At 34.4% G+C, this 72,089-nt stretch overlaps 1 protein-coding gene and 1 long non-coding RNA gene across 3 annotated transcripts; both read right to left on the minus strand.

Moving 5' to 3' along the window:
* Window positions 1-22,181: 22,181 nt before the first annotated feature.
* LOC132045792 (uncharacterized CRM domain-containing protein At3g25440, chloroplastic) lies at window positions 22,182-31,050 on the minus strand. 2 transcript variants are annotated; one of them, XM_059436373.1, is made up of 7 exons: window positions 31,017-31,050; window positions 29,920-30,043; window positions 28,066-28,115; window positions 27,860-27,985; window positions 27,416-27,761; window positions 24,137-24,538; window positions 22,182-23,076 (listed from the first exon to the last, which is right to left on the minus strand). In XM_059436373.1, the coding sequence occupies exons 4-7, from the start codon at window positions 27,943-27,945 to the stop codon at window positions 22,801-22,803; spliced, it is 1,110 nt and encodes a 369-aa protein (XP_059292356.1). In that variant the 5' UTR covers window positions 27,946-27,985; window positions 28,066-28,115; window positions 29,920-30,043; window positions 31,017-31,050; the 3' UTR covers window positions 22,182-22,800. The 2 variants fall into 2 exon arrangements, with proteins under 2 accessions (XP_059292356.1, XP_059292358.1); XM_059436375.1 differs by lacking the exon at window positions 28,066-28,115.
* A 16,907-nt stretch (window positions 31,051-47,957) lies between these two features.
* LOC132045799 (uncharacterized) lies at window positions 47,958-50,328 on the minus strand. The gene is made up of 3 exons (XR_009412528.1): window positions 49,960-50,328; window positions 49,593-49,928; window positions 47,958-48,659 (listed from the first exon to the last, which is right to left on the minus strand). It is a non-coding gene; the product is annotated as an uncharacterized LOC132045799 (long non-coding RNA).
* Between the last annotated feature and the right edge of the window lie 21,761 nt (window positions 50,329-72,089).

Raw genomic sequence — 72,089 nt, forward strand, 5'->3', positions numbered from 1 at the left:
CCGGTTGACTGATGAGCAAAGAGAGAGGTTGATGGTGATCTTGAGAAGATACAAAAAAGCTATTGGGTGGTGTATTGCAGATATCCAAGGGATTCCGCCCGGTATTTGTACTCATAAAATTCAACTTGATGAAAAATGTGAGCCAAGCGTCGAACATCAAAGGAGGTTAAATCCTCCTATGCAAGAGGTTGTGAAGAATGAGATCATCAAGTGGTTAGAAGCCGGTATAGTGTACCCTATATCGAATAGCTCTTGGGTGAGTCCGGTTCAATGTATGCCCAAAAAGGGTGGAATCACCGTAGTTGCAAATGCTAAAAATGAGTTGATCCCCACTCACAAGGTCACCGGATGGCGGGTCTGCATGGATTATCGGAAGTTGAATAAGTGGACCAAAAAGGACCGCTTCCCAATGCCCTTCATGGATTAAATGCTTGATAGGCTTGCGGGAAGGGATTATTATTATTTCCTTGATGGGTATTTCGGGTACAACTAAATCACCATTGCCTCCTAGGATCAAGAGAAAACCACTTTCACTTGTCCTTATGGGACCTTTGATTTCAAGAGAATGCCCTTTGGGCTATGTAATGCACCCACAACAATTCAACATTACATGATGTCTATTTTCTCCGACATGGTTAAGGAGTCCATTGAAATCTTCATGGATGACTTTTCCGGGGTTGGGGATTCCTTTGATGAATGCTTGGAGAATCTTGCCCAAGTATTGAAACGATGTGAAGAGACAAATTTGGTTCTAAATTGGGAGAAGTGTCTCTTCATGGTTAGAGAAGGCATTGTCTTGGGACACAAGATTTCGAAAAAGGGGCTTGAGGTTGATCAAGCTAAAATTGAGGTTATTGTCAAGCTTCCTCCCCCAATCTCCGTCAAAGGTTTTCGTAGCTTCCTTGGGCATGCCGGGTGTTATAGAAGATTCATAAAGGATTTCTCAAAAATAGACAACTCTCTATGCAAATTGTTGGAGAAGGAATCAAAGTTTGTATTTGATGATGCTTGTTTGAAGGCATTTGAGGGCTTGAAAGAGAGAGTTACCTCGGCTCCTATCATCATTGCCCCGGATTAGTCCCAACCCTTTGAATTGATGTGTGATACAAGTGGATTTGCCATGGGGGCTGTTCTTGGCCAAAAGTGTGATAAGATCTTTCACCCAATTTACTATGCAAGCAAGACTCTGAATGGTGCCCAAATGAATTACACTGTCACCGAGCAAGAGTTGCTTGCTATTGTGTTTGCTTTTGAGAAGTTCCGAGCTTACTTGTTGGGAACCCATGTGTTCGTCCACACTGATCACACGGCTTTATGTTACCTCATGACAAAGAAAGATGCAAAACCGAGGTTGATACGTTGGGTCCTTCTCTTGCAAGAGTTTGACTTTGAAGTCAAGGATAAAAAGGGTTGTGAAAATCAAGTGGAGGACCATTTGTCTCGTCTTGAAGGAGGTGGGCGTCCATTGGATGGTTTAGAAATCAATGAGTCATTCCCAGATGAGCAAGTAATGGCGGGGTCACATGACATGATTCCTTGGTATGCCGATTTTGCTAACTTTCACGCAAGTGACATCATGCCGGAGGATTTGAATTTCCACCAAAAGAAAAAGTTTTTAAGTGATGCCTGAAAATTCTATTGGGATGAGCCATATCTATTCCGGGTTTGCGCCGACAACATCATAAGGAGGTGCATACCCGAAGTAGAAATGATGCCCATCATCGAAGCTTGTCACTCATCACCGGTTGGTGGGCACCATAGTAGTTCAAGAACGGCGGCTAAGGTTCTTCAAAGTGGCTTTTATTGGCCAACAATCTATCAAGATGCACATGACTTTGTGAAAGCTTGTGATCAATGTCAAAGGCATGGAGGCATCTCGAAGAAGCATGAGTTACCGATGACCCCGATTCTTGAGGTTGAATTGTTTGATGTGTGGGGTATTGACTTTATGGGTCCATTTGTGAGTTCCTACAACAACAAGTACATTCTTGTGGCGGTGGACTACGTGTCTAAATAGGTGGAAGCCATTGCGCTCCCTAATAATGAAGGAAGAAGTGTCGTCGCATTCTTGAAGAGGCATATTTTCTCAAGATTTGGAACCCCAAGGGCAATCATTAGTGATGGGGGCTCTCATTTTTGCAACCGGGTATTCAAGACTCTTCTTGAGAAGTATGGAGTGAAGCATAAAGTTGCCACCCCATATCATCCCCAAACAAGTGGACAAGTTGAAGTCTCAAACAGGGAGATCAAGAGCATACTCTCTAAAATAGTGAATGCTAATCGGACCGATTGGTCAAAGAGATTGGATGATGCTTTATGGGCCTACCGAACGGCTTATAAGACACCAATTGGTATGTCTCCTTATCAACTGGTGTTTGGCAAAGCTTGTCAACTTCGTGGAACTTGAACATAAGGCATTGTGGGCCTTGAAAAAGTTGAACCTGGATTGGAGTGATGCCTCAAACTTGAGGACGGAACAACTTAATGAACTTGATGAATTTCGGCTTAAAGCTTATACTAGCTCTTCACTCTACAAGGCCTGCATGAAGCACTTCCTTGATAAGTAGATTTTGCAAAGAGAATTTAGCCCCGGGGATCTCAGATTATTGTTCAACTCATAGCTCCGGTTGTTTCTCGGAAAGTTGAAATCCAAATGGTCCGGCCCGTTTGAAATCACACAAGTGTTCCCACATGGAGCAATCGAACTTGTTTGCCCAAGTGGCAATAAAATCAAAGTGAACGGGCAAAGGGTGAAGCATTACTTGGGATCCCAGAATGAAGCAAAGATTATCGAGGTCTTCCTCCTCAATAAGCCATGAATAGGTACCAACGTCGTCTTTGCGACATAAAATCAAGCGCTTCTTGGGAGGCAACCCAAGTTTCCATTTTCATTTGTTTGTGGTTTTTACTTTCGTGATGTTTTTGATGTGTGTCTAAGTGTGTAGGAATAAATTGTGTGCACAAAGAAGAAGAGTTGGGAAAATGCCAACAGGCATAACCTGCTGCAGCACATGCCACTCGCATGTCGTGCCTGCTGCAGCACCTGCGTCTCGCAGGTGGTGCAAAATTTCAGGCCAAGAAAGCCAAATTGTCTGTCAACAGATGCGAAGATCAGGCACTACATGCGACTCGCATGTACCACATGCGACTCCACATGCAGTCGCATGTTGTGCAGGTAAGTGCGATTCACCGGTCAGTCCGACCAGACTCGATTTTTAATTTTCAAATAAAAGAAACGTAACTGATGGTTTCATCAGTTACGCCCTTCATTTTCCTTTTCTCCCTCCTCCTTTTTCCCTCCTATATCATCCCATAATCCCACTTCACTCCTATCATTCTTAATCACACCACAAATCTTAAATAGTGTTTCCTTCTCTTTTACCTTGACAAAGATTTCAAGGGTTCCAACTATCATCAACTCTCAAGGTATGTCAACTCTTCTTTTCTTTACATTAAGTGGTATCTAAGAAATGCTAAATCCCATGTCATTACCATGCCCTACCACTTGGTGTAATTAGTTAATTGGGTAGATTTATCTTGTGCATTGTGTGGGTTATTGGAAATTGATGAACAATGGGGTATTCTTGAGTACCCATGCTTGTGTAGTCCTACTAGGATGAGTAATATAGATGTTTGCTGATGCATAATTAGATAGCGACTGGGGAATTCTTGAGTACCCACTGTCGTAAGAGCGATTGTTGATAAATGTCAGCAACTTGTTTGACAAAATGCCCAAATGAACCTGTGGGTGTTTAGATGTTGTGAGTGTGATCATTTGCCAGTCTTGGGGAATTCTTGAGTACCCAAAAGCACATTTCCTGTAGCATAATACCCACGATGCACTCAGAATTTTAGAATTGGCATTGTCTTTGGAAGGGATGACCTTCGACCAGTGGCCTGATTGGTTAAATAGCTTTCCCCAATGATGGACGGGGTGACAGCCCTCTTAAGGGAAGTAGTTACATGTGTATGGTCTTGTGTATGTGCAAATGTGATTATCTATGCATATGTGTTGTGTATTTATATTCCCAAAAAAAAACCTCATGATCTAAAAGAATTCCATGATCATCATTAGATTATTCTTCCTCTTGTGGTGTTGAATTGGGAGACTTCTTGGAGGTGAAGGAATTTCAAACTTAGAGTGATCCTTGTAATCGAAGGTAAAATTATCACTCTATCTTCATGTTTATAGTATTATTTGGAATTTACATAACTTATGGGAAGAAGAAGTTGTGAAAGTAAGGTTTAAGTTGTGCTAGAACTTGTTCTTAGTTGTGCTTGAGTTATGAATTGTTCTAGACTTGGTATGGTTGTGATGTTATTGGGCTGGTTTGTGCAAATAAAGTTGTAATATGAAGTTGTTGGATTATTAAGTGAGTTGTGAAGATGAAAAGGGAACTAGTGAAGGATTGATGGTACAGAAATATGTATAGGATTGAGAAAAACAAGCTACATAAATCTAATGCACATAAGGTGTTCGACAAAATGTCTAAATGAGTCCTTTTATAAGTTATGAACCCATCGTTGATACGGATACTTCATTTACTGTAGATAATCATTCGTAGAGTGTACGAGGACTCGTGGGACCCGTATAACTAAAGAGTTGAGGCTAACTCTTCCTTTCTAAAAGCAAGATTTCCTTGTTGTGAATCCATCTAGGGTATCCATAATGTCCTATTTCCTAGAAAATGCTAGAAGCTCATGACTTTCAAGATTCTTAGGGTATTATTGATAAAAGTTCTTCATGATGATGATGATGATGGTGTTTCCATAATAGAAATCGGTGGTTTACGGACTTTATGTCACCTCGGTAGAGTTGTAATGGTTCCTTTGGATACTCATGTATGTCATATATGTATATAGCTATTTTCTAATACCGAGCTTATATGGCCGGGTACGGACAATACCGTGCCTTGTTATGGCCGGGTATGAGCAACACTGTGCCTATATGGCCGGATATGGTATCGTATATGTATATGTATGAAATGTTCACTTAGAGAAAGGTTAAGTATGCAGGACAATTGTCTTAAGAGGTATTACGAGGTATAAGTTGTTCCTTTTATCTTACGTTATCTTCATGCTCTCATCATGTTGCTATTTATGCCTTACATACTCAGTCCATTGTTCGTACTGACGTTCTTTTGCTTGTGGACGTTGTATGCATGCCTGCAGGTAGGCAGGGAGACGGATCAGACCTATAGGTGCTTCATCAGCGGTTTCTCAGGAGCGCTCCACTTGCTTCGGAGCTGCAACCTAGTGATACTATTCTTTTGTGTACATATTTGGGCACGGCGGGGTCCTGTCCCGTCTTTATGATGTTATGTACTCCTTGTAGAGGCTCGTAGACAGAAGTACATACTTAGATGTCCCATAATAGTTAGATGTCCCATAACCTTATCAGTTCATATTTTTGGTACTTCATTTTTGGCAGGCTTTGTCGGCTTTTGTGTGTGTGTGTGTGTGTGTGTGTGTGTGTGTGTGTATATATATATATGGGCATAGTTGATGATGATCATATAGTTGAGCTATTATTTTTTGTGGATTCAGGCCCTTATAGATTATAATATTTATAAGTTATCTTTCATGGTCCACCTAGAATGATAATGAGAAGCATGTTAAGAGGTGCTTGGTAGGTTAGCTCCGGGTGCCCGTCATGGCGCTACGGTTGGGTCGTGACATCCCTTTACAATAACTCTATTGCAAGCACACTCTTGACTAACTCTAGTCAAGCACCAAACTGATTCAACTAACTCTAGCTGAACCTTAACACCACTATGACTAACTCTAGCCAAGTGTTTACAACAAAAGCTTGACAAAACAAAACACCTACAAAACCCTTCTTGAAGAAGTGTAGGCTTACAATGTAGAGCTCACAAAGACAAAGACTAGACAACTGTAGGACTCAAAACATTTTCCATTGTAGAGATCTGGTCCTTGAACTTGTCTTAGCTTTGTTCTTGAAAGCACCAACAGAACTATGGCGGTTGCACTTGTATAGATCTGGATTTCTAGGTTTTCAAGTGATAAGTTAAACAATGCCAACATGTTGTTTAAATAGGAACTCAAATGAGAGCATGTGAGGATCATGTGAGAGGCATGTGACTTGGATAGAAACGTTACACTGGTCTTTTGCTTTTAGCATGCATGCATCTGTGCTGCTGTGGTACTGCCTGTCGGAACAGTGTCACAGCTTTACAGCTGTCGTGTAACGTACAGTACTCAGGGGACCTGATCAAGGACCTGGTCCTTGGGATATCCGTCAAATCATCAAAATTATGAAATGTCATAGCTCATCAAGGGAGAAGGGTCAAATTGCCCATGAACTAAGAGAAGGGTCAAATTGCCCATGAACTATGTGAAAAGGTCAAATTTTCCCTGAAATATGCGAAAGGTTCAAATTTATCCTCCATTCAAAAAAATAATACTTAATTTCCTGACACATCACCGGTGCTAAGCTTCCACCATTTAAAGATAAGGGAAAATTTGTCGGACAAATTGACCCCAACTAGTAGCATCGAGGTCATAAATGACCCCAACTATTAACGGAAGGCAATGTGTTCCATTTCGCATAGTTCAAGGGAAAATTTGACCATTTATCCTTTAAAAAACTATAACTAAACAAACAAAGAAATAAAAACTTAGTAAAACTTAGCAATGGGTCATAGTCTAACCCAGCGTGAATGGTCGAATTTGTTACGAAGTATGTGAAAGGTTCAACTTTACCCTCCCTTTTAAAAAATAATCCTTAATTGTGTGACATATGACATCACTGGGTGCTAAGCTTACACTATTTAAACATAAGGACAATTTTTTTCAATATCACATACTTCATAGGCAAATTTGACCTCAACTAGTAACGGTGAGGGGGAATATTTGACACCAACTATTAACGGAGGGCAAATCTGTTCGCACAGTTCAGGGAAGATTTAACCCTTTTCCCTAAAAATAATGCAACATAACTAATCTCAGTTTAACAAATCCCAGCATTACTAGCCGAACATTACTAATACACTCTATTTATTACTATTCTTATACACCCTACCAAACGACCCCTTCACTTTATATATCTAGGTCCAATTTGGGACCTAACCTTTAGTTAGAGGCTTAGAGTTCGAGTGTCGGGAATGAATAATTTCTTATATATATGAAGTATTTAATTCCACCCTCTTAGTATGCTTACTTGATGTGATTCTAAATTAAGCAGATCAATAAATTTCAAAGATACGATGACAAAGAAAAAAGGATACTCCAAATTGAAGACAACCACTAAATTTTTTGTCCTCTTTTCTTTCTCGACAGCAACTTAAGGAACACATAGAAGAGCCGTAATAAAGATGTGGTACGGCTTTTGTACTTTCCAGCGAAATTTCCTTGAAATTTCAAGAATCTAGCGTGATAGCTACACTTTGTCTAACAGCGTATTTAGCTTATAAGTCAAAAAAAAAAAAATAAGTTAGGGTAGCCCAACTTTTTTTATTTTTTGGCTCCCAAATTTTTTTTTTTTTTTTTATTTTTATGCCCAAAAATTTTTTTTTTTGGCTTATAAAAATTTGGTCTTTAACTTAATTTTTTTTTTTTGGCTTATTCCGAACCCACGCAGAGTCAAAATTTTTCAAGTTATAAATTTCGCTATGCCCCCTGACATACACTTGTAGGAATAAGTTAAGCATACTTAAACGGTCCGCATAACTTTGATAAATTAGTTTTTTTTGGGCTTATTTAAAGACAAAATGACTATGAGTATGCCGGTCCGCATAAAATATCCGTATACACGCGACTCCAAACCTTGTCTTGCGATTTTTTTTTTTAATTTATCTTCGAGCGCGTAATCAAAAGCTCAAAAAAAAAAAACCGAAAATTTAAAGAATTCCGCGCAAAAAAATAAAAAAAAGCAGCACTTATAAGATATTTTCAGCAACTTATAAGCCAATTCAAACGGGCTCTAACTATATACTTCCTCCTCTCATATTTTTGGTCCTTTTTTTTTTTTTTTTGTTTTACATGCCCTTTAAGAAATATTAATTAGGAGGAGTATTTCACTAACTTTACCCTTATTTATATCTAAGTTATAATTTATCTCCATTAAATGTTTACTCTATATATGTGTCATCTCTATTAATGATAAAAATCTACGAAGGGTAAGATGGAAAAAAATTAATTAATTATGCCTTAAACTTCTAGAACGATAAATAATTTGAGATAATTATTTTTAATAATCATGATAAATAATTTGAGAAGGAGGTAGTATTATGCATCTCCAAAAATAGACACATAGCTCAAAGAAAAAACTAGAACCTATTGTTGATCAATTGCGTAACCGCGTCGACTAAAAGTTTAATCATTAGATAAATATATAGTACTTCTATTTTCATGTGCTGATCTGATTTTTTTTATAATTATTTTCTTATATCCAGCACGGAAATTAACTTGTTTAACTGTTATGTTCCAAAACATTTCTGCTAATTGCTTCATTGAAACCGCATTGAATTGTGTGTATCACATCATTTAACTTATTAATTAACCACTTCGACTAATAAAGCCAATCATTGAACATATGGAGCACCTTTATTTGTTTATAATTGTTAAAGAGTCTTACATCATTCGTTTGAGGGATGCGTTGTCTCTTTAGTATGGTTTATGCACTCACCTTTTGAACTACTTTTTGGAGTTGAAATAGGTCAAAATTTTATAATATGATGTATCAGAGAGCAGTACTCATTTTCGATGTTGGCCCCCATATTAAATAACCCAGTCATCAAAATATTCAAAATATTCCTGGACATGAGGGGGCGATGGATGTTTATGTGTACCTCGTCGACTCTTAAGAGATGAGTGATTTTTTTAATATGGCTTGGATAAGTCTCACTCTTGAACTAGCCCAAGATCCATAACAATTAGTTATCATGTCTTCTAGTAATTAATTTTTAAATGCTCATCACTTTTTCTTTTCTTTTTTTTTAAATTGTGACTCAAAACTCATCTTACTTTACTAAGAACTCTATTGAATTGTTTGTATCACACATGTAAGAGTTTAACCTTGTATTACATTTATGTTCTACAAAAGATAGAGATCTTCGAACGTTAAAAATAAGATATTGAACAATCTGATATATACCGATTCCGACTTTATGAAATAACATTAGCGGCTGAAAAAGTTGTTATTTTGGGTGGTGGAAGTGTATTTAAGAAGATCTTCCAAACATTGGCACGTATCATTAACGCCAGAGGGGAATCCACATTTCAAGAGGATGGATTTACATTTGCTTTTAAGATAAGATATAAAAAAAACGTAAAAGGCTGCTTAGGATTTTTTTTTTTTTTTTAAAACACAAAAGTGCATTTAGTAGAGTGCTACCCCGCAACCTTAAGGGATTAAACCTGGCACTTAACTAGTGATCCACTTGTTGAGATCGAAATAATCAGGGCGTCATGCGGAAGCTAATAATTGCAAACCTTTAAGGCGATAAATCAGACTACAAAGAACATATACTAAAAAGCATAATATTATAATATGATTTGGTCAAGTAACCTACATAGTGAAAAACTAATATATAAAGCATAAAAACCTATTGAGAGAATCATCTCCCCCTAAGCAAGACTCTTTAATGACTACATTGTGGATGTTATGGTGTTTTCTAGTTGTTAGAAGGAATTCTTTAATTTATAGAGGTCCAAAACCTTTTCCTCCGAGAAAAGGACTAGCCAAATATGAAAGAGAATTATATTTTCCTTTCAGAAAAAGTAAAACGATTGTGGTTATACTTTGACTTTCCTTCCAGAGAAAAGTAAAACTCAATTATGGTAAGAAAATCAGGGCAAAACCTAACACCACTCGATCCAGTTTGACTATGTGTTACTTCAATTAGTATTAGATATATTTTAAGAATTATATATACATAATATACTGAGTTTAGTCGAGTGACCATGGGTTCACGTGACCCATTTTTTATACATAAATTCACCCCTGATTAATGTCATATATAGTAGGAGTTGATGAAGAAAATTTTAAGATTCCAAAATTGTGATAGAGAAATAAATCTTGTATATATGTATGACTCTCTAGAGTTTAGCTAATATGTCCACCACCAAAGGATGTGGTGTAGCGGATGGGGTTGTTCTTTCCTTAATCAGAGGTCTCACGTTCGAGCCCTTGGTAAGGAAAAATCCTGGTTAGAGAGCGCTTTGCCCCGTATAGGCCCTACGCTACATGAATCTTGATTAGTCAAGCTCTAATGCGCGTACCGGACATCGAATGAGAAACCAAAAAAAATATCCACCAACACGAAAGTAATTTACATTATCGGCTTATCTAGCAGATGTTGGAATTTATTTAGAAGTGATTCAAAATTTAAAAAACAACTTTTGAAAAGATACAATATATTGCGAAAAGGTGTAACCCATTTTTTAAAGGATACAACTATTCATCATGAAAAGGTGTCATCCAATCTTAAAGGGTACACCCATTCATTAAAAGGTGTGATCACTTTCTATAAATAGTAATCTTATTGCAAGAAAATCATATATCATGAGATCTAAATCTTTAACTTCTTTATCTTTTCATTCTCCTCTAGCGTCCATATTTCCTTCTTATTTTGAATTCCTACAAAAGCAATTGAGAGATCAAAAGAGGTCTTCGGAATTTCTATTTGAGTGCACATTAGAAGATTCCTGAGTGGTTCATTGTATCTTGGGAGTAGAACGTCACTTTGCTATTTGCACCAGGGTAGTGACGGAAATCTACTCTGAAGACAGCGAGATCCATAGCGTGCCTTGAACCTGGTTTTTCAGTTTCAACTCTATCTTATCTTTATTGTTATTACTATATTTTATTTGTCTGCTATTTGTTCTTCTTAATGTGATCACCTCTAATATTTTTCTGACAATTTCATAGTAGATTCCTTCATTTAGTTGAAATCAAAGGAAGATAGATGTGAGAGATATCATTAAGGCAAAAAAATTCCTTCAAAGTGCAAATATTTCAACATATATTTCTTGATATAGATTAGAATTTTGTATATATGATAGCTCTCTATGTGATAGTATGACTTGTAGAATGGTTTGAGATTTAACCGATATCACCATTGTTAAAAAGCATATTTTCATTGTTTGCTTTTCTTTGTGATTATTGAATTGCTATTGCAAAATTCAAAACGGAAGAGACATTCAAGCTTGAGGCAGAAAGCAATTATGAGTGACTTAAAATCAGAGTAATCGTATTCGAGTGCACTTCGCCAGGACATGGATAACTAATGCAAAGAACCCGCATAAAGCAAGTCGTAATTCTCAAAAGGAATGGGACTAAAGCCCTTAATTTGTAACTACTGACGGTGGCAACCCAACCTTACTGATTGGAGATTCCACGATGAAGGTTCAATGTGGTATCAACAAGTGGTCCAGTAATTAGAGAAGTACCATAACTTATCTTTGTAGTTTAGTCCCATCGTGAATGATTAATTTTTATCATACTTGATGTAATGGGTAGGAAGAGCGCATACTCTGAATGAATTCATAGCGAATGATGCTGGATATGCTTCTGTTACACATATCCTTGAAGAATTCACCTATTTGAGTGTGGTTGTGAGGCCGCAACCTATGAGATTGGGCTTTTCTCTAGAGCACTTGCGAATCAAGAGACGAGCGCAAGGTCGTTAATGCGCAACCCCGTTTATGAACTCAATAAAAATCTCTTATAATGTGTATGTTGAATTGAAGATTGGGCTACAAGGTCCTAGTTCAAGAGTTTAGTTCACGATGGCCCTTTTGGTTGGATTTCATCATACTAAGTGAGGTTCAAGTCCACAAGACATCTTCACTGACATCATTAAAAAAGACTGTTTCTGTTTCTTTTAAATTCTTGAATCATGTGGGGGATTTTTGGAATTTATTTAGAAGTGATTCAGAATTTAAAAAACACCTTTTGAAGATACAATATATTGTGAAAAGGTGTTACCCATTTTTTATAGGATACAACTATTCATCATGAAAATGTGTCATCCAATCTTAAGAGGTACACCCATTCATTAAAAGGTGTGATCACTTTGTATAAATAGTAATCCTATTGCAGCAAATCATATATCCTGAGATTTAAATCTTTAACTTCTTTATCTTTCTATTCTCCTCTAGAGTCCATATTTCCTTCTCATTCTGAATTCCTACAAAAGCAGTTGAGAGATCAAAAGAAGTCTCCGGAACTTCTATTTGAGTGCGCATTAGAAGATTCCTGAGTAGGTTTCCGGAACTTCAATTTGAGTGCACATTAGAAGATTCCTGAGTGGTTCATTGTATCTTGGGAGTAGAACGTCACTTTGCTATTTGCATCGGGGTAGCGATCGGGGTAGCGATAGAAATCTACCTGAAGACAGCACCATCCATAGCGTGCCTTGAATCGGGTTTTCCAGTTTCAACTCTGTCTTATCTTTATTGTTATTACTATATTTTATTTGTTTGCTATTTGTTCTTCTTAATGTGATCACCTCTAATATTTTTCTGACAGCAGATAAATTGTCTTATTTCCAATAATATAATATACTACAAAAAAAATCTGAAATTAGATACGAATAACGAACTCTATTGCTAATCTATCGGTGAATTGCTCGTAACTAACATAGTTTTTTTGATAATTTATCGGTAATTCGTCACTAAGTAATAGGATTAATAGCGATGAATTTTAATATTTAGCTATAGAATTTGTCCATTGCTAATTCCAACACCTTACTTTTTACGGAGAGCTACTTGCAATTTTTTTTTGGGTGATCGATATATAGAGTAAAAGTCTCTTTACACATGATCAATGTATATGAAATTCCAAACAAGTCAAAATAAAGTAGTTGGTAAGAAATTTCCACCCCATAAAGCTCTGACCTACACTTATAAATTTGTCAAAATTCTCAACCATTTTTAGTTCCACGTACGTACCTTAATCCTATTATGTTTTCATGCATATATATATATATATATATATGCACAAACACAACACACAGGTTGGCAGCTTTTGCTTACATTACGTATCAGAATCAGATCAAACTCGGAGCACCAGATGTTTCAATATTTTATTTCCCAGGAACCAATTGGTAGGTCTCTACTTCTCAACTTCCAAATTCATCTATTTTCTATGTTATTCGGATTCTTTAAAAATATTATAAGCAATTGTGTCAGATCCTTAAATAAAAATCCACTATTCATAGGATATCCAATACGCACTCATCAATATTTTTGCAGAATGTGACTAACATAGTCTGTATCCGCCTCATCGTCCCTCATTGCATGTACACTTCCAACTCATTAAAGCTTCAATTCTTTTGTGTATACTTTTTACCTTCATTTTTTTCAAATTTTGAAGTAAATTAGATAACCATCGAAAATTATATATACATAAAGTCTTTTGCAGTACTATGATCTTATAAAATTGACATTGCTTTTATATCAAAGCTTCAATAGGTGCTAAATCGATCATACGTCTGAATGCTGTCACCTTTCATGTGGATCATGCATCTTGCGGACAGCAGATTGTAGGTGTCATTTTCTCTTTTATTTTTTGTACTTTCGGATTTTCAATATATATATTAGATTTTCTTACACTATCAGTGAATAAGTAAGTTAGTGTTTCCTATATTATCAATTAATATTAATCAAATTATTTTCATGTTTACCTAATAAGTGATCTAATAATTTAAATAATTTTTACATCATCAGTACATAGAATTCAACTTCTTGTTTTCTTCGTTTTAGTTGGCGTTAGTAAGTGTTGTAAAGTTGCACATTAGTTCCTTCTCCTACCCATTGCTGGTTTTGAATTTTATAGAATTTATTTAGTTTTATAACTAAGAGTGATTGCATTCAATCTTCACATTTAAATCACTAGAACCTATTGAATGTACGTATAATAGCCTCAAGTTGTTTGTGCATATATGAATTGGTCCAAATCGGACCAACTGACCAAGTTTTCATATTACACTGATCTCCTTGTAAAAAAAGCATTAATTAACTGTTCATTTTATTAAATTATTTTTTATTAATGTTAATTTAGAAATCTAGATTTAACTTTGTGCATGTATGTATTGATCCAAATTGGACCAACTGACCAAGTTTTCATATTACACTGATCTCCTTGTATAAAAAAGCATTAATTAAGTGTTCATTTTATTAAATTATTTTTTTATTAATGTTAATTTAGAAATCTAGATTTAACTATTAGTATTTCAATTAGTTTGAGAAATTATTGTTACCTACTGATACAAGTAAAAGTGAAAAATAAATATATTTTTTTTCTGGATTTGCTAAATTGCACAAATAAAAAGCGAAAATTCTATTTTTAGTACACTGAATAAGTGAACGGAAACACAAAGTTGCCCAAGCTTTTGAGAAGTAAAAGTAATTTTTTTTTAATTTAAAAATAATCTATTTAAGAGAATATAAGATATTTGGCCTTGCAGTTACTGTTACTTTTCTCCATAATGCTTATCTATAGTATTTTGCCATGGCCGCTTTGCTATTGTCAATTCTTGTCTGACCTTTTTTATCATGTTTTGTCGTGACCGAGGGTCTTTCGAAAACAGCCTCTCAAGGTAGGAGTAAAGTCTGTGTACACTCTACCCTCCTCAGACCCCACTTGTGGGATATACTGGGTATGTTGTTGTAAGATATTTGGCCTTGCGTTTAAGAAAATTATAGGTATTTTTAGGTAGAAACATAAGTTATTCAAACTGTTACTTCCCGAAAGCTTGTACAATTAATAACAACAACAGCAACAACATACCTAGTGTAGTCCCAAAAAGTGAAGTCTAGGAGGGTAGATTGTACGCAGACCTTATCCCTCCCTCTCTTTGGGAGATAAAGAGGTTGTTTTCGATAGACCCTCGGCTCAGAATAAAGCAATAATAAAATAGGTCAAATAAGAAAAATGGGCAATAATTGCAAAAACAAACAATATGCTAAGCAAAGAACAAGGGACAGTAAATAATAGCAGAAATCGAAGGACAAGGAACTACAGGATAAATACTATGACTACTAGTAAGGAAGAATAAGTGAGACAATTCTCTACTACCTACTAACCATCTACCCTAATTCGTGTCCTCCACAACCTCCCATCTAAGGTCATGTCCTCGGTAAGCTGCAACTGCACCATGTCCTATCTAATCACTTCTCCTATTTACTTCTTCGGCCTACTTCTACCTCTCCCTGAAGCTATCCATAACCAACCTCCGCACCGGGACATCCACACATCTCCTCTTCACATGTCTGAATCATCTCAAGCTCACTTCCCGCATCTTGTCCTCCATCGAGAACTCCCATCTTGCCCCGGATATCTACATTTCTAATCCTACCTCTCCTAGTATACCCACAAACTCACCGCAGCATCCTCATTTCCGCAACTTTCATCTTCTGAACGTCAGAGTTCTTGACTAGCTAACACTCTGCCCATACAACATAGTTGGTCTAACCACCACTCTATAGAACTTGCCTTTAAGTTTTGGTGGCACCTTCTTATCACACAAGACTCCAGATGCTAACCTCCATTGCATCCACCCCGCACCAATGCGATGTGTGACTTCATCGTCAATCTCTCCATTACCTTGGATAATAGACCCAAGAAACTTGAAACTTCCTTTCTTTTGGATGACATGTGAGTCAAGCCTTACTTCCATGTCAGTCTCACGCGTCACACCACTGAACTTACACTCCAAGAATTCTATCTTGGTCCTGCTTAACTGAACCCTTTAGACTCCAGGGTCTGTCTCCAAACCTCCAACTTATCGTTAACTCAGTCGCTAGTCTCATCAATCAGCACTATGTCATCCGCAAATAACATGCACCGTGGTACCTCTCTTTGAATATGCCGCGTCAAAACATTCATCACTAAGGCAAATAAAAACAGGCTGAGCTAATCCCTGGTGCATTCCCATCACAACTGGGAAGTGCTCTGAATCTCCTCCCACCGTCCTTACCCGCGTCTTGGCTCCCTCGTACATGTCCTTGATTGTCGTAGTGTACGCCACAGGTACCGTAGTGTACGCCACAGGCACACCACTAGCCTCCAAACACCTCCATAGAACTTCCCGTAAGCCTTTTCAAAGTCGATGAACACCATGTGAATGTCCTTCTCCCTCTGCCTATCTTTGCTCCACCAGCCTCCTCACAAGATGAATGGCTTCTGTTGTTGAGCGTCCCGACACGAATCCAATAACTAGTTCTCTGAAATAGTCACGCCCCTCCTCACCTTCATCTCCACCAACCTCTCCCAAACTTTCATAGTGTGGCTTAGCAGCTTAATACTCCTATAGTTATTGTGACTCTGAATGTCACCCTTGTGTTTGAACAACGGAATCATCGAACTTCACCTCTATTCTTTGGGCATTTTTGTCGTTTTAAAAACGACATTAAACAGCTTAGTCAGCCACTCCAAACCTGGCATGCCTGTACAATTAATAATTGCTACTTTAATATTGGTAAAATTAATTTTTAAACTAATAAGCTGGACATAAACTGTTACTTTCAAAATATAATTTACTAAAAAGTACTTCTAACAAAAAATTCTTTCAAACAAGCAAGAAAATGTTAAAACCTCAAAAATACTTTTATCAATAGTATTCTTTTCCATTTACGTACATTAGTGTATAAAATCTATACTCTAATTAAAAATATGATACAGTAGTAAAATGATATGTAGTAGCTAACATGCTATCATAGTTATTAATTAAATAACTTAAACTATACCGATACTGTAAACGCTGCGATATTAGTTTTTTTTTTTTTTAATATATTCGCTCATATAATTTAAATCCATATTATGAATCTGCATGCCTTCCCTGCGGTCCCTACCCAAGCTTGGTTCTAGGAAGTTTCCTTTATTGGCCTCCTCCGGTGAAGACAGTTACTCTACAATCATTCATTTCATGACCAATATTATGTTTATATATATACATTTATTATTGTGTGTATATATTAAACAAAAGAAGATGATCCCTAACATATTTTATATTTGGAGGCAGACGATACTTGGAGGATAACTTTTTAATGATTGACAATAAAAGACAAAAGATGATTTATGTCTGATTTCTTTTCTCCAACCCGAAGACAAATTAATAAAGATGACTCATATGTAATATTTGTTTGAGAAAAATAAAAATAAAAAATAAAATAAAAAGTAATATTTGTTTGAGTACTTCAACAACCTCTTAAAGTTGTCACTAAATTTCACTTAGATATAATTATAATTTGCTCTGATTAAACACTTGAACACATGATAAATTATTTTTATTGAACCTTTCGGCTCAAATTCTGAAAATATTTTAATTTCGCCGGTGTTCTCAAGCGCTCATTACGTTAATAAGTAAATCACTTATAATATGTCATTTCCTTTAATTATACGCATTAGCTTCAATAAGTCGTAATACCTCAGGTTTGTTTCAGTTAAGGCTGATGCATATATATATATATATATATATATATTCATATTGGTGACACATTTTATAATGTTAATTTATCTAAGTAATAGGCACTCTAAAACACTCGTAAAAACTTTTTAAAATTTTGAGTTGAAAAGGTCTCATATGGATAATTTATCGTGTATTTCGATACTAATTTGAAACAAGTCATACTTTTTGTATTTAAATGAAATTCTCTGATAAATTTAAGAAATTGTCGATGTATTTTACCTTGTTGCTAAGATAAGTATGAAAATTTGCCGTTTTAAGCTTCAAATCCAAACAACTTCATGCAGAATGCATGACATGTGATCGTGTATGTCAAGTAATTTGTAGGGACTATGGATCTGTTGTAATGTAATTTCCACGAAATTTCGTCCATCCCATAAAACCCCAAAAGAAATCCAAGAAAATAAAAAAAGATCTTTCATTCTCTCTCTTTTTTTTTTTTTTTTTTAATTTTGTTTTTAGTGGCTCCGTTTTGTATTCATATTGTTGTATAAGTGTGGTACTTTCCTTTTCGTCGGCAAAAAATTATATTGTACTCAATCTTTATACTAAATAATAGTGTGGTTTGTATTTTTGATTGGTAAAAATTTTTTTGCACGCGATATTTATAATAAATCAATAAATATATGATATTTATTTTCTTATACCCTCATCTATTATTTAATAATAAGTAAGTGAAATGATCATCACTTTAATTTTTAATTTCTAAAGTTAATTAGTCTAATTTTGTGTAAAAATACAGCTGTATTTAGCCTTTTGATTCTTGAAATCTTTTATATATAATATAAAGCTAGGCATAGACAAGATGATGTGGCATCTCTCTATAGCTTCCATTAGTATTTATCTTTTTTCTCAAATTTTTGACCTTCCGGCATAGTTCTGTAGAAATTAAGTCATCCTAAATAAAATATGCAGGAAAAGGCATAGTTTCTTGTAACTTTGTCTGAATAGGCATAGTTTTCATGAAACCTTGTCTTGCAAATTTTTTTTTTTTTTTTTTTTTTTTTGGGTTTGAACCCAGAATGTCAAGGATATTTTCGGCCATTTTTCTATTACTTAAAGTGCCGAAGGACAAAAACTAAAGACCAGCAATTTGAGAGGCAAAAAGTAAAGACCACCCCAAGATAGGGGCAATCGTGCGAATTGCCAGAGTAAAATTCTCTAGGAAAGTGAATTTCTTACTCAGCCAGTTTTTTTAGGCCTAAAAGAGGGACATTTTTGGGTAATTTTGACAAATAATCGTTTTTTGGGCTGCTAATTGAAATATAATTAACATTTGTAAAATAATTGAAAAATAGTTCCAATCTAAAAAGGTATAGATATTTGCATCTTTCCCTCCTCCTCCTCCTCCTCCTTTTAACGACGAGAAATAGACTCAGAACAATAGCATAAAAAATCTAAATCCCCATAAAATATAATCTCAAGTACCTGATAGTTCAAAAAGACAAATCAATCACGATTATAAGAGAGCAGGCACACTATGCATTAATATAGATGTGGGAAAAAAAATTATAGTTCCACAACAGAATGAAAAAAAGAAAAGTCTTCAAACTCATTGGATTGGTTGCATTATATTGATTTTGTTACCATGTTCTTCAGTGAAACAGTTGTAATAGAGTCAAAAGGAAATTTCAACCAAGTTCATAATTCAAGTCGTAAATCAAAAGGAAAACATTGTCCTTATCCTCCTGGAGTTCACTTGTAAAAGTTCGAATTTTAGGATACAATTCTTAAGTTTTACTTGTATAAATTTAGCCTTATAATCTATCAAGTCCAAGCAATTTTCCACACCCTCTATTTATTTATTTATTTTAAATAACATAGATTTTTATTAGAAATAGTGTTCGTTTATTACCGTTTTTAATTCAAAAGCTTTTAGCATGTTTGGTGGTTTGAAACTAATGGTGCCTTTGTCCCAATTTATGGATACTCTTTTTTTAGTCAGTTGAAAAAAAAAACGACATATTTTATAGTATTAATAATAACTTAACTTTAAATTTTTTTTACTCTTAATGAGATGATCATTTGTAGCCACAACCCAAAAATATTTCTATGGCTTGTTTAAAATTACAAATTTTAGAAGTCTTTCGTTTTTTCTTAATCGTACCCATCTTTCGTTTTTCTTAATCGTACCCAATTAAACACCTTCACATAAATTGGGACAGAGGGACTACTAAACTTCTAAATGTTTGATGCTCATAATCTATTACCATAAAGGTTTATTAAGTCCAATAACAAGTTCAACCAACTCCAAAGCAGTGAAGGAGCTAAAGAAATGGAGACAAACCAACATACCAATGCTACATGAACTCAGCTTGTTCAAGCTGCCCAGATACAGCACAACACAAAGAATACTAGATGACAAAGAACACAAGAAGAAAAGAAGGAGAAAGCTAACCAACACCGAGGAAAATGAATGTGAGGAGACCTGGGAGCATTGCCTCAGAGGTGGATCCAGGATTTAAAGTTTATGGTTCAATTTTTTTTAAGATTTTTAACATTGAACCCATTATATTTTTAAAGTTATGAGTTCATGTGTACTATTTATTGTAATTCGATTATATATAAAGTTATACTCCGCATCGAAAGTTAAGGGTGCAATTGAAGACATAACTACAATGATACGTCCACATTAAGATAGCCAGCCAATTTAACTACCACAATTCGTCTCGTTACATGTCTATGTTATCTGCTATTAAGAGGGGAAGAAATAAAAAGACAAGCATTCGTTAACACAAATTATGGAAGATTTTTTGGGGCTAGTTTGGTTACATCAGCAGGATGTTATAATACCCACATAAATCTTCCATTAACTATATAGTATTTGGTTACCTTTTGATACTTGCATAAAATACTACATTATCCAAGACACCAATTGATTGTCATTTTTGTTACCCTCATAGATAATACTTGCGTAAATGACGCAAAAAATATGTATGTTTATGTGGAATAGAAGGTGAAATAAGAATACAGAGATCAGTAATACAGAAATTATAAAATGACCAAAGTTGGCCTCATCTATTAAACATTTTAAATGTAAGCGAAATATATATTTTAATCATCACTTTACAATTCAAATATTATTAAACCTTGCATTACATTCATTCATTACTAATCCCTACATTACAATTCCTATATTATCTTTTTCTCACATTACAATCCCTACATTACTAATGTTTACATTAAAATCCTAACATTATTAGTCCCTACATGACTCGTCTCTAAACCAGACGACCCCTCAAAAGTTCGAAATTACACCATTTGAGCTTTCAAAGGATCTCAGAGAAACCAATTATAAAGGTATAAAGTACTCAAATATGGTTTTCTTGTAAATTTCCATATCGTTATTATTAAACTCCCATGTCGAAAGGACAAATCAAGCTGTCTTTGCCTCTTTCAAAACAAACAAGAATCAGAAAATGTTGAACCACGTTTACAAAGTTAGCAAATGTAGTGTCGGGACTTGCATTGCCACATCTGATTTTGAGGGAAGTATCTTCCATGTACTATCAAGCATTCAAGGCTTGTTTTCTCAGTATGTCTTTTACCTTAAATCCAGTAATAGGAACTTTGCGTATTCTTTAGCATTCTCCCATAAATCACACTTTCTTTTCTTATTTGCGCACTTCAACTATTCCACAGAGTACTTGCTATCTCCGAGCTCCGAGCAGCACAAATGTCAAGCAACTTTTTCTACCAAGGCTTAAGAACTCATAATATCCACCTTGACATGATGCTTTTCTTTGCAGCCGTCTCATTCATTAAATAAGATTATGCCAGTTATCTGGACAATAATAGGGTGAGGAAAGATAAAAAGAACCAATATTAGCCGAGAAATCCAGGGACAAATATAGTTGATCCACAATATAGCTAGAGAAGAGATTGAAAATTATGAAATGATCGGTTTAGCGAAGTTGCTTAAGAACAAATCAAAGTTACTGAAAGAACTCCAACTATTGTTTACTAATTAACAGCTTCAACATATTATGTCGCAAGAAAGTAGAGATATACACAGCTAAAGACTGCAGTGTTACTACTACCTCCTAGTTAATTCCGACAGGAGGTGGGTGTACCATTTACCAAAACACTTCAGCCACCATTGCTGAATGAACCTTAAGAGCAACATGACACAGGCATAAAATATCCATACCACACACTCAAACAAACATCTAGCAACAAAGGCGAAAGGGCAGAAAGGTCTTGCAGCACGATGCTGAGGCATATCGTGAACTCTTAGAACCGTAAGTCAGAGATAATACGAATAATAGGATATAAAGTTCAAGCAGATAACATTAGTATATATTATTAAAAACCGATTCATAATTGGCATTTCATATTTTAGAAGCAAGATAAGGTTGATCAATAACGCGTGGTCGAGTAGCATAAAAATTATGTGTGAGATAAATTGAGCAGGAAATCAAGCTATATAAGGGCTTAAATTTGTCAAAAAGCATCAGGTATAGCAAATTTGCAGGCTTGGTCCCAATACTATCAAAACAAAATTTGAATTTGTCGATATGAAATTCAAGATATCAAGGCAACAGAGAGTTGGGAGAGAAGCTCAAGCTGTGAGTTCCAGAATAGCGATTCTCTAAACAAAATATTAAGAGACATAAAATAACTTTGCTCATGGGATTTTAAGGAAAAAAAAAAAAAGGAACAGATGAAACTCATTGCAGAACCAATTCCAAATCTGGCCCGTGTTAGCAAAAGATAAGATGTAAATATAGATATATAGCAAAAACATACCCGGATAATCTGGCCCTTCTCTTCAACCAACATGAATGCCATATATTGCAGTTCCACGGAAATCAAAACTGTAACCAAGATTAGCCCACAAAGATTTTGTAGAAGCGTTAAAGAAATTCTTCAGCCATCAATTGAAGAAAGAAAAAGTTGGATTCTACCGTCAAGTTACAAACATCAATAATCAGGCAATTAGGTCATATATTGCCAACACAAGGGGGAGGATCCCCTAGATAATCTCACCAGTAATCCTTCTTGTTAGAGTCTAGTGTCCGTACAAGGAAACCAATTGGAAAGGTCAACTACAAATTAGAATCAAAAATTTTAAGCTAGGCTATAGAATTAGTCCATGAAATTGGGTCGGACGAATTTAGGATCAAATTCTAGTTTTTGTGCCAATTTCATGACAATGAAACAGAAGATTTGGAGTTGAAAAATCCTATTCTATTTTGATCCCTCAATTATCAGAGAAAGAATAAAAACCGCACTATTTCAGGTTTCAATCTTCAAATCCAAGAAATTCTTGACTACCAGGATTAACTTTGGATTATCCACTAGTAGTTCCCTATATGCTACTGGAGTAATATTACTAGTCTCCCCCTCCCCAAAATCCAAATTCACTTCAAGACTGGTTTTCATCAGAACAATCATCATCAATTTCTGACAACTCGAGATCCGACGGATTGGATTCGCTTGCTGAATCGTTCTCCTCTCCTATCTCGGCATTTCGTTTTTCTCTTGTGCTTCTTGAATCATCAAGGATGGAGTGAGCACTCCGATTATTTGGGTCACCATATAGGGCAACATGTCTGTAGTAGAGTTCAAGTTCCTTCTCAGCAATGGCAATGAAACGTCTCACAGACTCTAGCGATTGCTCATATTTGGATTTTTCCAACGCCTGAAGAAAGAGAATTGACCAGTAATTCTTACCATGGTTGATGCAAAAATAGATAAAACAAAGATATAGGCAAATAGGACAGAGTCAAACAGCATTAAAAGTCAAATCCTCATATTTTAAGTAAATGAACTGATTCCCAGATAAGGAGCATTAAACATGTGAGGAACAGAGTATGGGCCTAATAAATGTCTGTGAGTAGACAGTGATGGCAAAAACGGAAAGTACCCAAAGCCCTATTTGCAGAATAAGATCGTTACTATGTTTTGCTGAATATAAGTAACAGATATAATTTTGTTATCTCTCCAAGTGAAATAAAAGACATATTTGGTATACATACATGAGAAGAAAATGATGATGTAAAGCTCACAACATTTAGATTCAATTTCAAACTAAACAATCATCAATGGATAACATAGAGCAACCAAATCTCACAGTTCCAACCATCACCAAACAAATTGCAAGAACCAACCGGACATTTTTGTGTAAATTTATGACAAATGAAGCAGTAAAGAACATTGATGGAAAGGGATGAAATTGCAAACTGTAACGGTGTATATATGGCGCAATGAAGGGCCTGATTCTTTTGTGATGTAGAGTGTATAACTGAAGTCACAAAACTGTAGGAGAGTGGATGTTGAGGTGGATTTCAGATGATCTACCCAGATATATTAACCCAACTGCATATATAAGCCAGGTCAACAATCAGCTGTGCTACATGGATTCAGTTACAGGAATGTATAGGATATCCATACTGTTACGGGTACGTGCCGTTTTTGCTAATTTTCAGAAAATTTTAAAATTATCCACACAAGTACCAACACCTATGTCCTACCTGTTTGGCATGGTAGATCGAGAAAATGAAGGATCCACGCAACATAGACTAAGTAAAAAGTCAATCGAAGGAGAACCACAGTGAAAGCTGGTGGGAAAGATTAGAGGTTTGATCTTTGATGATAGAAGGGCTATGCAAACTGAGACTTGAAAAAGTTAACTTGTGCATAAATGCATGATGAGAAGCAATTACTTGGTACTTATAGAAAGTTAGCTCTAACAAACTTACCCTCTTCTTCGAAAGTGTATCAATAGGAGACATAATTTCGGGCTGCACATAATCCCTTCCTCTGTAAAAAACTATTGTATTATCTGCAATTATCTGAATTGGGACCCCACCACTCAGTCTTGCAATTTCATCGGCGTATTCTTGGATTTGACCAGGTTTGCAGGGTTTGCATATGACTTTGACAGTTTCATGTTTTTTCCAGTGTAGATGCATATTAAGAATAACACCTCCAAAGACTCCCCTTCTGCCAATTGGCACATAATTAGACTTTTTCTGCGCCATCCTTTTAATATAGAATCGTTCTTCACCAGTGAGAAAGTGTGGCTTAACCTCAGGACCTTGAACTTTGGAAACCTCATATCGCATTAGTCTCTCAATTAGCATGGCTTCTTTGACTTTTGCCTGCCCCAAGCCAAAACATCTCAGTTTTTGTTAAAATAAACAACAAAATTTGTTTTCATATGGCAGTCAAATGGAAAATGGAAATATAATAAATCTTAGCTTCTATAAACACAAATATAGGGTGACCACACCGAATTCTTCACATCCCTAAACCAGGAAAAAGGTAAGATAGATACAAAACCTAAACCATGAAATGTCATCCATGCCTCAGTGAGGCAGCAACCATGTATACAGGCACACTTGCTGTAACTGGGTTTTCAGTAAATGACACAAAAGTTAAAAGTAATTAGAAAGCAAAGAGACCCCTTCCTTTCTCCAGTAATAATTGTACTCAAATAATTATTTCCAGACGGAAATATAGACAAAAGAGGTCTTTGCAATTACTACTAAGGTTAAGCTCCAACAACACAGCCAAGAGAGAAGGAAAAAAGACAAAGGCGGGTTCAATAATGCTTCTCCAATCTCACTCAAATTTCCGAGTACCAAATGTAAAAGATTACTCAGAGAAATCCAACAATAACAACAGAAAAGAGAAAATGGCCAAATGAGCCCCCAAAGTTTGACCGAAATCCCAACTACACACCTTACCTTTGCGGCCGGGGGGGGGGGGGGGGGCGTGTCTATTAACCCCCTGGGTATTTTAAAAGTGGAATAATTACACACTTAAAAAAGCCACAACCACATATATGTTCTTAGGTGAAGAACACGCGCTTGACACGTGTAAAATTTCAATTATTTTTTTTTTTTAGTTTTTTTATTTATTTCTTTTTCATTTTCTCTTTCTTTCTTTTATCTTCCTCATGTCTCCTTCTTACCAATGAATACACAGTGTGGTGCAGTGGCCAAGCATGAAGCAATAGGAGTCACTTTTTTTTTTTTTTTTTTTTTTGCCATTAATGTGACTTTATTCGACCGTTGGAGGGAATCGACAATAATTCAACCATTGCCAATGCAAAAACCATTCTACATTTCTTATACTAGAAAATAAGCTCATGGATGTCAAATTTACATTGCAAGGCCAATTATGACAGGCCAGAGAAGTGGGTTGAAGAAGACGGCGGTCGATGGTGCTCTATTTTTGGTAGTTAGAGCTTTTGTTTTTCTGGTGATTAAAAGTGGTGGTGCTATGGAGGTTCTAAAGGGTGGCGTTAATGTGGAAACAATGAATGTTTTAGGGTGGTGAATGCTCTGTGAAGAGGAAAATTCCGGTGGCGACACAACTAGCCGACGATAGTGACAGAGGAGAGGGAGAAAGAGATCCACCGGTACTATGGCAACACATCTGATGGTGGTGCTACAATGGCCCCCATCGGAGCAATGCCGTAGCAACACCGAAACGACAAGATCCACCGGAAAAATACCCCCTGGGTATTTTTTTTTTTTTTTTTAGTTTTTTTATTTATTTCTTTTTCATTTTCTCTTTCTTTCTTTTATCTTCCTCATGTCTCCTTCTTACCAATGAATAACAGTGGTGCAGTGGCCAAGCATGAAGCAATAGGAGTCACTTTTTTTTCTTTTTTTTTTTGCCATTAATGTGACTTTATTCGATCGTTGGAGGGAATCGACAATAATTCAACCATTGCCAATGCAAAAACCATTCTACATTTCTTATACTAGAAAATAAGCTCATGGATGTCAAATTTACATTGCAAGGCCAATTATGACAGGCCAGAGAAGTGGGTTGAAGAAGACGGCGGTCGATGGTGCTCTATTTTTGGTAGTTAGAGCTTTTGTTTTTCTGGTGATTAAAAGTGGTGGTGCTATGGAGGTTCTAAAGGGTGGCGTTAATGGTGGAAACAATGAATGTTTTAGGGTGGTGAATGCTCTGTGAAGAGGAAAATTCCGGTGGCGACACAACTAGCCGACGATAGTGACAGAGGAGAGGGAAAAAGAGATCCACCGGTACTATGGCAACACATCTGATGGTGGTGCTACAATGGCCCCCATCGGAGCAATGCCGTAGCAACACCGAAACGACAAGATCCACCGGAAAAATACAAGCCCGGTTAAAAAAAGTTGCCGGAAAAAACAAAACTCAGCCAGATCTGAAAAGGTTGGCCAGATCTGAAAGCAATTTCCCCAACATTTGTATTTATAAAAATAGAAAAAGAAGAGAGAGGAGGGTGGCAATGGTCGTGGTCGCCGGCCCGCTGGCTGGTGGTCAGCTCTAGCGGCAGCAATAAGAGGGAGAGAAAAGAAAAAAAATTAAAAATACATATATTTATTAGAAGAAATATTAAAAATAATGTTATAATAATTTTTTTGTCTCTCACTCTCTCAAGAAGAAAGTGAATGCACTCTCCTTGCCACCTCAGCATTTAGGGAGCAATATATTCCACTTTTAAACAGTTCAGGGGGTAATAGGATCCCCGTGTAGAATAGGTGTGTGGTTGGTAATCCGGTCATACGTTAGGGAGGCATTTGGCCATTTTCTCAACAGAAAACATATGAACATGTCTATTTTGTCATTTTCCTCCAGCTTCCTATTTCTTCCTTCCAACTTCCCCTTCTAATTCCTTTCTTGCCAACCAAATTGAAGAAAATAGGTCGAACTCATTCCCAAGATTCATATTAGATCATTACCCTGCCCAAGTTTTTCAATTCAGTTCATTCTCTATGCAGAATGTTACGCTAATATAAAGATAACAATCATACAGGTCCAATGGAACGGGATGGATATCGAGAAGTCATACAGTCAAGACCAAATAGTTCGAGATTAAGCCATAGTTGCACTAGCTACAGTGGTAATAGTAAAAAAACAACTCAATCCCAAATAAGTTGGGGTAGGTTATATGAGTCCTCAGCAGCAGCAGTAGTAGTGGTGGCAAAAATCAATCATTGGCTCTAACAGTTCAAAAGGAAAAATCTTTAACTCACATTTTCAATCTTCTGCTTAATTCTTTCTTCAGGAGTGTCAAACTTCTGCTTCTTCTTCTTCCCCTTAACACCAAGCCTTCTTGGATCTCTCTTATTTGCAGCATTTCTCTTCTTCTTCTCTCTCTTCCTTTGCAGCTTCAGCCTCTTCTTTGTCTTCCATTTCTCCTTCTTTGGTGCCTCCACTTCATGTGTCTCAAACTTGGGTTTCCCATCTCTTGTTATAACAAAATTCACACTTCCGTGGCTAAAGTTCCTCAATTCCCAACATGGGTTTTGTGGGATTAAGCTATTCTGAGGCACTAACCTTGACAAGTGCAAAAAGCTTTCTGGGTTTCCAAGAATTGGCCTGAAAATGGAGACGATAGTGAGAAATACTAAAAACTAAATTGGACATACTCCGGATAATCAAAATTAACTAGGAAAAAAAAAGGATATTAGCTTTACTTGTAACAGGTAGAGGAAGAGGACAGAGGCTTGTGAAGTGATAGTAAGGGAAGTCTTCGAAAACCTCGAAACAGAGGATTTGCCATACAACGTCGTTGTTCGCCGTTCAACGGGGCCGCTGGTGAGCTACTTCACGGCGACAGGGACAGTGAAGACTGTTGGAGTTAGGCTATTTAGCAATGGATACAAATAAAAGGGAAATATACCATGCAGACTAGAGCTGGCAAATGAGCGGGTCAGATTGAACGTGAACGGCCTGAAAACGGGTTAGAAAAAAACAGATCAACTATCCGACTCACCATGTTTCACGGATAAATAATGGGTCGAGTGGCGGATAATATAGGTATGCATATTATCCAGCACCAGTTTCAGCAAACATAGTCCAATTCTAGCATATAAAAAAGCTACTTATCCACTGAAGAGAAAATGTACAACCTAAGGGCAATATAGTAAAAAAGAAGTTCAAACTGGCTAAATTTAGCATCTACAATTCTTGAGAAAATGAAAAAACTGGTCCCTTATGTTTGAGGGTAGGTTCAAATAATCCCTTAAGTATGCACTGAACAGTTTTGGTCCTTTAAGTTGGCCACAAGTTAACACTTTTAGTGTCCGTCAAATGTTTAACATTTTATATTCATTAGATTTGACAGGAATTATGGGAAATGGGTCATTCCACTAAATGTTTAGGAAGCTTAAATGGGAAAGTTCAAATAAGCCACCATGAGGTACATTCCCACGTAAACGGGGGAGCACTCCAAGCTTTTTGTGAAGGTTTGGAAGTTGAGTTCGTACCGGATACCAATATTAGAGAAATGTTAATGGTTACTCCAAATGTATGTAACGTACTTTTGCAAAAATCAATTTGCTCACTAAACGAGTAATATTGGAGCTATGAAGACATAGAGTGATGGAACTAGTGTTTTACATTAATATATTTTGTTTAATTTTAATTAAGGGTAACTTTTTCTATTTTTGTAGTGAAATTCATGAAAATACCCTGCTTATCTTTGGATCATATATAACGTCGTGACAACTTGAGTTGATTTAGCTTATGAAAGTAACTTATCAACTAGGTAGATTATAGCATATAATAAACAATAGCAGTACATGAATATATAGGTAACTGCTTCAAGAGGTTCTATCGAAAATGGTATTCTGATTGTTTATGTGGTTTTCCGGTGAGATTTGGTTGGTTTTTCAGCCATGGCTATTTGTTAAGAGATTATCTATAACTTGAGTGATTTTATATTGACAAAAAAAATAGTTTAGTGACTTTTGAAGAAAAAACTATAAGTTCAATGACGATTTGAAGAATTCCAAACTCAAACTCATGTGTTCAAATCCTGGATCTATCATTGCTTGAGAGCAACTTTCCCAGTATAATATCATATTTCCCTCAATGTTTTCCTGATAGCAGAAATTGACATTGAGTTTGGATCTAGATATTTCATATTCAAAACTTTCAAAATCAAATGTTAAAAGGTCCTGCTAAAACTTTATGTTTAAATAGCTTCTTGTGTTGCATAATTCAGGCTTTGAAAGTGTCATTCCAGACTACACTGGAACTGTTCGTAGAATCTCCAAGTGGATTTAGAGAAATTTTGGATCGGTTGGATAAAAATAAAAAATGCATAGTGCATTTTGAATCCTGCCGCAAACAAAAGCCTGATATTTAAGTAGTGAAGAAAGATAGAGGGGCGAGCCTATTATCCACCGAGTTTTGAACCATGTGCCACTAGGCCAAGATATTTCAATATTTTGATGTAACCAAACAGCAAAAGAAAAAATAACATCCACGTTTTTGTTCGTCCCTTTTAGAGACCAAGCCTACTGTAGAAGGGCTGTTATGTGAGTTAAAAAGAAATCCATTTTGTCCCTTCAAAGTTTCTCTGCCCGGGAATTCTTAACTTAAAATATCGTTCGTCCAAATTTCGTGGTTCCTACTTCATAGGTCCTAATAGAAATATTAAGACTTATGGGTCCCCTAAACATTTTTGTAAAGGACATAATTAAAAGTCCAAACTGGATTACTTTATTAAAATGGAAAATAAGAGACCTACTTGATTTGGATTTGCCAAAACCAGCTCCGATTCCATGAAAGAAAACAGCTTCAGTTCTCCAAAAGCAGCTTCCGTTCTTCAATTCAGCAGAAACAGCTTCAGTTAAGCAAATATAGCTTTAATTCTGCAACCAAAAAAAAACTTCCGTTCAGCAAATATAGCAGCAGTTCAGCAAAAAAACAGCTTCGGTTCAGCAAATACAGCATCAGTTCAGCAAAAAACAGCAGCGATTCAGCAAAAAACAGCACCAATTCAGCAAAAAAACAACAGCGATTCAGCAAAAACAGCATCAATTCAGCAAAAAAACAACTTAAATTCAGCAAAAAACAGCTATGGATCAGCAAATGCAACAGCATTTAAGCAAAAAGGCTAAAGTAGTGTGTGCGCCCCATTACATGTGATCATTAGCTACTGCAGTATACACAAATTTAGTGATCAATATTCTACTCAAAACCACCCTACACTTAATCCTTATCAATCCCCACGGACAAGGGCGGACCAAAGAACCCCCTTCCGCGGAAAATTATACTGTATATACAAGGTTAAAAGTATATATAGTATATGTTGAATCCCCTTGGCTTCTTCGTGTATTAGTGAAAATCCTGGCTCCGCCACTCCCTACGGACCTTGGTTACTCAGACTACACCATATAGGTCGAATTTCCAGTGTAACAATTCGTCGAGCACCTCGTGTTCACAACATATATAGTGCAGTGTGTACACAGAAGAGGAATCACGTACCCTCCCAAATTTCAGGAATTAAAGTTCTGTATAGCAAACTAAACCATAGAGACGCCTAACATCGCAAAACAGTAGCTCAACATTTTCACTTGAATTCCTGTGTGACAATTCATCGAACACCTCATGTGCACAACATATTTAGTGCAGTCTATACGCCTAAAAGGGGTCCAAAATTCGGCAATTATACTTCGATATAGCAGCTAACCATTGAAGACACCTAATAACACAAAGCAAATTAAAACAAGAGCTCAACAATTTCACACCCAATTTTCAAACTACTATGGACCTATGGAAATATTTAAATTGTGGCAGTTTAAAATATGTGCGTGTTAAGATACCAAGACTTTGTTAATTTACCTGAGCGCGCTTCTCAAAACTGTATGTGCGCTTCTCAAGACTTTGTATGTGATTTCTACATTTACATTTATTAGGTTAAAAATTCAATCATCTTATATCATACATTTAAAATCATAACCATTTTATTACATTATTAGGTTGAAAATCAAAATCATAAGATTTTATTACATTGAGTTCATCACTAAAAAAAAAAAAAGTATTAATTAGGACTTGAAAAGTTTTTAGCTAAATAATTCAACCTTCAATCTTTTCTAAGTTTCAATTTGTTTGTTTGATCATTTAACTTTTTTGTAGCATGGATTCGAGCACATACTATTGTACTAATTTTAGAAAATATATACCGAAATACCTAGTTTTACGGAGAAATACACTGTTCACGGAAGGGAAAATCCCCAATTTTAACCTAAAATAGCTTCCCGATTACATTAGATACATTTTGGATATCTTTTGTCAAAAATGTGAAGTTAAAAACTAAATTTAGGTTCTTAGGTAAATATGTAAGAAATTCATAACCCAATCAATTTAAATCTTGCTAAGTTTTCATTTGTTTGTTTGTTCTTTTATAATACAGTTCGGATGCTAAGTTTGGAGAAAGAAATGTATATTAAGCTAATAAGTTAACTTTTCGGAACAATATAAATAATATTAGAATATGTGTCTGATGAATTACGCTAAATCTGAAAGGGGAAAATGCAAGTTTAAATTTATGAACAATGAGCCTCTTCGACCGACTTGATTGTTGAACGTAAAAGATTAGATATCTTTTGAACATGTGAAGTTAAACAACTAAATTTAGGTTCTTAGGTACAATATGTAGTGAGATTAATTCTGATGTTATCTAATACAAACACGTGATATGATCATATCTAACTTATTACTTTTTTATAGACGATGTTATCGGTGTATTTCAACTTTAAGAGTTTTCGGGATGCATAGTTTGGAGAAAGAAATTAAAAATCAATGTATTATGATGAATCGAAGCCGAACTCAATATCAACCAGAGTAACAAAAAATTAGTTTGACATTCTTCCGAAATCATATATTATAAGGACAGTTTAACGTCCAAATTTGAAGATGGTAAGTAATTTCATCGATTGGATGTATAGCTTTATGATAACACTTCTGAAAAATTATATATGGCAAGGAACAGCTTATTACCACAACAATCATAAATAATAACAGCAAAAGAGATAAACTCACCTAATTTTACACTTGCAACTTCATTATGTGCTGCAGATGGAATTCAATTGAAAAATATTAAATGACACTAACAATGTTCTTATATAGGAAAAGAATTGATAATACTTTGTTAGACATAAAAGAAAGGAATAAGAGATGCAAGCTACCATTATACACTTCTATAATTTTCTAAGAGGCCTGTAAAAAGGCTTATCTATTTACAATTCTATAAATAGCTGATTCATTGTATTGTACTCCATTCAATTTAAAAATTAGCATTTATTTAAAGGTATATTTACAATTTTTGTACAAAATATTAAAGGAGTAGTTTTGGATTGAAGGATAAAAATATCATTTAATTTTTTATGGCATTTTCGTCATCTAATTTTTCACTTAAGATCTTCTCACTTTTATAATAATATGACAAGTTAATTTTTCCACAATTCACGCGATCATAAGAGACCTTTTTAAATCTACGAAATATATCATTTTTTAAATATAGTTGAGATAGAAGATATAAAGTTTTTAGCACAAAGATCAAAAAGAAATTGACTTTAAGAATTAACTTACTTTGGTACACCGTGGAATCAATGAATAACCGTGGCAGTAGACACTAAAGCATCATATGTAGTCATCAAAGATATCTTAATGTCTCAGATGGTATCCTCTCTTACCTTATTTCTAATACAAGTTTCCAATTGGAGACAATGCATTTGCAGCAAATGCAAGAGCAAAATAAATAATTTTCAATTTGCTCAATGAGTTCAATGTTTACTGTAAATAAAAATCATATAAATTGAATATTCTTTTGGATGTGCTAATTGTAGAATGATATATTCACTGATATAAAAAACAGAATGATGTACACTAATTTTCTTGGATTGATGCTTATGAGCGTTTTTTATAACACCTTCCCCACTTTAGTACTGATTGAGTTTGTCCCAATAGTAACACATGGTTTTTTTTCAGCAAAAGATACAAGAGTTCTTTGTTTCTTGTCACACGCGTCTTGTAAAACCTTTATAGTCTCTGCAGTTTTACTGAATGGTTGTTCCCTATTTCACCGGTGTCTCATGTTGGCAACTGTCTTGTCACTAATTGAATGTACGGTTGTAAACCTGCACAATAATCATATTTGTGTCATTACTAAAGTTCCAGTAACATCAGACATGTAAGACTACAATATAAATATTCTTTATATCCATCATTTGAATAGCAAGCAGAGTACCAAAAGATGTTCTATGATTCATGGAGAAGGTAAAAGGAAAGAGTTCACGATCAGCATATTCAATTTAGGAAAAACCATTACCAAACATTAAATGTGCATGGAACCAAACACTGTAGACAAATGCACATGAAGTGAAATGTTGATAAGATATTTTTGGAAAGCACCTGCATTCTAATCGATCTTACCCTTATGCGGTAGGCAGCCAAAAAGGGAAGCAGGTTGCTGGAGGAATAGGTCTTGTGTATCTCTTGTTTCATGTCGCTGATAACTCCAAATAAACTTAAAGGATCTCTTATCAGGTCTCAACTAAACAAATTAATCTTACAAATTTGACTCTGTTAGGAAAAAATAAAGAGAGAGGAGGTGAATGTGACATGTTAGTATCTCTTGTTTAAGCAATTAAGTCTAAACTCTTATCTTGTTCCACAACCTCAAGCAATTGCTTCTTCCCTATATACTCATCTTTGTATACATGGTATTAACTACTAACACATCACATATTAGGTTTGATTTCAAATTAAGTTCTCGAATCTAACGATCTACCTTTTGCACATGAATTAAATGAATTAGCAAGTACTACATAAATATTGAACCCAAAAAAAAAATTAAAAAAAATCAAGGAATCACGATTTTCTCTCTTGAAATCTTTTAAACTTTTGGGTTCAACTCTCATTCTCAACGTCGAACCAGTACAACTTTAAACTCCGACCCATTAGACCGATCATCAATCAGTTGATCCTTTGGACTTCTAAATTTTATATGTGAAGAGAATTACTAATATTTTTTCTCACTCGTCTGTGTAGTTTGTCCAATTTTCAAGACCTTGTAGTAAGTCTTTTTGGTTCACACGCATCCAACTCCAATGCTTGCAACATTGCTTGGACACAATAAGATCTATAGTAGTATTTCATGATGAAACTATTCAAATCTTTCCCATTTAGATTATAGGTACAATAGTGTATTTGCCCGCGTTTCGTAATCCTGACAGATGTTTGTAAGCTCATAGTTTATTATACGTAAATTTCTCCAATCATACAAGTTACACTATAAGAAAGTATAGAAATTGCAACAGCTCTTTTGGCAACAAAAACATAGTTGGCAAAAGTCAATATTTGGCAACAACTTAGTTTTATTGTTGGCATATATGATGAATCTTTTAAAAATGAACTTTTTTTTTGTGCCAAAAATTTAATTTGTTTGCCATATAATATTGACTATTATTGCAAAAAGTACTTTTGGCAACTAAAAAAAAGTTGTTGCTCGTCGTTGCAATAACAGCTGTTGGGAAAAGTTTATGCAACAACAAAAAAAAAAATTGTTGCTAAAAGTACTTTGTGCAACAATAACCTATCTATGGCAACAAAAAAATTTTTGTTGCCAAATGTCTTCTTTCTTGTAGTGTTACTAAAAGTATTAAGTAAACCCCAATGAAATATAAGCAAATCTCAAAATATACATGTTTTAGTCACACATAAATTTTAGGAACCAATGAAAGTCAGTAAAGATATTAGCATCATGAACAGAAACTCATTTTTCAAAAGAAAAAAAGAATTCATTATTGTTCGACAATCAAATATCCATTAATATTATCAGCAATGAAATCTATTCACCGGTCAAAATATTGTACTTCAAAAGGGTAACTGCTGGAGTATGTGATACTAAGAGCAGGAATCTTCAGGAAGCAACAATAGAGATGATAACAGGAGAGCAAAATTGGCTATCCCTTTACTCATGGAAACCAAATTTGGCTGATTCAACTTACTGTTGGCCTACTTCTGTATCCTACAGTAGAGATGATAACAGGAGTCCTCTAGGCTTTGAATACATCGCAAAAGAGCATAACAAATATTAAGAGGAAGAAAATGTAAAATTCAGTCCTAACAAAACAGACAGAGCATCTTAACAAAAGGATTTTACAATTACTATTTGAAGGAGAGCATGGTTCAACATCTTCTATTACTGATCGGAAAATGATATATAGATATATCCATAAAAACAGGGAAAGGAATAAATGTATATCCATGAATACAGGTGCGACAATAAATGTAGATGTAACTTGTGGTAAGTGTTTTTTTTTTCATCTTGCGGGGGGAAAACATGGAGCATCTTATCAAATAGGGCAAAGGTGCAAATATACCACTTAACTTTGAGATTTAGAGTAAATATACTCCTCATTAAAAAGGTGGTGCAAATATATCTCTGCTATTACACAAATGATGCAAATATACCCCTGCCGTTACACAAATGGTGCAAATATACACTTTTCACTGGCAAAATATTTTTTAAAAATCATTTAGCTTATTTTTAATTAAAAAAAATATTGCATGGCTTTAATAAAATATATCTACCCATTTTTTTAGTAGACTTATTATTTTTTAAAGACACGAGGTAATTTATTTCTAGTGGGTTGTCTGGTTTGTTTAAAAAAAATATCTCCTTGGGTTTAAAATAAATAAGCCTACCAATTTTTTTAAATGAAGCAGACTCGACCCCACCAGGAAACAATTACCACATGGCTTTAAAAGAATAAGTCTACTAAAAAAGGGCTAGATTTATTTTTTTAAAGCTACGTGACATTTTTTTAATTAAAAAATAAGCTAAATATATTATTTTTTTTACATTCTGTCAAGGAAAATGGTACATTTGCATCATTTGTATAACAGCAAGGGTATATATGCACCACTTTTTTAACGAGGGGTATATCTGCTCTAAATCCCAAAATTGAGAGGTATATTTGCACCTTTTCCCTATCAAATAAAATAGTTGTTGTAAATTTTTGAAGCGTACTTAAAGTCGTGATACACTCTAGTCTAGACATATGACAGTGAAGATTACAAATATGAATACAGTTAATTAAAAGATGACGAAGCATTTTATCAAATAAAATAGTAGCTGTAAATCTTCGCAGCATACCTAAATCGTAACAACACTCTAAAGTCTAAACGTATCACAGTGGAGATTACAAATATTAATACAGTCATAGTTTTACAACCAACAAAAAAGGAACCTCTTTTCTACCCTCACTTCTAAATGCTATAAACTCCCTATCTTTTTAGAAGTTAAGAATTGACAGAAATGTAGTTACATATTTGAGAACACAATCAATTGTCATGTACTATTTGAATTCCAAATTAAAAACACTGAAAGACTGTACCAAGAACTATAGAACCACTAAGTCGGGGGTGTACACATAGTAGAAATTACTCTACGAATATGCGTAAAGGGATCAAGGACAGTAGTAGTTAAGAAGTAGATTTAACCCATTTAAAGAGGTGCGATGATGGGGTTATGGACTTCAGAAGACACGTTTTTTGGGCTACTTAAAATAAACTAAATAAAGGGGAAATTAAGACAGAGAAAACAATAAAGGAAACGGTTGGTTGTAATAAAACAATTCAAATGGCAAATATTAAGAGGAAGAAAATGACAAAATCAGTCGTGACAAATCATACGAAGCATCCTAACAAATAGGATTTGTCCATTAACTCTTTGAAGGAAAGCATGGTTGAATATATGCTATTACTGGTCGAGAAAAGAACATGGCGTAGCATGTGTAATTTCAGTAAGTACCCCTTAATAAAGGGCAAGTATTCTGCAGATGTGGATATAAAGAGAAAGGCAGATTTCAAAATCGACAACTTTGAAAAGCCAAAAGGATGCATTTTTCCTTACCAATTTGCAAAGAACAATTTATCCAACAGTGAAAAGTCTCATGAAAATCTTAAAGTGATTGTGAGTTTCAAATTGATTTTATAAAAACATATGAGAGTCGAAGTGTAAGTAAACGAAAGAAGTAGTAGGAAATCTACGTGGAAAAGATTGATATGCCGGAAGGTAAAATAAAGTGGTTGAGAATGGGAAAACAGCATACCCAGACGACCTGCAGCTAGGGATTTTGAGCGCCATGAAGAAGAATTTCAAAGTTAGGAGAGATTTTAAATGCCTTGAAGAAGAATTTCAAATTTCTATGCGGAATTTGATAAAAAGGTTAAGCCAGATTTCAAACTCGAATACCAGAAAATCTAGAAGGACGCATTTTTCCTTAACAATTGCAAAGAACAATGTATCCAACACCGGAAAGTCCCATGAAAATCTTAAAGTGCTTTTGAGATTCAATTTTTTTCTTTTTCTTTTTTTGTCTAAACATATGACTATTTGCAAGTAAACTAAGAAGCCGTAGGAAATCTACAGGGTAATAACTGATGAAGCAGAAGTAACACAAAGTGTTTGAGAATGGGATCATGTTCGTCCAAAGTAGTCCAGAAGTAACACTAATTATACGAATCATGTTTTCATGAGCTAATTTTGTCACCCCTATTTGTGCTTATCTTTGAGTCATATATAACGTTGTGACAACTTGAGATGATTTATGCTTATGAAAGTAACTTTTACGTATATACTGGGTAGATAATGACATAATAATGTAACAATAGCAGCTAATGTCAATTTGATTAGTTCCTGTTTTTAATTTTCCGTAAGGGTATATAATACTCCTTGCATTGTGTTAACTTTTAGGGTATATAAGTGCAATGCAAGATTGACCTCAGAAGAGACATCATAGAAAGAGTCGGAGTGACCTGTCGTCGTTACCCTCCGATTTTTCATTATTGTCGCAACATTCTTTAGCTTTCAATCAAGAAGACCACAAATGTAAAGAATATGAAATATACTTGATACGGATTACACGTGAGGTAAAGATCAACTCAAATGATTAGAAATACAACTGCCTCAACTTTGACCTGAAGAGTACCATAATGAACATCATTCTTCAATTGACAAACAATAGATACGAACTGCGGGAAAGTATTCCACTATAAGCTATTCATGAGAAGAGATGATCTTAACTATTTCGGAATGTGGTTGATACAAGTTACGGAAATAACGTTTCAATGAAAGCTCATTTGAATTCTAGTCATGCCAAGAAGAGAAGAGAAAGCCCTACATACCTCGTCGATTGGAGTTATAATGCATTTCCATAAGCCTCGAACATTTTATAACTGACTTCCTACAAGATATAAACAATTCGAGATCAACTTTGAGCATATAGCCAATAAAAATCTCCATTTAGGCATTTTATCGAGCAATTCGTAGGCATGAGTTTGTAAGTTCTTTTTTTGTGTAGCTTGTAAAAACACGTCAAAAACCTACTTTTATACTCCTCCTTACTACCATGATTCAATCCATACCATCATAACTCCAAACAATACAACAAACCCAACACAAATAGCTCAACAATTTAGCCATGTCCATGGAAGCTTCAAGTTTTAACCACAACTTATTCATATGGGATTTTCCCTCCATTTTCTTAGGTTTAAACACTTATAAAGCTTAAGAAGAGGAGAAAGGGATCAAAACATACCTCGAACTATGCAAATCACTCCAAACTATAAATTGCTTCTTGATGAAGTTTCCTTCCAAATATCGAATTAGCGAGAATTTTACTGATCTGAAGATCACTACCTTATTCCTTATGTTAGACTTGTATAATTTGCCCTTTGATTATCTTGTGTTTGATGGGGAAATATTTAAGGATGAATTCTAGGGTTTGGAAGTCTAGAAGAGGAAAAATAAGAGACAAGTCGTGGAAGGGGTGAATATATATACAAAGACAACTTTGACCACTAATTATGCTCCACTGTTCGCCGTAAGTAACACGCCCTTGACAAAATGAAATTTCTCTCTACTCCGACGTCGTATCGACGATTTAACTGCAAAATCGTTTGAAATCCAAATTACAAGTATCCTTCGATTTCAGTGGATCACCCCGTAACTCAAGTATATTGAGTATAAAATCTCCAGACATTCCACTCAAATTTCCGCAGCGAAATTTACAAACTTAACCGCGACGCCCTTTCGTCGATCAGACATAAACTCGTTTGACTTCCAAACTTAACAAGAGACCATTACGCAATTCAAATACTTCATATCATTACTTGCTTATCATAGACACTCAATCTCACCCAAAAGACAAGTCATCGCATTTCCAACTCGCCGACTTTTGACGAAACTCATGCTTTGATTCGTCCGTTCACCCTCCAAATCTTCCGCCACTTACTAATATTATTTATACACTCGTAACCATTTTTATTAATAAAATCAATCCCTTTTATCACTAATGACAATTTCTTTTTCAACTTAACTCGACTAACTCACGATGCGACTTTAACGTGCGAAAAATCCGAGGTGTAACAAAAGTTATGTATTGATTCGAACTTGTCTTGATTTTCCATTTAGACCTCCCAATCGAACTCTCACCAATCGAACCTCAACATAAGATAAATCGCGTGGCGTGAACACCTCGCCGCCTTTTGGCACACGCAGCAAGACACTCGCTACGGACTCGAAAAAATGACCAATAAAAACAAGTTATGTCAACAAAAAAAAAAAAATTTTAAGAAAAAAAATAATTTTAAAATCTATTTAAATAATTTTTAAAAAATATGAAAAACCCAACCCATCCTCTCCGATAGCCCACTTCACCGCCGCCACTGCCGCTGCTGCCGCCGCCATTTTTCGTCGAAGATTTGTTTAAATAGATTTGAAGCCGGGAGCGGCGGCGAGGCAATACATGGGCCGGGCTTATCAGAGAAGTGGGTTTTTCAATTTTTTTAATTATTTAAATAGATTTTAAAATAGTTGCTTTTTAAAAATTAATTTTAAATGATTAAAAATTTTTTAAAAAAAAATTGGTCTCTCACGCTCGTTTTTAAAGCAGTTGCATCGCACGCGTGTGCCCGTACTGCACGCAGTGTTCAAATGGCACAGCTTATCTTATGTTTGAGGTCCGTATGGTCAACGTCAGCTTAAGGTCTAAATGGAAAATCGAATCCATCTAGATTTTTGGCCAAATTAAAATCCAAAAGTATACGAATCAAAAAAAGTCAATGTTAGGTGTTGGAGACGTATCCGAATCCCTCCCCACTATCCTCATCGACAAGTCCATGCATCTATGTCGTCTACGACCCACATAATTCATATTGGGAAGGTGGAAGTGGCGGCGGCACCACGAGTATCCCTCGAAAACGCCCCCAACCGAGTAATGTCCGTTGGCCCGCATACCTGGGCCACCCTTGCCTCCGAGGCATTAAGTGCTTCATAGTCGAGCAACTTGTCGTCTACTTTCGGGTACCCCCAGATCCACCGCCCCTCGTAAGCTAGCACTTATGCTCGGGGCGAACGACGGAATTGGACGACAAAGCTCGATTAGGTATCCCATAAATTGTCTCACATACTGTTTCTGAGCAACCTTCTCCATCCACTGCCGCTCGTCAATTTCGGGGTCATCGGCGTGTTTGGCCGGTCGGCCGGCGCAATATTTCCCAAAGTGTTGTCGAAACTCGATCCAAGTCAGCGGATACAATGTTAGTAGCTAAATTTAGTTTTAAAAAAAAAGGTTATTATTGTTAGTTAAGCGACTTATATCGGTTCACCGAGCTCCTCGTTCAATCCATTGGTCTGTACCATTGGCGTTCTTCGTTTTCCTCATGTGAGTAATCTTGAAGACTTCATCTTAAGGTACTACCTGACCCCTCGTCTGCAAACAAATCAAGATTAACAACTAAAAAAGCAAGCAATTGTACGAGAGCAAAAAATATTAAATATCAAATATTAAGCAATTTTGACCTTAGCTAAGTATGCATTGATTACGAGAGCAAAAAATATCAAATATCAATTGTACCACTAACACGCAAATTACACAATGATAAAAAGGGAACAAGTACTATACCAAATAGAACAGTAACATCTGTTGACACAATATGCTCATTTATCAACTAACGTAGCCTTTAACGATCTTCTTAATGCACTACGTAATCCCACAAGGAACAAATCAAGTTTACTTCCCGCATCCCTTTCATTATTACAGACTCAAGACTATACCAAACAACCATACCAGAAGTTCAAGTACATATTCACTATCATCCTTTATCTTGACCAACATAGGCAATTTGACAAAGCTATGGGTTAAACATAAGTCATGAAGAAAGAACAACTACTTGTCTGAATCCATTGATCATTTTCAACCTTTACTCATGGGAACTGTAAAGATATCCTATCTTTCTGTCTGATTCCGGAAAGCAAGACCGTATTTTTCCCCAAGAGTTTGCATAATGCCAGCATTAGAGCTGTTTTCCTGCATATGAAAGAATATTTAGTCCGTCAAAGCTAATTACACAAGAAAGAAACAAAGTGTGGAAGAAAAGGAATAGCAAAGACGAATATACAATCAAATTCAATTCACTCTAGTACATTAAGAACCTTGAATCAAAAAGAAAAATGCACGAGCACACAACAGCATGACACACGGAGAGAGATACGCGCAAGGCACACTCGGATTATAAGATCTCAATTTTTATCTATTAAAATAATCCATTTTACTTCAAGCAATGCACCAAAGAAAATCTCGCTTTATAACAATACCAAAAGCTACCCAATGTCCCCTCACCCTTCCGCACTCAAAACATCGCGTTTTCCTTTCTCACTCTTTGTCGGGCGCGCGAACAGAGTACCACATCAAGTAGCGGGGAAAAGAAAGGAGCTACTTATATGAGTTGGATACTCTTAATGGCGAGTAGGCCTTTGGAGAAAACCGTGGCGGGCTTGGCCCAAAGCCATTAACAATATCACATCACGTCGAGAGTATCTTGGGCCGTTTTATCCCAACAACCGGCACGTAGCCAATGGTTCGGGGCGATTACGAGATGAAGCACGGCGAGTGGCGCAGAGGCACGCTAGTGCCTCGGTTCGTCTCGCGGTCGGTTAACAATCTTTACCCGTAGTCAAGACGATACACAGCCTTTCGGGCGGACCGTAAATACTCTAACGATGCTGACGGCGCATTGACACGTCATCTTCGACCCGTAACGAGTCGCGTGGAACTTAGTTTGAGTGACATTGTCTGGTGTGTGCGAACAAAGTACCACATCGGTAGCCGAAAAAGAAAAAGGAGCTATTGATAGGCGAGCTGATACTTCTTAATACGAGGCCTTTTGGGAAACCGTGCGGGCTCGCTCAAAGTCGACACACTGTGTCGAGGAGAGCCTGGTCATGCTTTATCCCAACAACATCAAGCGGCCGCGCGAACGCATCATCGGGTACCGAAAAGAAAATGAGTCACTTATGTGCTGAGCGATACTAACGATGCGAGGCCTGGGGAAATCGTGCGTCGTCTGGGGCCGACAATATCACATCACGCCGAGAGTACCTTTGGGCCGTTTTATCCCAACAATCGGTAATAGAGCCAATGGTTTGGACGAGATCAGGGTGAAGACGGCGGAGTGTGTCGCGGGCCCTTTAGTGCCTTTGCTGCCTATGGGCCTACAACAACCTCACCCGTAGCCAAGATGAACGATGCCCTTTCGTGTGACCGTAAATACCGACGACGTGAGTGGTACATTGACACGTCGAATCTCCGATTCGTAACGAGTCACGCGGAACTTAGTTCGATGGAGATTATCATGCGAACAAAGTACCACATTGGTAGCCGAAAAGAAAAAGGAGCTACTTATAAGGAGTTAGATACTATTAATGATGTGAGGCCTTTTGGGAAAACCGTGCGGCTTAGCCCAAAGCCGACAATATCATATCATGTTGAGAGTATCTTTGGGTCGTTTTATCCTAATAACTTTGTTGGGAAGAAACAAACAATAACCAAATTGCACGACGAGGTAACAGCGGAAGAAATACCCAAGTCAAAACTTCCCACACTATTTGAAACAAGAGAAGACAATAAATACTAGCACAAATGGAAATCTGTGCAAACAGCCTATACCAACAATAAAATGGCAAAGCAAGCAAAAATAAATCAAATGCAAGAGACACTAATTTTATGTGGTAAAATCCTTTCAAGGTGAAGAGGAAACATCCACGGGACCTCTAGCCCACAAAAGCTTTACTATAATCAACAAGAGTTACAATGATGTTCTCCAAATATCTACAACATCAATGCCAAGCACAAAGCAACAATACATAAAAGATAGCAACAAAACTAGTGAAGAAAAGAGAGAAATCACCCCCTAAAACGAGCTACTGTTCGTACTCGAAAACTGGAGCTACGTACCACAAAATCCTATGTCCACCGTTGAAATCGAAGAACCAGATGTGAGAATCCCCAATTCATCAAAGACGATCCAACGGTTAACGAATCGGGAAACGCAATTTAAATCGGATCCGTCAGAAAATAAAAATTTCGGACGAAAATGCTTTTTTCTCTCATGTTTTTCTTTCTATATGGCTCTTTATAAATTCCATAACATCGAAAATAAGACCTAAATTGATCCTATATATAGAGGAAATTTTGAGTAAAATTGATCTGGTCCAAATTGGATTGGGTTTTATTAATCCAATTCCACATAGGAAGGGAAAACCCAAAAACCTAACACTTTTTTCATCCTGTTCACCAGTTATTGCTCACCCCTTCCCATAGAATAGTTCCAGTTTTCCTACATTAAAGCTCAAATGATAAATAGAGCATAGAGAGCTAAACAAATAGAACAAGACCAGAAACGAGACCAGCAAAATACTTTGAGACTATAAAAATTACTTAATATATTGAAGGACACATCCCAAATAAGCACACATAAATAATGATTCAGAAGGACAAAAGGAATAAATAGTATTCCATCCCACTCTGCATTTTCTGAGCGCATCAGAAATGAAATTATTACCATATGCTTTGAAGGGGAACTAGGGAAGTCAGCGCACCAGTGTTAAAATATTTTGATGATATAGCTCTTATTCTTGATTAAGCCAAAACAATATGCATTCTTTTAAGTATATTTCGTCTTGAATGAGAACAACATGAAAATTTTCAAAAAGAAGAGGCTCAATGTAGGGATAGATATCGAACAGGGTCACAACTGCAAGAATGAATCAACCAAAAAGGAGATTTCTTTTAGGAAAATGTTACCTACTACAGCTCAAACTCAAGATTGATCGACTAGATGTCTATCCCAAAATTACATCCAACATAATTAATAATTTATTCAAAATCAACTCCTCCAAAAGAAGAAGAACAAGTAGAGGGAAAAAGAAAAAAAAGCAAAACAGCAGAAAGTGTTGGCAGGCAAATCTACAAAGAGAGCACAGACCGAACAAACAAATAAAAGAGGCAGCCCAACAAAACGTTTTAAGTGCGGGCATAATACCCAAACAGGCTCTCAAACTTCGCCTGACGTGCAAAGATCCTCAACTTGGATGTACACGAAGTAGACACCTCAACTCTGTCTCCACACATCGGTACCGAACACTTAACTTAAAACGATCATCTGCAAAATTTCGAAAATTTAAAACAAGATTTGTGTTTGCGTGTTCAACTTATACAGTTGAGGCGGCCAAAAACATCTTGTGGGAGCATACTTACGCTTGAAGTAAGTTTACTTACCATTTATGTATTATGCCTTTAAGTGTGTATACAGATAATTACTTCATGAAGCTCAAGTAAAATCTGGAAGGGAGCCTCATATATCTATATCTATCTATATTTCTATATATTATAAAGAGTGGTTTCAACATGTCTGTTTTTTGTCAATAATGCAAAAATTGAGGGTATTATAGTCTTTAAAACACATCAATGCAAAAACCTTGCTTTGGGAGGTTGTATTTTCTGGATTGTTTGTTGGACCTTATAATACCTCTAGCAAAAGCCCACCTTTTCCATTGTAATTACAGATCATGCCCTCATTTGAAATAAATGTCATTTAAAGAGGTGGGGCCATTAGAGTTTTCAAATTGACATGTGGCCCTTAATCTAACAATAATGATGTCATACTCTACTCTAATTTCCTCCATGAGGATAAATACTTATATATACCCATGTTTATTATATTGCTAAGTAATTTTGATGATAGATATTTTATAGTATTAATTAATCATTACTTATTAAATACTAAAAAATTTATGTTAATTTCGTCCATTAGGATAAATACTTATATAAACCCATGTTTATTATATTGCTAAGTAATTTTGATGAGGAGATAATTTATAGTATTACTTAATCATTACTTATTAAATACTAAAATTTTATGTATAAATACAAGTCCTGAATTCTCTCCCTTTTTTATTTAGCCTTGAAATTAAAGAATTTTTTACTTGTCCATTTTAGCAAATCAAGAGAGATTTTATTATTTTCTTCTAATACTATCAATAGTCAAATTTAGATTTCAAAGCATAATTAATAAGTTTAATTTAGTAAAATAAACCCCTAATAAATATTTTCTTAAGAGAGTAGCAAGGCAACATAACCAAATAAAAAAATGGATGGTAAACATCGAATATGAATAAGTTTTTACCTTTGTGGGGGGTAAACATAATTCGCTATTAAATAACGTGTAACAAGTCACCATTCTTTTATGCCCAAAACAAACCACCCAATGTTTTATTAAGTCTAACTAATGCTCCTATCAGTTATTGATATTACATATATTAAAGCTCAACTTTGAGTTTCATGAACTAATCAGAGTTTATATTCTAATTAAAATTTATTAACATAAAAAGGATAAGAACTTATAACATTTTTTCTTTGGAAGTAAAAAAAGAAAAAATTATTTTATTCAGCTTTCAAATATTTTTATAGAAACAATAAGAAGTTTTGCAATTTGCAATTTGAAATATATCAAATTATTTTCTTATAAATAAAATGATGTTACGAAAAGAAAGAACAAGAGCACAAGAAGATTTATTTCTTTCATTAAGATTTATTTCTTTCATTTAAACTTATGATGTAATTTGACTAAATATTGACATACACGTTTTCGCTCTTTTATATACTAGGAAATTTCACTTGGAAAAAAATGTTTCATATTAACAATTTCGAGTCCATAAGAATGGTTTTCAATGTACAAGATCTTGATAATATAAGATCTTTAAATTTAAATTATCTTTATCTTTAAATATAAATAGTGATTTTTTAAATCTAAAAATTTTATATCGTATAAAATGAAAAAAGTAATAAATTCAACTTTTTAAATGTGAGCGTAGGCTGTACTCCAGGGAGGTAATCAACTGTAAGGCTTAAAAACATCTTTGCTCAGTGCTTGCTATATTCCTGGATCTAAATTAAGAATTTAGAATTTAGAACATCAATAGAGTACAAGGCTATTTTGATAAAGATATATTTATCGTTTAATTAGTAAAATATTGGGCCCGTGCTGTAAGATGACCAGCTTACCTAGTTATATTAAAAGCACGAACTCCCTAACTTAAAAGTTAAATTACGAAAATACCCCTAATTACTTTTATTAGTTAAGAAATATCCTTACTGTTAACATTTTAGAAAAACATCTAACGGTCGCAAACTTCACGAAGAGGTGCCCACCCGATTAGAAAACAAAAACGTTGCCCACCCACTTTGAAAAGTTTCTTTTTTATAACTTGCTATGCGAGGAGTTACTATTATTTTGTTTGAGTTTTCTCTACAAATTAAATTGCTCAATGACACTTTCTCCTCATTTCTCCATTGTTTTTATTAATCCTTAGGTTTGGCTTTTTCCCGTTCCTTCAACAAACTGTTTTTTTCTCCTCAATCATCTTTTTCCCCATTTTTTCCCTCTCGCACTTGATGCCTAGATTTTCGGCATTTCTTCTATTTCCGCCTCCTTGCTAAATTCTTGGAGATATCTCTCTCTTGCGAAATCGACTTGTACGTTCACTTTTGTTTAAATAGCAGAAACCCTTCATATATATGTAGAAACTTCTCATATTCCCTCTCGACTTTATTTCTCAACTAGAAAATTTTAAACATCACTAAAATGACATTTTTTTTATAATAATTATAAAAGAGATAATACTTTTCATATATTTCATTGAAAACGAGAAAGAAAACAATTACTTGCTTAATTTTCTTAACCCACACACCTGAATTGCTAATGTATGTCTCTCACTTTTAATTTAAATATAGAGATCCACTAACTAAATATTCTTATTAGTTTCTTCTATCATCCTAAAGAATCTATATTTAAAAGTAATCTAAATTTCTTTTAGTACTATAAAATTCAACACAACTGTTAATTCTCTATGTGTTTTATATTTTATTTGTACTTTTACATCGATTTCTGCACCTTAGTTAAGCCTCATTATGCATAACTGCTTTATCTGCTAAAAAAAATATATACAAAAATGCAATCATAAAACGAAAGTATCTTTCGACTTATCACAACAAATTTAAATTTCACAATGGATATACAAGAAGAAAATGAAACTAAACAAATTTTCAAGTTCAATCTTACTTGGAAATAAAATCTATAAGGCCTTAAAAATTCAAACTGAATAAACGGTAGTAACAGGCCATTCCCTTCAAGTTCTGATACCATTACAATTCTTTTTTGACCCCAAAATTTTCAGAAAAATTACATTAGGTCACCCGACAATAACACTTATAGTAATTGCCAATAACTCCTATAGTAATGCCTAATAAGAAAACTAAAGGAATCCATTAAGTAAGTTATTATCGACATCAATCCTGGGAGGATAAAAGTCTAATTAATGTTAAGAAGAAAATTAAAAAACTAAAATAGAAAAGGAAAAACCATTCAGGTAAGTATGAAAAGCAGAGTAATGTACTTCTATTATTGTGCCAGGGAAATTGGAATGTAATATTACTACAAAATCTCTCCTGAAAATGAATCAAAGAAGAGAACAGAAAATAATATCCATCACATCTCAACCAAGAAGAAATATGTTGTACAGAGTTGGCAACCCTGTTGACAGCCCAGCCTGTAGTAAGGTGATTTTTTTCTTCAAAATTCATGAGTTTTCTTACAATTTGCACACGCAAGGAGAATAGAAAAATACTTCATATTAATGGAATAGATCAGTAACAAATAGAACCTTGACTGTTAGTCAGGCCACTAATCTTTCAGCATTATTTAAATTAGTTTGTAGGAAAAAAGAAGTGAGATTAGTCGCAAGATTACATTTCTAAAACATCATCATTAATTTTTTTTTTTTTGAATTGTAACTGTGTGAATATGGAGTACTATCAAGGAGAGCTTAGAGTTATAAATAATCTATTGCACATTTTCAGATCCACAGAGATCAGTTAGACGGAACTGCCAGCTCCAAAAATAAAATGCAAAGCAAAAGATCAAGGAGCGAAAGGAAAAGTCTGCTAGAAGTGAAAAAAAAAAGGAAAAGAAAAATCATGTTAGAAATATTATTGCTAATCCATAATTGTCGTTGTCCAAATCATACAATTCAAAGTTATAAATTAACATCATATAGTAACTCTTTTAGCATGTTACCTACTGTTAGGGGTATGTCTGACAAATCGCACCAAACCGATAAACCGAGTCAAACCGAGAAAAAACCCGACTAGTGGTTTGGTTTGACTTGGTTTGGTGTTGGAAAAGAAAACCCGACCATAATTGGTTTGGTTTGGTTTTAACTAAAAAAGTCAAACCAACCAAACCAACCCGACATTACATGTATTCAATTTTAAAAATATTTATACATAAAAATATTTATTTGTAAAGTAATTTATAAATATTTCTTAAATTTTTTCGTAATTTTTTTTATCTATTATCATATTATTCAAGCTTGAACTTAGAATTTTGAATGTCAATAAGTTTTATATCCTATGAATGTTAGTAACTCAAATCCAAAACCAAACCAACTCAACACTAATCCTAACAAAAGAAATTCAATTTACCACTAGAAATGACAATAATGTTGGATATCTATTCTTTAGTTTTGCATAATTGATTTAGAGAGTAAAAATACATAACTTAAGTTTTTTTTTCTTTGTCATATAATTAATACTTATTTTAGCATGACTTAGTATTTTTAGATTATGGTCATTTTCTTTTATGGCTTGTTAATTAGCAATATTTATTTTAACCGATTATATTAGCTTTTGTGGAATATTTTAATACAATGTCATCACTCTTCTCACATTTTGTGTTATTTTCTTAAGAAACACCTTAATTATATAATTGTATCTTACTAGGACTAAAGAAATATTTAAAGTAAAAGTTATATGTTTTGTATCAAGACTATTCCGAAAAAAAAAACCCAAAAAATCCGAGAAAACCGAACAACCCGAGAAAACCCGAGGTTGAAAAACCCGAATTTTATTGGTTTGGTTTGGTGTATAAATTTTAAAACCCGACGCAATTGGTTTGGTTTGGTTTGGTGTTTAAAAAATCCGAACCAACCCGGTCCACGTACACCCCTACCTACTGTTGTCTGTATTCAGTACTGAGTTTTTTTTTTTTTTTTTTTTAAATAGCAACAAAGAACATTACCTTTAAATACTTGTTCTATGTCTGATCTACTGACAAAATAAAAACAAACAGAAGTTATCCAAAACAGAAAATCAAATTAAAAGCAAAAGTAACTTAACCTACCAGATTGATGAGAGGTTAATATTTTGTTAATAATTCAATACGAAAAGAAAGCAAAATCTTCTCACCGTGAGTGTGGAGTAGTTGGAAGTGCTCAATTCACTTGATTTGGTCAAGATTTTAAGACTAAACTCTATCTTTACAGATCATTCATCATTAGGAATTGGCCTATTCACATATTCATATGATAATTTCATACCTGACCCCAAAATAGAAATGGGAGACGAGCAACTGCATGCTTTCCACGGACAACCCTTAAATTATATTGAAGTGGTGTGACTTTTGGGTTTCTATAACGATTTTTTATTTAATTGACTGTTTTATATGATTTTAATATTTTGAATAGGTGTAATTATTGGTGGCAAGTGATGGCAAATATAAAGCTATTAAATAGTGAGTGAATCTTTCTTATGGGTGGAGAGATGAAACCTTTAATTTTATTTAATTAAATAGAGAAATGAAGAGGAAAATGTCAAAAAATTGAGAAAAAAGATAAATGCCAATGGAGGCCATAGAGAGGTGCCACATAGGATTGTCTATGCCTAGCTTTATACTATATATAGATATAGATATAGATTAATTTTATGATATGAGTATCTTAATTGGTTTAAAAAAAAATCAACATTTTTTTTATTGAAATGACATATTAATGCAAAATCGCTATAAATTGGAGATGATTTAAAAATAATTGAGTTTGATTTTTTCTGGGCACAAATATCTCTATTTCTCCATTATCTTTAGTATTTTTGCCCAAGTAGTCATTTATAAGATATAAATTTGCTCTAAATTATATGTTTTGCATTGTTCAATTCAAGACATACTACATTTTGTTTAGTTACGAATCTGTATAAAATTTATAGTGTGTATTTGAATATAATTGTTTATCAATTAACTTGACTACTCCAATTGTTAAGCTCCGGCTACTTGAATTTCTTTGTGTTAATTCTTTTTTCCACTTTGTGGTAATGATTGTTTATTTTTCCTTTCTTTGTTTCTTCCGTATTAAGAATAAATTTATCACATTTATCCAAATTATCTTACATTAATTTTAGATAGGAGAGCAGACGCGGATATTTCCAAGATAGCTCCTATTCATTTGGCGGCTATTCACTCCACAAAATAGTTTATAAATGTAAGCTTCGAACACCATTTTCTTGAAAGTAATATCACATGCATTTTAATTACTTTAATCGAATTTGATCGCGCTATAACCCCAAAAAATATAAAATAGACTATTATTTTATGTTAAGCTCATGACTCATCATCTTCTGATATTAGAGTAAGAGGATGCTTTGACATCATTTTATTAGACTTTCTGGCTTTTGATGTTGAAACAATATTAACTTAGAATAAACAGATACTGTCTAAAAAATCTGGGATCTTTATAATTCCATTGCTAAAATCTCAAGGTAATGTTGATTTACATTATCCTCCTACTCCACGTTGAACGATTTTGTATCGGTGGAAGAGGCGGAAAAAATTTAAGTGATGATACTATCTTTTGGTAATTCTTGAGTCCGGAGCCAAAATGGGTTATTTTTACAGCAAAGAGCCCAAAATGGGCTGCTCTTTTTTTTTTATACCACAATGGGTATTTCGTTGGTTATCCAACGAAATACCCAGCATTTACTGTTCATGGCAGTTTTTTTTTCAACCAAAAATTTTTTTTTTTTGCATTTCGTGATGCTATTCACGAAATAGCATTAAATTTTTTTTTTTTAATTTGATAACAGCATTAACAAAAACGAAATTAAAAAAATAAATATTTTTGTCCTATTTCGTTGTTGTTAATCTTTGTTATCAAATTAAAAAAAAAATTTAATGCTATTTAATTAAGCATTTCACGAAATGCAATCAAATTAAAAAAATTATTATATTTCCCTATTTCATTTTTGTATAAAGGAAACAATTTTTTTTTAATTTCGTTTTTTGTGTAAACTAAATAATTTTTTTTTTATTTCGTTTATACAAAAATGAAATAGGGAAATATAATAATTTTTTTTAATTTGATTGCATTTCGTAGAAATGTTTAATCTAAATAGCATTAAATTTTTTTTTATTTTTTTATTTGGCTCATAACAAAAACGAAATTAAAAAAAAAAAAATTGTCCTATTTCGTTGGTAGTCCAACGAAATAGGACAAAAATATTTAATTTTTTTAATTTCGTTTTTTTATAAACGAAATATTTTTTTTTTATTTCGTTTATATAAAAACGAAATAGGAAAATATAATTTTATATGAACCGATATTTTTTTTTGCTGTACACAATAATGTAGGCGTACATCAAGGATTCATAGACGCTCGATAGTCATTTTAGGGATTGAAAAGGTACCCGAAGTAAATTTTGTTTAAGGTTTAAGTGTTTTATTTTTTAAGGTTTTGATTTAAGCTTGTTATTTTTTAATCAAGACATAACTTTATTTTGAATATAAATCTAATTCTAAAAAATATAAGGTGAAAAACTAGTTGTAAAGTGGTCAAACTTTAGATGGTCATAACTTTGCGCTCTGACGTCGATTTATCGTTTTTTTTTTAACTTGCGTATTTTTTTTTCGCCAGATCTATGCGGACAAAAAGCCGCAAGAGCGGTTTGCAGCCGATTTTTAAAAAAACACCTTTATCCCATTCAATTTTCAATTTTCCCCAAATTGGCGTGAAATTTTCAGTTTTATTTACTTATAAGATGATGATACGCAATAGATTTCAACGTAAAAATCTCGGGGTAATGTAGTTGTGAATGTCAATTTCCTTCGGTTTCAATTTTTGAAAATAAAGCCGACTAATTTTCTCGACATATAAAGTTGACTAAAATAGCTACAAATACTCAAACAAAACTTACTTCGGGCACCTTTTCAACTCCTAAAATACTATCCGAACGTCTATGTATCCTTGATGTATTGGGCCTACATTATTGTACGCGAGAAAAAAATATCGTGTTCTATATAAAATATTGACGTTTCGGAGTCTTGACACACGACTAATCGTTGGTCAAAGTATGAATAAAACACTAAGTTTTTTTCAAACAAAAAAAAAAAAAGTTTACCAAATTTTTTTTTCCAGTAAGAGCTATAGCGCGATTTTATCTTGCCATGCAAAAAAAAAAAAAATTCTTTAGCGCGAGATTTCATCGTCATGAAGGTAGTTTTGTAACTCTTTTTTTGTTGGGGTATTTTGGTTCATTTGATTTTTTATTGAGTCGTTTTGTTTGCTCCTTTTTTGTATGAGCCAAATACTATTTCGTTAGTAGTATCACGAAATACAAAAAAAAAAAATTATTATATTTTCCTATTTCGTTTTTGTATAAACGGAAATAAAAAAAAAATTATTTCGTTTATACAAAAAACAGAAATAAAAAATTTATCCTATTTCGTTGGACTACCAACGAAATAGGACAATTGTTTTTTTTTAATTTTTGTATGAACCAAATTAAAAAAAATAAAAAATTTAATGCTATTTCGTGAATAGCATCACGAAATGCAAAAAAAAAAAAAAAAAAAAATTGGTTGAAAAAAAGCGCCATGAACAAGAAATGCTTTGGGTATTTCGTTGGTTATAAAAAAGAGTGACCCATATTTTGGGCTCTTTGTCAGAAAAATAACCCATTTTGGCCCGACTTAATTCTTTATATGAATTTCTGAATTATGTTCCTACATGATTACTTATTACATATCATTAATTCAATCTCATATTTTCTGGAAGGTTAATTTGTATGTTACTAACAATGAAATCACTTATTGGAGAAAGAAAGAGGAGGAGAACACACATGTAATAGTAACAAATGCAAGGTAAGTTAAATTTACACAAATTTGCATGACTAATAATCATTAGATGTATTACATAATTAAGTTAATGTACTATATATTATTTATAATTTTAAAATAGAGGTATTATTATACATTTGTTATTTTATGGAGAAATTTGCTGAAAACAAAGGTGAAATTCTTGAAAATAGAAAGAGGACAGACTAATGTTTGAATGATGTAGTGCAAGAGTCTAAATTTACAAAGGTATTACACCAACAAACTTATGTACTTATATGTCATTTTTTATGAATTGAAATTATGCTAAAGTTTTTTATTTCTTCTCTAAATAATGAGTTTTGTAATATTCACCATTCATGTCAATAGTGTGCCGTGGTGTAAGTGTCTCAATTTATAAAGGTATTATGCCAACAAACTTACGTACTTAATATGTCATATTTTATGAATTGAAATTAAAATATATTTCTTTATTTCTTGTCTAACTAATGAATTTTGTAAGATTCACCATTAATGTCAACAGTATGCTAATCAACCTAACAATTCAAAAAGCAACAAATTTATCTCGAAATATCCGCTCACATGGTTGATTTTACGTTACACTTTCAAGAGGAATATCAATGTCAATAATAAGAATCCCGATCATAACAAGAGCAATCGAAACAAATGAAAAGAACATACAATTGCAGAATATCATCTATAAAGAATTATGTGAGAAATGCTTCATCATATATTTATACCTCATGAAATCAAAATATGTAAAAAAAAAAAAAAAAATGAAATCGCATGTATCTGATTAAACATGGATTGTTATCCGTATAGGTTTAATCTGCTTTCAACCTCAATATCTTATCAGTCCTCAACCTCGACAAATAAGTCACTCTACATAAGAGTTAATCATTTATATAAACTTATACATTATCCATGAATTTACGCAGAGAACACGTGTCAACCCCTCCAAACCAGTAGTTAAAACAAATGTAAACTCATTCATAACGTCTCAACATGAAAGGAAAGGAGCATTGAAATTGGTCATTAATCTCGTATTCAGATTTCAATTTCAATTTACACTTAGTAAAATTTTAACAAAATAGCTACAAATGCATTCTTTAAACACAAATGCTATCTTTAAACCAAATTAATTGGAATTTCAATTTTGAATACTACAACAACAACAACATTCAATTTCATTATTTCATTCAATTTCAATTCAAAAATAAAATAAAGTTAACATTATAAACCCTAAAACAAACATTGAACAATCAATAAAGTTAACAAATCTACTAATTAAACTACAACTATACAAAGTAATGCAACTAATAATGAGAAAATGAGATTGAAAACCCAAAAAAAAAAAAAAAAAAAAAAAGATTAACCTAGCTCATTGTTCGAGGAGAGGCAGGGGGTAATCGGTGGTTTGAAAACAACTTCCAACTACTTGTATTGACAGAACTTTACGCGGGAGTGGGTGGCGGTGATAATGGTGGGGTGGTGGGAATTTTGAGGGAGATGAGTTAGACGGAGGGTAAATTTTGAGGGAGATGAGTCTAGAAAGTTTTGGGGGGAGCTAGATGAAATATACACTTTTAGTGTGGGCTTAATTTTTTACTGAACCAGATTGCACTAGAAGAAATAACAGTCAAAGTATTGACCAAATTTGACTTAATTATTTCGACCTCAAATGGTAGAAATTTGATTTTATTTTTATTTTTAATTAATTGTTTTATATTTACATAATTTATTTTTGTGTAAAATGATTTTTTTCTCATTTATTATTGTAGCCTCTTAAAAATTTCGATCCACATCAAAAATCATAAAATTATTTTTCCCATTAAAAATCAATCCGTGTGGTCGAAATCCTAAAAAAAATTTAAAAAATCTGGAAATTTTGACCACACGAGGTTGATTTTTTCGACTAAAAGTGAGGATCAAATGATAACACAACAAAAAATACCGTTTGTTTTTTTAGTAGTGTATATTTTGTGTGGTTGTCCTATTACTTTATTAAAAATGGAAAATTAGATGTGCGCAACATTACAGGTGATCATCATCAGCTACTGCGGTATACCTCAGCCAAAATACTTTTAATTTATCCTCGATTCTTCCTTTCAACTCCCCATCAACCAAAAATCATCAACTAGGCATGTTTTGGTGAGTTGAACAACTAATCAACTAAGAACAATTAAAATGGGGTTAAAATACTACTATCAAAATATAGCTCAAATTGGATTTAGTGTGTATAAAAACTAAGTTGGCTTCTTACTTGTGTCATTAATCTTGCAGAAAACATGTGTTATTCACATTTTCTTTGGTATTTATTTCAAGAAAAGTAAAGAGAAACGCCTAGCATAATCTACTTCTCTACGCCTAGCCCAACTAGAATGAAAGTTAAAAAGTTGATCAATTTTCTGTTGCAATACACGGATTTCACTTACAAAGGTAGAGTGGAAGAATGGTAAAAAAGATTCCCGTATTTTGGCCTTTTGGGTTCACGCGAAACCGGTATGACACGTGTTTACACATAAACTCCTATCAATTAACCATATTAAGTATACATTATCTCGTCACTAAATAAATTACCATGACTAATTATTTCAATTTGGTATAAACATCTAAAATATGAATAAGTATTTATCATAGAAAATTTGGAGGTGAATAGCATTAAAGTGTGAGATTTCGAACAAAGCTATAATCCTTGGCAAGTAGACTTCGATTGTTGTCTAGGGGTGTCAAATGGGCGAATTTGGAATGGTCAAAATGGGTGAGTTAATAAATAAGCAAGTCAAAAGTTACATTAATGAAATGGTTCTAAAAACGAGTCACAACCCAATCAACTTAACTCTTATTAAGTTTTAATTTCTTTGTTTGTTTCTTTTATAATATTTTAAGTACCTAATAAATAATCTTTTTCCTTCACTAGTATTCGTACTGCGCGAGCAAGCGCCGATATCAAAGGAAATTAATCATAAAAAATATTAAATTATTTGTTTGATATAATAAATATTCCGTCATATCGCATGGACATATTTAAAATCAATAAACTTGAAATAATAGATGTGCGCTATCCATAATAGTAATAAAAAGATTGTAACATATTAATATTTATATCTTATTTGTAATACTACATCAAATATAATTTCTTTAATATTTCCAAATACACTCCTCAAATCTCCTTTAGAAAGTGTACACGGTCGTATGCAATATATTTACCCAACTATGAGTTGAGGGGTCGAATCCCAACTTAGAACAATATATAGGCGATTAAGAAAAGTATGAAATTTTCACCAACTAAGCTAAAGCCAAACGATGGATAATATTTTGGGTTTTTGAGAAAATTATAACTAATGCAAAAATGTAAACTAACCTAGAAAGCGAGTAAAATGATCAATGGCCACAAGTTTGGATACAAGGAAATTACACTCAAGTAACGATCCAACGTATTTTATGATATTACAACTAAGAGCGGGTTTATGTTAATAGATAATGATTTCTAAAATCTCATTGAAAGTCTTCCAACCAAATCAATGAATTTCACTCTAAGCTTTTCCAAGCCTTAGAGTGTGATATTAGGCACAATCAATTTAACCTCAAGTAACTATCCTCTTCCGAGCTCAAGTTATTAGATGGTTTAATGACCCAAATTCTTGTTAATCAATCTTTCCCAACCTAGATTTCCTCTTCCAAGCTCAATCTAAGTAAATGGGTGAGTCCTAGGGTTAGCTAATCCCTTTGGAAACATTCAAGAACGAGATTAATTAAATCAACAAAGACCCACTTCAATAGCAATAAAAATCATTCAATACATAAGCAAAACAAGAGATTCAATCCAAACTTTAATCAAGAATATTTCCATAAACAATATTCAAGTAATGGAATATAAATACTACACACTTAAATATTCAATACAAAACAAGGAATTGAAGAAAGGATTAAGAAATATCTCTTTGAAGTTCTTCCAATCTTCTCCTCCAATGTGTGTGATGAAACCTAGCCTCCAAAACTTGCAAGGAAAAAGCTGCCAAAGATATCTGATATTTTTGCCCTAGTTTTCTATTTATAGCAACTGGAATAGTGGAAATCGTTGAATCCCGAGTTCTGGTCGAAACTGGGCGAAAATCCTTCAGTGCGATCGCGCCACGTAGCTGCGCGATCGCGTGATATTTGATGATTTGTTAAGCGCGATCGCGTGAACAAGTTGCGCGATCGCGCAGACTAACTGGCGCGCGTGTGCGCGAACGCGTGAAATCTTTGCGCGAACGCGCAGAGTCACGGACGCGCGTGACCGCGATCGCGTGACCTCACTGCGCGAACGCGCGAGCATTATTTCGCCAATAATTTCCAGAATGTCCAATTTGTTTCCGATTTTGCGCTTTTTTGCTTGTTTTCCACACTTTGGCTCTAGGGATCCATATAACCTCGAAACATACTAAAAACCACGTAAAATAACATAAACTTGCTTAAAAACAAGTAAAACTTATAGTTAAAAAGCATCAATTGTGACGTAAAATCACGCCACATCAACACCCCCAACTTAAAGTATTTGCTTGTCCTCAAGCAAGCCATAAAAAATAACGACTCAATCTAATACCTAGATATCATAGAATAACAATGTCTACATTGGTTCTGACTCTGAACTACCGGCATGCATGTTTTCCTTTAAACGACCACCCCAACTTTCTACTTTAAAGCAATATGCACAACTCAAAAACGCCATGACTAACAATGAAGCTTCAATGCATGACATTACATTATCGAACATATTATGATGCACACAAATGCTACTTTAGGCGGTCACTTTATTTTATTCAATTCTCATCCTTATGCCCTCACATAGACCAAAGAATGTCCCAACACACATATATACGACAAGAATGGGACGGAGATGAAAGAGAAGAGAAAAACACTCAACACTCACAAAGAATTCATATCTACACATGCAAATACCATAGGCTTGCCCTTATTTTCTATGTTTTCATCCTAGGCTCGTTCGGTTGTGATCACATTAGGACTTGTTTTGGCTTGTAATGTAGGCTTAGGGACGGGTAGGATACTTTTTGGATATTAGTGACTCACCCTCCTTGACACTACAACATCTCTTCACCTTGATTCGCCTCTTTTCTTTCCAACCCCTTTATTTTCTTTCAAGTTTTCGACCTCGATGTGGTTTCATTCCTACCTAACTTTACAACTCTTTTTTGTGTTACCATTTTCTGATTTTTTTTTTTTTTTTTTTTTATTATTTTTTATTTTTTTTTATTTTTTTTTATATATATATATATATATATATATATATATATATATATATATGCAACTACCACATCGAATCTCCACTAGCAAACTCCACCACCCCCAACTTATGTTTTTAACATCTACTCCACATTTTAATTCACCCCCAACTTAGGCATTTTGCCTCTTCTAACTAGTAGCATCAAGGAGGGAACGGGTGCGAAGATGGATTAATTGCACAAAGGGTAAGGTTTCATAATTTGCTAGCCAAGAAAAAGGTCACCAGGCTCAAAGGGGAAAACTAGTGATACTTTTCAACTTTTGGTACGACTTATTTAGGCAAAGTGACTGTTTACACAAAGAAAGCCTAAGATCATCTCACAACCAAACTAACTTTCAGATTTCATACAAGACCAACCGGGCAAGTTCTAGATTATACATGCATAAACAGAATCAAACTAACAGCTCACACACACATTGGCATAAGGACAATTATTTTTACACTTGTGACCTCCTAAGTAGTCATTTATCACACACAATACCCCAAGAATAATAATGTCATATAAAGAATCAATCATGTTAATCAATCTTGTTCTAAGTATGCATTTTTGAAATTTTGAAGGGTCTACAATTTCCAACAAACCAAAATACATGCCATTAGTTACAAAGTAATACCAAATAAGCCAAAATTACTCTACTCAACCTAAGCAACATCCTAAACATGCCAGTTTCAACAACAATAAAAATCCCCCTCAGGAAAAGACACTGGCAAAGAAAAGCCGAAGGGGTTCCTAATACATATTTACCCTACAACGCTACCAGATAGCCACCCCCAACTAAAAAACTTGCAGTGTCCTCACTGCATCACATCAGCATACAAAATCATTTTTAAGCATACCTGCCAGCACTGTGTGCTATGGTCATCTCTGCTCCTCCTCAGAACTGGAGTCCGGGCTGGCAGGACAAAATCGTCCTCATTTTCCTCCTCCTCATGCTGTGCTCCGCACACACTCCTCAGAATACTCATCATTTTATTCAGAAATTTGCTCTGCTTCTTGGCGTGCTCTCTTGCCTTTTTCTGGCGCCTCTCTATCTTACCCTGCTTTTCCTTTATCAGCTTCAGCTCCCCTACTACGCTTGTTAATGTCGGACCTCCAGATCCAGAAGGAGCTGTAGATGTGCCCTCTCCATGTGGGCCCGAAGGGAGACTAGACACTAGCTGTTGAATCCGAGTGTCCACTCCATGGACCTGGGTGGAGATGTATTGAAAAGGTCTGGCGGCTTCTTGCAGTGGTGGTAAGATTGGTATAGCCATAGGAGGAGCAGATGCCCCCAGTCGAATCTCGCACGCAGTAGATGTGAACTGCCCAAATGACGAAGATGCTATATCAACCTTCCTTTTCTTTTGTACATTACCAGGCCCTCTCTTTTTCAAAGGAAAAATCGGTCCACCAGGCCCCTTTTCTTTGTCACCTGGCCTTGTGGGCACTCCATCAGTGGTGCATAAGTAAGTGATCAATGACGGGAAGAATAGACTCTTAGTCCGTTCAAGCACCACTTCCCGTATCTCTTGCATAACGAGCCTCCCCACGTCGACGAGCAACCCTTCCATTACAGCACAAATTAATTTAGCCCTCTCAAGGGGCACCTCTGAATCATGTTTGGAAGGCAGCACCCTGGATGTGACAATATCAAGCCAAGTTTTGGCCTCAGCAGTGAACTCTGCGGAATCAATCTTTCTTTGCATTGTGGTCAGCCACTTTGGTTGCTCCCCACCGTGGAGGTGGGTCACAAACCATTGTTGCCGCAGTTGTTCGTACATCTGAGCCATCTCACTGTTATCACCATCCTGCAGATTGTAGTAGGCATTGATTCTAGAAGCAGTGCATAGGACATTTACGCCTCTCACTCTGACAATTGCCCGCTCTGTAATGTCCAACTCTGCAGCATTTGCATAGAATTCCCGCACAAGGGTATAATTAGCCCTGATTGGTTCATCCGCAAAACGTATCCAGCCGCTTGTCACCAACCTTCCATAGAACTCGGGCATCTTTTCTTCCAAATTTTCTGTTACAATGCCCCTTTCTTCGATGAAGCTCTTTCCCAGCAGTCTATCATAGAGCTTCGAACATTTTGCTGATTGGAAGGTGGTGGTGTCGTAGTATTCAAGCATGGGCATTTGGGCAACATTTGAGGGTCCCTCCATTTTTCGAGCTTAATTACCTACAAAATGAGCAAACATGTCGAACACACCAGTGAATACCTAGAATGATGTATAATGAGGTAATTAGGCCAAAGAAATTGGTCGCTAAAGTTTTGGGCAGCTCTGTGCGAGCTTGCTGTTTGTGGACTGCCGAATTTCCTTCAGCGCGATCGCGCAACAAAGGACCGCGATCGCGCCATTTTTGTTAGTTGTTCAGCCGCGTTCGCGCTTCTATATGGCGCGATCGCGCTAGGTTAATGCATCGTTTCAGCGCGGTCGCGTGATTTACAGGCGCGATCGCGCTGAGTCGTTTCAGATTTTCAGAGGCATTTTCCCAAACAGGTGGTGTGCATGATTTTTGGGACTCAGATTCAATGATTTTAAGCACGTATTTTGCCCCAAAAATTTGTTACAAATCAGCACCCAACTCTCAACTCACATCACTCAACAACAAACAACAATTTATATGACAAAAATTTCAACAATTCTATCAAATTCTTATGGTTAAACAAGTGAAATTTAAAGTTTTCTTTCACAAATCTAACATGAAAAGATGATAAAAACAACCCTATGTACAAGAGAATGAGAGAATTACATACCTTGTGGTTGCAAGTTGAGGAAATTTTCGAAAATTTTGAAGTTGGGTTAGAGAGAAAAGTTAGGGAAATAGGAGGAAAATGGGGGGTTTGGCCCCCTGGTGTTCTGTTTTGTAACTGAAGAACGCGCTTCTGCGCGCGTTCGCGCGCGCGCGCGTTCGCGCAGTAGTTTTTTTTTTTTTTTTTTTTTTTTTTTTTTTTGACGCGATCGCGTCAGTATGAGGCGCGATCGCGCAGAGGTAAATTCGACCTCTTTTTTCCAGAATCAAGAAATAAGTGCAGAAACTAATTATAACCCATGTTTCAGCAGCAGCTACTGGTTTGTGGCTGCTCTGAAAACCCAACCTGCTCAAAACAATTTCAAAAATTTTGAAACTGAACAGATTAGTCACAAATTATAAACTAAATTATTCTAGAAAATCAAATTTCAAAAAAAATGATCTAAAAATTTTAAAACGATGGGTTGCCTCCCACCAAGCGCTTAAGTTAACGTCGCGGCACGACGGCTACCTTTACCACTTTTCCTTCCATTTGGAAGATATGAATTTGCGCCCCAACTTTGAATCAAGATTCCGGTGATGCTCGTGAGGCGGTGGTAGGAAAGCAAAGAGGCCAACTCTCGGGTGTCGCATTTTGCACTTCTTGGCCCTTAAGTGAGGCATGCCATTTTGTCTTCTTGGCATAGCAAACTTCAAAATGAAAACGCTTTGATCTTCATCTCCAAAATTCTCCATTGGCTCGGTTAGTTCAACTTCCATATCATCAACCAAGCACAATGTTGAAAAATGGTTGGAATGAGGTCCAACGCGCTCAAATTCCAAATTTGCATGAATTTTGACATCCTCACCCAAAAATGAACTAGAGTCTTCAAAAACCATTTCATGAACTTTTTTATGCAACTCTAGTATCATTTCTTCAATCTTGGCATCATTCACTATTTTCGGGTTGGTAGGCTGGCAATTCACCATTAGCTCATCAAAATCAATCTTGACCTCTTCTTCATTGGAAGCCAACTCAAAACTACAATCCATGGCTCTTTGATATTGAGCATCACATGCCTCAATCTTTGCATTCAATTCGGCCTCCAAATTTCGGACAGTAATTTCAAGTAGCTCCACTTCTTGACTTTGCTCAACATGTATTTTTAGAAATTCTTCCATCATCCATGAAATGCCTTCACGGTGATTTCCATAGGCTTCAAGTTGTTGAGCTTGATTCATTAGCCAATCTTGGCTCAATATTTCCATTTTGTCAAGATTTTCTTCATTGTGAGAGTCGTCCAACTCTTGTAAAAATCCATCCATGGTGAGATACACCTTTTGGACAGTTTCATCATCTCCATGTTGAACTTCTTCCCACAATTTGGTCAAGACTTGCCCATATTGTTCATTCCTCCCCATTATGCTTTTCAAAATTTCCTCAACTTCTTCTTTTTGAGAATTGGAGATTTCTTCTTCAAGATTATGCTTCTTCTTCTTCAAGTTGAACCATTTCTTCAATTTCACAACTTTCGTCGTGGTCATAAGAATTTTCGGATTCATCTTGTAAACTTGAAATCTCTTCTTCAACCATTTCATTTTGAGGAGTCGACACTTCCATGACAATTGAGGAATTGGCATCCTCAAATGGATCATTCGTTCTTTTCAATGGTTTGTTAGCATCTCCATTTTCTAAAATGGTTTGTTGGATGATTTTCGCTCTTCCTCCATTTTAGCCTCTCGATCTAAGTATGTTGGTCAAACTCAAAAGCACAACTAGCATTTTCGTTAGAACAACTTGGGGGAGAAGCAAAATAATTGGGACAATCATGATGTCCACCTTGACCACCACATATATTACAAATACTCTATCCGGTGCACACACTCTCTGTCCTTCAAAATTTGCAATATGGACATGTCATTGTCCCCAACTTTCATTATATGATGCCATTATTTTTTATTTTATTTTATTTTTTTTTTTAATTTTTATTTATTTAAAAATAAAACTAAAAGCACAACTAGCATTTTCGTTAGAACAACTTGGGGAGGGGAAGCAAAATATTTTGGGACAATCACCCCAATGTCCACCTTGACCACCACAATATATTACAAATACTTAAATCCCAAATCATAGGATTGTTGACAACGGTGCACAAATACATCTCTCTCCGGTCGTATGCATATTCACAATCTTGCCAAAAGTGCGATTAAGAAAAGTGAAATTTTCACCAACTAAGCTAAAGCCAAACGATGGAAAATATTTTGGGTTTTTTCATCATAACTAATGGACAACTAACCTAGAAATCAAGTAAAATGATCCAACTTTCATTATATGATGCCATTTTATTTTTTTTTTTTTTTTTTTGAAAGTTTAAAAATAAATTTCACTAAGCTTTTCCAAGCCTTAGAGTGATATCACAATCAATTTAACCTCAAGTAACTATCCTCTTAGAGCTCAAGTTATTAGATGAGTTTAATGACCCAAATTCTTGTTAATCAATCTTTCCCAACCTAGATTTCCTCGCTCAATCTAAGTAAATGGGTGAGTCACTGGGTTAGCTAATCCCTTTGGAAACATTCAAGAACGAGATTAATTAAATCAACAAAGACCCACTTCAATAGCAATAAAAATCATTCAACACATAAGCACAACAAGAGATTCAATCCAACTTAAACAATGTATACTTCCATAAACAATATTCAAGTAATGGAATATAAATACCAAACACATAAATATTCAATACAAAACAAGGAGTTGAAGAAAGGAATTAGAAATATCTCTTTGAAGTGCCTCCGATCTTCTCCTCCAATGTGTTGGTGATGAATTGCCTCCAAAAATGTGTTGTGCCCAAGGATTTCTTTTTTTTTTTTTTTTTTAAAAGATAAAATAAAGCAAAGAAAAGTTTGAACGTAAAAGCGTGAAGTTAGATTTGTTAAATCCCAAACTAACCCAAATACGCGCGTGTGCGCCAAGCGCGCGCGTTGCGCCCGCGCGCCACGGACGCGCGTGACCGCGATCGCGTGACCTCACCGCGCGAACGCGCGAGCATTATTTCGCCAATAATTTCCAGAATGTCCAATTTGTTTCCGATTTTGCGTTTTTTTGCTTGTTTTCCACACTTTGGCTCTAGGGATCCATATAACTGAAACATACTAAAAACCACGTAAAATAACATAAACTTGCTTAAAAACAAGTAAAACTTATAGTTAAAAAGCATCAATTGTGACGTAAAATCACGCCACATCAGAGCGTCGGAAGAAACCAAGTGAAAATAAAGTCAAAAAGAGGCCAAACTGGACAGTTTTGCAAATCTGAAAACTTGGGGCTTATTTTGTTATTTTTGGACTTGAAAAAAGTTGGGAACTACAAAAGCAAGACATGGGGCAAACATTTATCATCTTTGGCCATTTCAACACAAGTTTTGGAGACTAGGGTTCTTACATCCACACTTCGGGATTGAAGATTTGAAAACTTTGATGAGAACTTCTTACTCTTTTACTCATTTCTTCAATTCTTTGTTATGTATTGAATATCTAAGTGTGTAGTATTTATTTTCTTCACTTGAATCCTGTTTATGAAAATATTCTATGATTAAAGCGTTGGATGAAACTCTTGTTTTGCTTATGTATTGAATGATTTTTATTGCTAATGAAGTGAGTTAAGGTTGTTTTAGTTAATCTTGTTCCTTAATATTTCTTAAGAGATTAGCTAACCCTAAGACCCGCCCATTTACTTCGATTTGAGCTCGAAAGAGAAAAATTGAGGTTGGGAAAGATTAATTACCAAGAATTTGAGGCTTTAGACCTCATCTAATAACTTGAGCTAGGAATAGGAAAGTTACTTGAGATTCAATTGGTTGTGCTTGATATCACACGCTCTCGAGGCTTGGAAAAGCGAAAGTGAAATTCATTAATTTGGTTGGAAGACTTTCAATGAAATTTTATCTAATTAGCATAAACTTGTAAAATTATGAAATACATTGGATCGTTACTTGAGCGTAATTTCCTTTGTATCCATACTTATGGCCATTGATCATTTTACCCGCTTTCTAGTTAATTTTATCTTTGTTAGTTGTTAAAACAAAAATCAAATATTGAAAAAGTGTTTGGCTTAGCGTAGTTGGTGATAATTCCTTAATTGTTTAAATCGCCTAGTATATTTTTCCCTGTGGGATCGATCCCGACTCATAGTTGGGTAAATTATATTGCATACGACCGTGTATACTTTCTCTTTGAGGAGTGGATTTGGACATTATCAGATACTTAAAATAATTAAAAAAGAATAAAATAAAATCAAAACAGAATTGACAGAGAGTTATGACCCACTTTAACACAACATACATTACCCTCTCAAATTCAATCCAATCCGCCTATTTACACCCCTTACTTAAACTCTTATTCTATATACATAAAAAGAATATTTTTGTATCTTACTTGAAAGTTGAAGCTTAAATTCTTACTCAACCAAAACTAAATTCAAATATATTGCAAGTTACATCTAGGAGTAGGATGCCGAGAGATCTTCCATTGTCCTTAAACAATATGAGGGGTCTCTCCGTTCTATCTTGGAGCAATTCCCTAGTCCTTAATCCTCTAGAACAAAAAAAAAAAAAAGTCCTTTACTACAAAAATTAAAAAATATGTATGAAAAATGTGATAGGAAAATTTATTTCTTTTATTTATCACACCTGTCAAAAAGTACTTTACCGATGCCACATAAAGTAAGAGGTTGAAAATATGAACAAAAATAAGAGATAACGAACACAGACAATTGTGTTTTAAGTGGAACATCAAACCTTTAAACTACATTACCATGATAATTCATTATAGGAAAATGACCAAAAACTGATCATACTGTTGACGTCTCACATATAAATATTTTGCCTTAACTGTTTTTTCCTTATCCTTTTCACATACAAACTTGTTAACAATACACTATTCGAAATCTTTTCTTCACTAAACTTTACCCTACCGCAACAAATAATTTATCCTTAACATCCAAATTTAATGTGTCTACAAAAAAAAAATGAGAATAAAGCAAGAAAAAAGTAAATTTTTTAGTGGAAAAACTATGAGGAGCTTGTTATCATAAATTTTTAGAAAGGTCGCGATGTGTGGATAATAATAAACGCTTCCCTCATAAGATTAAAAGGGCAAATTTAGTTAGATAGCAATAGAAAGAGAAGCCTAACATTGATTTATGTGCTAAAATTAAAATCAATGTGCTAAAATTATATATATAAGTTGGAACTTCATGCCAACTAAAATTTTATTTAAATTCAAATTCAAATATCATATCTATTTGTTAGAAATAACTTTTATATAGGTAAAACAAAAATTCAAATCTTTAAAATATATTATCATGCTAATTCATTATAAGTATTGTTTGCACATAAAAAGAAAATGATTCATCATAAGAAAATGACCAAAAACTAATACCGGTGGGGTCTCACATATAAAGTTCTCCATCTTCAATCCGCCATATCTTTTTCAATTATGTGCTCTCCTCATCCTCTCCACCATAATAGCTTACCGGGAGTGCAAGCATTTCAAGTTCAAACCTGTAACAATAAATTATCAATAACTTTTCCTTTACTAAAATTCACCAAACTGCGACAAATAATTTACTCTTAACGCTCAGAGTTAACATGTTAATAAAAAGGGAGAATAAAGCAAGTAAATAATAAGATTTTGATTAAAAATAAAAACAATGAAGAGTTTGTTACCATGAAAATTCATAGAAAGTACTCGATGTGCAAATAGTATCAAGCTATTCTATCATTGAATCTAAAGAAAGCGAATTTAGTTAGATAACAACAAAAAGAGGAGCAAAAGCCTAACGTCTGATATATGTATTACTAAAGGGTATATATATAGAAGGGGTTAAGAAGTTGGAACTTTGTGTTAACTCAAATTTCGTTTAAATGCAACTTTAAATATAATATTAGTTTTGTTAGGAATAATTTTTTCAAATACAATGTATACTTGAAAAGATAAGATTATAATATATCCTTATCTTATAATTTACATATTTGAGTTGAAAAAAATATTTGGAACCAATGAGATGCTTCAGAATTTTTGATATTTAAAATAAATGAAACAGAATAGTTGTAAAATGGTGGGACTCTTTCACTTGTAACTTCTATATATCTAAACCTTAATTTGAACTCCTGAAATGTTTTTACTTTCCATCCTACACGTGTTGTAAATAAAGTATTCATTTTGATTGACAGAAAAGATTAAAAAAAATATTCTCCATTTGAAACTGCCGCCGAAGTCTTCGATCTAAATCCAAATTATGCTATAAAGATATTATTATTATTATTATTATTATTATTATTATTATTATTATTATTATTATTATTATTATTATTGTCAAAAGATAATGTCTAAAAAAAAGAGATAAACATCCGATTTGTTGAGATATCATAGTATCTTATCACTTGATTTATTTTATCTCCAAAAGGGAGCTACACCAATTTTTGTACTGAATGTAATTTAAATTATATATTTATAGTTTTATGTTTAATTCTGAATTATTTTTCTCTTTGTTTTAAAAGGAAATTTTATATGTCATTTAATGTTTTAGATATTTAAATCCTTCTTAAATCAAATAATCAGCCATTTATATGCAGGCAATTAAAGAAGTATCAAATATTGAGTTAAAATCGTCCTTTAACTGTCATTTTTCATGTTAGTTAGTATCACTCTATCTCAATTTTATGCCAGTTAGTTTAAAATTATCACGTATCCTAAATAAGATTTTCTGCTTTAAATTATATAAGTAAAAGCTTTAAACTATTTTAGTTGAACTTTTATCTTCGTCATTTGAATTAGTTGATATAAGATAATACAATGTTTATCTTTCTACAAAATTTAACTCTCAATTCAAATTTAAACTTTCTTATTGCAAAGCATATCAAATATTGTCTTAAAATTGCCAAGTGACTTGTTATTAACTTACCACTTGACTTAACCACGTTGCTTGCACCTCTCCTATTTTATATATATACTAGTATTCGCACCCGCGCAATGCACGGTGGGTGTGAACTAATCATAGCAAATTATATATATGTAAAGCTATGATTGTTAAGTCTTCAACTCAATTATTCACCTACCGCTTGTCTTTAATTAATGTTTCTAATGATTTCTTATTTAAGTTATAGCTAAAGATTTCCACTTATATTAGAGAAAATAAATGCACCATTATAAAATTTTATATTAATTGAACCTATTAGATCAATTTTGATGATTCAATATAACCTTGTTACTTTTCGAGAAGCTTAATGGATCAAATCTGTAGTGTATTAGTGATTCTATTTTATTTATAATACACATCAAATCCCATCTTTTTACTATTTAAATTGTTCTTTTTACTGAAGTCATTTACTACAACAACAATAACATACTTGTTGTGATCCCAAAAATACTGAATTTTTCCTGGGTGTTGTAAATAATATTTAATAGTGAACGTCCATGTATCATTCAAGTACTTTGGTGATCACCAAAGTAAGTTATCTTTTAGTTAGTGATCACCAAATATTAGTTATCTTTTAGTTGGTGATCACCAAATGTATTACTAAATTAGTTTTCCTATAAATAGGACCACTCATGTCCTATTGAATATGAACGTGAAAGAAATCATATCAATCTTCAAGCCTCTTTCATATATATGTTCTCTTGCATTTTAATTTTTATTTTATAACACGTTATCAGCACGAGACTCTGCCATCTTGGACAAAGATTTTGAAAAGATTAAAGCAATTTCTAGGTAAGTATCATGCTTTTATTCTGAGGGTTTGTTGATAAAGTAGTACGAGATCAAAATTTCTTTTCTCTGTTCTTGTTCATGCTATTTCTAATATATATATATATATATATACACTATGCACTACTCGACATAAAATATAGGTCCTTTGCTCACTGCATAGCTTTAATTCGCTAAGATGCATATTGATGTTTACACGAAGTTACTGTAAACATGATGACCAAATTGATTATTTCACTAATACAAGAATTTTGGTTGTGGAGGATTACCCTTTTTATATGATGAGATTTAGAAAGAGTTTCTTACTTGTTATGCAATGAAAATATCTTAAAATTGTTTGCGAATGACATTTGCCTTTGAGCATTCTGCAGAATTCATCACCTCTAAAGGTAATTCAGGTATGCAATATTTTAAGTTATTTAACTCATGCTTTCACATGATAAGGATGGCCTCACAAGGAGTATATATGGCTATCACAAGTCGTTGAATTTATCGGGTCCATGGGAGCCTAATTGGTTCTGGACCTTTTATGTCTCAAATTTGTTCCTGAAGAATATTAATGTTAAGAGGGATTATAATATTATTTTCATATCCCTTAATGGTTAAATAATAATTTGCAAGAAATATATATAGTCATCAGAAGTGACAATATTTTCTATGCCTCGCTGTGTCTAAACTTATTTATGTCTATAACCACCAGAAGTAGTAATATTTTCATAAGTCTGTTGTGGCTACAATTGAAGATAGGTATATGAGAAATATTATCTATATCATGTCACAAAATTGCTTCCGAAGAGCAATATGAAAAATTCGAGCGATATTATGACATGATTTTGTGGTCCACTTTGAACTGTAATACAGGTTACAAGAAATGTTCGACCACATGAATTGGTATATTTCATGTCTTGGTAAAACTTAATTTAGTTATGCGTAAAATCATAGAGTGGTACTTTATTTAAAAGACTCGAGAGTGAGTCTCGGTGCACTTTGGCCTATTATGCTATTGGTTTAGGGTAAGACAGTGGAGTCAAGTTCCACTGCACCAAAAGGGTAAAACATTGAGTTTGAGTCCCGGTGCACTATGATGATAATATAAAAGGTTGGGTTCAAGTCCCATCGCGTTATGGCTTAAAAATGCCTTTATATGAATAAGACATTGGGTTTAAGTCCCAATGCACGATATTGATGATATGATTATGACTGAGCAAATTAATATGCTCTTGTGAAGCCCATCCCAACGACTTTGCTCCATTCCTTTGAAGTGAATGTGGTAGCAGTATATGATAAGTCTGAAAGATGACAAAATATTTGTTATGGCTATATGAATGAACATGGGCGTGATAAAGGACAAAATAATAATAGTCATCATTATGATAATTATAAAAGGGAAGAACATTATGGGTTCTCAAAATGATCCTTCAAAAGGTGAAGGTAATTTTTGCCATCAATGTGGTATGAAAGGTCATTGGGAACGCGATTCCTTGCGACCTAATTTGATAAATTATATAAATCCTCCATCAAAAGAAAGGAATACAAAGTGGAGGCACACTTGACCTTTCAAAGTGATGTCGAGGTGGATCATATAAATATGATAAATATTAAGACATGACAATGAGTTTATATCAAATTTATGAAACACATACATAATTATAGTCCATTCCTTGAAGAGAATGCGACTTGTGATAAGCATCATGGATGCTGGCCCATTCTTGAAAGTGAATGTGGCAAGATATGATAAAAGATATGGATAAATATGTGCTTATGTATGTATATGCTAATACCATAACTCACCTCTAGGGGAGGTTTGAGAGAAATCGTTATTGTGGAATAAGTAGTCATTGATCATCTTGTCAATTATGATTATTGACAAGAAAAGGTTAAAGAGAAATGAGTCTTGCCTATAATAATTTGATCGGAATGATATAAATTTCTCCTTTAAAGGATATGTTCACCATACGGATGGTGTTATGAAATATGTGGTAGTACACAATTAATTGGGAGCTCTGGAAGAGCCAATTTATTACTACTTTGGAGGAATTAAATTGATTATCAAGAAAGCATTATACTGTAGTAAGTCTCAAAGAAACTTATTGAGTTTCAAAGGTATTCGCCAAAGTGGCCATTCATATTGAGACTATAAATGATGGAAAAATTTAATATCTTTATATAACTACAGTCATATAGTGGGTAAGATATATAAATGTGAAATGTTACTCTGCTTCCCTCCTGTTTGTACTACACAAATATGAGCATGATGATGGAATCACATGCGATGGTAAACTAGAAGTTTATTGAAATAAATATCGAGTTGGCATGACCGGTTGGCCATTCGGTTCTAATGTGATGCAAAAATAATTGATAATTCACATTATTATATATTGAAGAAATAAAAGTTTCTTCAAGAATTCTCTTGTGCTACTTGTTCTCATGATAAATTGAAAATTATTCCAGCTAAAGATGGGATTGAACCCTTCAATAATTCTGGAACATAAAAAGGTGAATATGAGCCTGTTCACCTGCCATGCAGACCGTTTGCTATTATATGATTTTAATAGATGCATCTATGTTATGGTCACATGTGCATTTGGTATCAACTTGCAGTTTGGTTATTGCAAGGTTGTTTGCTCAAATTGTTAAATTAAGAGCATGGTTCCAAACTATGAAATTATATTGATAATCTTTGGTTTACATCTAAGTTGGTTTAGCAGAAATTGCATGCCTCTAATTATAGCTAAACAATTGGTTATGAGAACAAACCTCCCAAACAAAGTTTTGGTATGAGATGTATTACTTAATATG

This window comes from Lycium ferocissimum, unplaced genomic scaffold (genome assembly GCF_029784015.1).
Source record: "Lycium ferocissimum isolate CSIRO_LF1 unplaced genomic scaffold, AGI_CSIRO_Lferr_CH_V1 ctg797, whole genome shotgun sequence".
NCBI lineage: Eukaryota > Viridiplantae > Streptophyta > Magnoliopsida > Solanales > Solanaceae > Lycium > Lycium ferocissimum.

Excerpts from the sequence above, each read along its gene's own strand:
- LOC132045792 (XM_059436375.1), bottom strand. The coding sequence starts at position 27,945 with ATGGCAAATCCTCTGTTTCGAGGTTTTCGAAGACTTCCCTTACTATCA. Across the intron at positions 24,539-27,415 it reads TTAAGCAGAAGATTGAAAAT|GCAAAAGTCAAAGAAGCCAT; the intron begins GTGAGTTAAAGA and ends GGCTTGGGGCAG. Across the intron at positions 23,077-24,136 it reads ATACACTTTCGAAGAAGAGG|GCGTTGGAAAAATCCAAATA; the intron begins GTAAGTTTGTTA and ends CTCTTTCTTCAG.